The sequence below is a fragment of the Hirsutella rhossiliensis genome (assembly GCF_020360975.1).
Source record: "Hirsutella rhossiliensis strain HR02 chromosome Unknown scaffold00006, whole genome shotgun sequence".
Taxonomy (NCBI): domain Eukaryota; kingdom Fungi; phylum Ascomycota; class Sordariomycetes; order Hypocreales; family Ophiocordycipitaceae; genus Hirsutella; species Hirsutella rhossiliensis.
This window is the reverse complement of record NW_025408672.1, coordinates 3,440,660-3,508,971: the sequence shown is the minus strand read 5'-3', so window position 1 is coordinate 3,508,971 and position 68,312 is coordinate 3,440,660. Positions and strand designations below refer to the sequence as shown.

Below are 68,312 nucleotides of genomic sequence, written 5' to 3'. Positions count from 1 at the left end.
CTTCTTTCGTAACCATGCTGTGATCTTCTTCGTAAAGAGCTCCCATCTGAGCGTACGACCTTCACTTCGAAGCCGTATCGGTCTTTCATCCAATGGACAAAATCCTCAACACAGCCCAATTATGCTTCTCTTGGTAGGTCCGCATAAAATAGGGAAAACCATTCCTGTAAAGGCGTCTGTGATAAACATCACACGGACGAAGTCTTCGTGGTCTGCGGAAAGGTCGGTCCAGTCGATCCAAATCTCGTGACAAGGGCGATTTCTTTCCCGGTCGGGGGGTCTGCGGGAAATTTGTTTCCTGGCCTTCCCCTGAGCACAGAATTCGCACTCCACAGTCTTTGGCCCCTTGATTCGAACCCCGTTTCGAAGGCCTAGCTTGTGGAGGGCCAGTGGGCCCGGGTGACCGAGGCGGGCGTGCCAGAGGTTGCCGTCTCCTTGGCTGGCCGGGCGAGGGTCTTTGGTCCCGGCCCTTCGAGGTTTTGTTGCTTGGAAGACTGTGTCGAAATTCACGGTCTCCGCTTCTGCTGTTGGCCTGAACTCCAGGACGAATTGTTGGTATCTCCTTTGAAGAATCCCAATCGTCTGATTCCGCCGTACTAGCCTCGTAGGCTCCGAGAAGGTGTCCCAATAGATTCCTTCATCTCGTAGGGTTTGGAAGGAAATCAGGCTCGTTGAAAAGCTTGGGCAGTAAGCTACCTTTTTCAGCCGAAGTATTTGGAATGATCCGTCCGGTAAGGTCATCGTGAAATTAACCCTGCCGTACCCCTCAATCCGGACTTCTGATTCCCCTGTGATTAGGTAGTCTTTCTGGGCCTTTCTGAATGACCGGAATCGGCTGAGTGTATTACACGTGAAGTGAAGCTCCTGAGTCAAGGATCGCGGATAGGCGGAGCGGGTATTCCGATGCTGCCACCGATGACCCGGCTGGGTAGACGAAAGCCGGATTGGCCGTCCCAACCATCCGTCCTCGAACCCGGGTCGCTGGTTGCTATTTCCCATCTTTCTGGATTTCGCGGATCTCCTCGACCTTCTTCCGTAGGTCGGGGTTGTCCTTGATAGCTTTCTGGGCTTTCTTGCACAGCCTTTCAGATCGATTGAAATGGCCTGGCCGTAATTCCTCGAAGACTTGCCAGCAACCCTCAAGTTCATGGCTGTCAAGACCACAAGCTGGGCAACGGTCTTTGTCAGATGCTTCCTTCCTCTTCTTCCGTGGCGTGGAATCTTCTTTCGGACTGGCCTGAAAGCCGGCTCCTCTTTCACCGTTCCCGGGCCGTTACTGGTTCAATTCGACGATTTCCTGACCTGGCGAGCTGCTTCCTGGTAGGTCCATCTTTCTTCTAGGTATTGTTTTGGTCGCTTTGGGATTCTCGATGCAGTCCTGGCCTATGTGCTTGGTAGATCTTGAACTGGATGGCAGCGGCTTCTTCGTCAGCCTTTTGCTTCCGCGGATAAATATAGCCGAGAAGCCGTCGGAAAGGGGCTTAATCAGGCTAGCTATGTCTCGCAGCCATTGGCCGGTCACAGCCTCCACGAGGAAGTACTGTTCAGCTTCTCCCATGATTTCCTCCCATCTAGCGAGCCAGGTAGAGATATTCTTCGTCGGAAAAGCTCGAAGATGGATCGTATACTGGGCTCGGATACGTTCCATCATATAGCCCTCGTTGGGGCTGTCGAGGCCTCGAGCTTTACAAACCACTCCCGAAGAGTCTCGTCGTCGTGAAGGGAGGTCAACTTCGCTTTGCTAATCGTCTCCGTAATCGTCGTACGGGCTGCTGTGACGAGCCTCGTCTCGTAGAGGTATTCCTTTCGGCGACCTTCGTAGTCCCTCGATGCTTCAGAATAAGCCTTCTGCTGGCCTGCATTCAGATCAGCAAATCTTTCAGCCTCAGCGTTGAAATCACTGAATTCGGGGCGTTCAGGTAGTTCAAGGGGGGTCTTGTCATGTTCGAAGATGAGCTTGTGGATGGTCTTGTCCACACGGGCCCGAAGCTCCTTTAGCCACTTATCCCAATCCTGAGGCTCCGTAAGAATCGTGCGCTGGATGGTGTCCTTCGACATCTTGGTTGAAGCAGAAAGGATGATTAAGGAGAGAGAAATGGGGCGTAGAGGTGTCTTAATCGACGATAAGTTCAATCGAGAGCGGTTGTGGAAGAATGCAGCAGCCGGAAGTTACAGAAACACTGTTTCTCCCGGGCTCATAACTCTCGCGAAGAGAGGGTGCAAGTGATGAATAGATTTTGTTTCTTGTCCTTAGATTCTTCTTCCTCCCTAACAAAAAGTGACTTCTTATAGTTCTGTCACCTGTGGCTGCCTTGTGGTGGCGATGTCGCCACCCAGGCCGCCTAGATGACGTTGTCATCTAGAAGGTTCGATACCACCGCTTAACAACAACATTATTCATCCTTCTCAGTCACCTTTGCTAGAGTCAGCCCGACTAGGTAACCTCCGGACCTAGATCGTTAACCCGTTTTCACGACACCGGCAAGCTAATTCGAAAAACGCGTTCAGATCCCTCAACATCTCGATACTGCGCGAACAATTGGAGGTGACACGAATTGCGTCATCTCGCGATTAAGAGGCTGCTAGGGACTTATCTACTCCTCGAGCCCAATATGACTGCTACTTGTTTGTCCACACAAGCTAGCCCGATGAGAAAGTACCGAAACATCTGCATGATAAGGATATATTGTGCCAACCAGCTGGGTTTAGACGCGTTATTCGCGCTCAATTGACCACCTGTTAAGGGATTTCCCGGTGATCTGCCGGATCGGACGATTCGCCGGATTTTGGTTCCCTTGCATTCCGGTGAAGATTTGAGTGAAACTCCACGAAAATAATATGAAACAATCTCACATTAAAGCAGAAGCAAGAAAGATGCCTAGCAATTCCATTCAATCTACTTCGCAGTCATCAAGCCACCGTGGCCGCTTCCTGTGGCGTCCCGATCGCGCAAGTCCCCGCATTGCGACTACCATCTCCTGGTCGCGCTCGACAGCCAATGATGGCTTTTGGGACGTGAGGAAGTGGTCAATGCCGGCTTTGGATCTTTACGCAACTTAATGTTTGGCGATTTTGAGTGTTCCGGAGCTGTCGTCGGTTCTGGTGGAGCCGAAATGGCGACGACAATCTCGTCTCGAACGCCCGGACTCTTCTCGCGAGTCTGTGGAGCAACAGAGGTCCGGATCCCATTTCCGACATTTTTTCTGGTTCTTTCGCTTGAGCTCTTTCCGTATCTGCCTGTTTTTCTCCCGCTCTTGTTGTCTGGCTTCCTTTGCCTGACGTCTTTGCTCAGTTTTTGCCTCCCGCTGCCTTCTCTTCTCCAGAGCGAGAACTTTGAGGTTTGCCGCCTTTTGCTGTCGCTCAAACCTTTGTCGTTCTTTCTCCAAGGCCTCTTCTTGCTTCTGAGTCTCCATGGCTGCTTTCTTCAAGCGCGCTTGGGCCACTTTTGCAGGGCTAAATACCTGCGCCGAGTTAGGATCTACACGATCGAAAAGGTAATCCTTCAGAGCTTTACCGCGCATTCTGCGCTGCTTTTCGTGAAAGATAGTCTCCCGAAGTCCCTGATTCTCATATCGAAGCAATTCGTTCTGAGATTGGAGACTTTCGAGTACTTTTGAGCTTCCGACTGTCTCGGCTAGCGTTTTTTGAGGATCCATCGACTACCTTGTCGACAAGTCGGCGCAAATCCCGAGCAGTGGGCTGCTGCAGGGCGAGCGAGTCAACGGAGCTGTCGCCAGACTCAGACTCATCTTCTGTTTTCTCCGCGATCTGCGACAAAACGACTTCAGGGTCAAATGGGAGGAGTCCGGTCCGTTTCCAACCACTTGCGATGTTCTCCGCCGAGAAAGATGACCCGAATGCGTTCCAAAATAACGACCAGAACTCGCGTTTCGATAGCCCGATGAGTCCCTGTGTCTTTGCAGTCCACTGGATGAGCTGGTTGGTGTATGCGGTCGAAAGAGGGCCAAAGGGACACATCAGGGGCTGCAGCCTGTGCGTGGAATGCGGCGGAAACACGGCAACGATTATCCGATGCTGGTCACACCACTCCAGGAAGTCCATATTGACATGACTAGAGTGTCCGTCGGTAATCAGGAGGCGGTAATCCCGGCCGTTTCGCGCCTTTTCTTTCGTGAACCGGTCGAAAACACCAATGAGCCATTCCTTTCCAAGTTCATGGTTCGTCCAACCCGTTTCTGAGGTTGTGAAAACGCCGCTTGGTGCTCCGGATCAAACTCCGTGAGCCAGGAGTCCTGAACTTGCCCTGGCTTGCCTTGGTAGATGAGAAACGGGGGTAGCGCGGTCAGGTCTTGGCAGACACATGCCAGGAACGTGATCCATGATCTGTTGCCATCCTGCGCAGCACCGATCAATTTTCCTTGCTTGGCACGAACAGAGAATACTCTCTTGGTACGATTGATGACGCCGAGGAGAAAGCCCTTTTCGTCCACATTATACGTGTTGCAAGGCAGGATGTCGTATTTCTCGATTTTCTCGCCAATCTTGTACGATCAGCAATGAAGGGATGGACTTGGGCACCTACTTACAAGCTCATAGTAGGCTCTGTATCTAGAAGCATTGTCTGCTCTCTTTCTTGCGATATCAAAACCGTCGAACCAAGTGCAACCGAGCTCATCGCTGTTACGTCGGACGAAGCTATACGGCCAGTCCTTTCCGACCTCAATTTTGGCGATATCCTGGGCAAAACTTTTGATCATCGGCAGCGTAGGCGGAATCCCACGTGATGAAAGCTTGCGAATATACGCAACAAGATCCCTTTCTTGCTGTTTTGAGAGACGTGACTTATTAAGCAAAGCTGTAAATTTGAGCTACGTAGTGACGAAGTACACGCAGTGCGCAGATTCAGCTGTGCTTCTTTACTGAGGAAAAAGTGCAGACCACTTTTTCCTTACCCAGCGTTTTGATTGGCCTACTCATTATTTGCAGAACCATCATTGGTCAGATTTACCCAGAGTTCACCCGGAGGCAGCGTTGTGATTGGCCAGAGCCGATGTATACTGTACGCCGTAGAATTATTCGTACCGTACAAAACGCTTCTGATTGGCCAACATGGTTTACCCGCTACTTTGCCATACGGAAGTTTACCCCCACCTTTGCCGCCACAGACCTGACAGCGCGCGCCTTACATCAATGCTTTGTTGCATCTTCGTAGCACAGTAATTTACAGCTTTGCTTACTCCTGTGACGGCGTATTCGGCGGCAACCCAGGTATCTTACAAACTGTCGGCATCCCGTCTTGACCTCTGTTTGCCTTGGTGTCGCCGTCGCAGGGTAGTCTCGTCGCAATTGAACTGACGCGCAGTCTTGGCATAGTTAACAGTGTCACACAGCTTCAGAAACTCAAGCGCTTCATCAATCGGGGCCATGGTGGTGGAGAAATTCAGGATTGAAGTGGAGACGTGAACTGGCTGGATGGATGGATGGATTTATTTCGCCCGGAGGGAGGTCCCTATAAGGCCTTTACACAATCTAGTTACATTTCAGCACGTTTGGTACCTGACTCCCCAAGCCCCACGGATTGTCGTCATATCACTTGCTTTTCAGCCTCGTTATCATTGGTCCCATGACAGGCCTGCTTGAAGGCCGAATTCTCCAAGTGTTCAGCATCCTATTCGCAGCAGCTGAAGCGCGGTCTGCCAGTTCGAAGCTGAGATGTGTTAGTGCAGTTGCCTATTAGAGTTCAATTGTTTTCTGATGGTTGCTGGTTTCTGTCGAGCCGTTCCGTCTCAATTGCAAATTTGATCGCCGCACGAACAGCCTGCACGTCTGGCTTCCATTTGTCGCCATCCGATGCAGCCTTTCCTCCCAAGAAGAAAGACAAGTTCCCAATCTTGGCCCTCGCGCATTCGAAGAGAATGTTCCGTTGCGTGATCCACTTTGTGCATCGAAAGAGAAAGTGATCAATTGTTTCTCGTGCCTGTCCACAATCACACAAATCCGAATCTGTAGCTCCTATCGCATGTAGGTATCCATTCAGTCGCGACATGCCGGTGCGGAGCTGGACGAGAATGTCGGCTTCTTTTCTTGACAGAGAATCGTAAAGAGTGCGGGTGTGCTTCCCTGGCAAAGCCCTGTCGATGCGTTTTGAGTGTTTTCCCACATTTTCCGGAAGCTTGTCACGCTGTTGTCGAGCGAGTGCCAGACGAAGGGTGGTGGATCTGGCTCTGCACGACGGCTTCTCTGCCACGGCTCCTGCTTGAGTTGCTTTCTTCGCTGCCGTCTTGGCGGCCGATGCCCATGCGAGCCGTACTTCCTTGGCTGGTGCCCAGATGAATTTTACCGACCAGCCTCGCCTGACTAGTCGATTGACATGGTCGTAAATTTGGCGAATGATTCCTTGGCCGGATTGCCTACGAGGACGCCTGATCACTTCCAGGGCTGAGCGACTGCTTGTCACAACCGTCACTTCTCGACAAGGCGGGTCCGTCGGCGTACACATCAGCGCCATAGCTATCGCTGCCAGCTCCGCCGTGTACGGGTTCTGCTCCTCCGCAGTCCCGACACACACGGAATAGCTGGCAAGAACGACGCCCGAGCGGTTGTGGTTCACACCGCGCACCACGCCTCCCATCCCCACCATGCCGTTTCTTTGCGAGCTGGATGTTGCTGTCACAATGCCTTTGGCATCATTCGCTGCCTTGACGGCCTTCGCTTTGTCGCTCTCCAACATTACTTGGATGCGGGGTGTCCACGGTGCCAAGGCATACTCGTGTATGTCTTCTATCTGGTCCATCTGCACTGTTTGCACCGCTGTGACAATCTTCTGCATCGGCGACACGAACCGCCTGGTTGCACAATTTCTCAACGCTGCCAATGGATGTGTCATCGGCAGGGTTACGTGAACTGGCGGTGAATCCGGCGAATCGCCCGATCCGGCAGATCACCGGGAAATCCCTTAATCCTACTGCTGTCGGAAAGACACGGCCAGCCCATCCAACATTTTTTTTGCCTGCATTGAGCAACGGTCTTCGCGACAACTTCCACGACATTATTTTACGACGATCTCGCCTAATTCCTGCTTCGATATTTCCGACAGCGGCTTCGGGTCGACCCCCGAATCAACGCCCGCCCGACGACCTATCCTACCCGTTCAACCTCGACTCCTTTATACTCTATTGTGGTTTATTTGGTATTCTCGAGCCCTTTAGCCAAGACCGGGTAAAACTTCATGACCCTCCAACCTCCCCCTCTTATTTAATCACTTTACGAGTGGATAGCTAATTATAACATGATACATAGTATGGCCCTTGCTGAATCGAAAACATCTGCCGCAGCAAGTTTCTTTGCTCCTAGGACCCGGCGTAAATTGCCAACGCAGAACTATGCCCGCATCGAACCAGTGTGGCTAACAGACAGACCGTCTGACAGACCGTCTGAAGGTGGTCTGACAGACCGCAGACCGACCGACCGCCAATTCTCATCAGACCGACCGACCGGAGCAGTCAGTCGGTCTGGGTGGTCTGAGTCGGTCTGACTGGACTGGTGTTCCCGTGATGCCATTGGTCCGTTCCGCCTTAAGGTAGCACCTACCTAATGTCAACAAGTTACGCGTCTGCCCTGCCAATTTTCGCGTCTTCCCATCCATCTACGAGCTACAGTGTATCATACCGCGTCATTATGTCTTCTAGTAGGGATACGAGCCCCGTGTCGTCTGTACCGCAGTCATTTGCATCCCGTCCACATCCCACCCCAGTTAATGACAGTCATGAGGCTACGCCTGCCACGTCCGAGGCCAGAGCAGACGAGACAGATGCTTCACAATGCGAATTTGACATTGATTGGGAGAACATCTGGCACGGCGGCAAACGACTTTGGGTGCCAAATGAGACCTCGTCACAAAAGGGTCGTCGGCACAAAGATCAAAGAGTCGTGGATCTACAGATACGGCGCGAACTTGGAGCATAGCGGAGTACGTTACTGGCTTTGCAGAATCTGTCACGGGAAGAAGAACTATTCGACAGCGTTATACGCCTCCTCAGGGACGTCTCACGCCGCGAAGCACCTGCGTCGTCAGCACCAAATCACGGAATTCGGCGAGAGTCGTCCCGGATTGAAGACTCCGTTTACCTTGGCGGCTACGTCACCATCCTCTTCGTCCCTACCTTTATCTCGACAGGCCAGCCTAGGCTACCAGCTCGCCTCCCATTTCGACGAGAGGACATGGAAAGCTCGCTTTGTGGACTGGGTCATAGTGGAAGATGTCACCTTTCGACAAGCATCCAGCGAGCGGCTTGGGTGGCTCGTATCGAATGGAGGAGAGCTTGCAAGTCGGCTACTTCCGGAGCATCACACCACGATCTGCTCATGGATTCGTCAAGCCTTTGAACGCCGACAGCAAATTGTCTTTGATCTCGTCAAGAACGCGAAGAGCTCGGTTCACACCAGCTTTGATCTATGGACTGCTTCAAATGCGTTTAACTACGTCGGAATTGTCGGACATTTTGTTGGCAGTGAAGGCCAAAACGCGATGTCCTTCTTGGACTTCCGCGCTTAGTCGGTCCACACTCCGGTGAGAATATCGCCGCCTATCTCAAGGAGGTAATCGATCGATACGAGTTGGGGTCCAAGCTTGGATACTTCATGCTTGATAACGCCAAGAGCAACGATACCTGCCTAGAGACGCTTGCTAGGTGGTTTCCAATGGATGTCAGCCGACGCCGCCTACGCTGTATAGGCCACGTTATCAACCTGGTTGTCCGAGCAGTTATTTTTGGCTCCAACGTCAGTAAATTCGAGGCTGAGCTTCGTGGAGCTACATATGAGTTCAAGTTCGACATTTGGGCCAAGAAAGGAGCTATCGGCAGACTCCACAACATTGCCACCTACATTCGACGGACAGATCAGCGACGACAGGGTCTTCGGCATTTGCAGACCGAGCTCGCTGGTGACGATCCTATTTTTACCCTGGAGATTGTTGTTGACGGCAAGACTCGCTGGAACTCTATATACATGATGATCAAACGCGGTACGTTTCTCGTCCGAGGTTGCTTCCGTATTCTGAGTACTGACAACTTGTCGGCTTACACCAGCACTCGAACTGCGCTGCGCCATCGAGCTCTATCAATCTCGCTGGCAAAAGCCTAAGAATGACCCTGATCACCGTGACCTAACTAACGACTTCCTCAACGCTGGGGACTGGGTTGAATTAGAGCGTTTCTACGAGTTCTTGAAGCCGTTTTATATCCTGACGAAGACTATAGAGGGCAACGCCAGTAAGCCGGGGGCGGAGGGCGGCCACGGCGCTGTGTGGGAGACACTTAAAACCATGGACTACCTGTTCATGAAATTCAAGCAGGCCGCGGAGGATACTCAGTTCGAGGAGGCCTCCCATTTTAAGTCGGGAATTGACTGTGGATGGGCGAAGCTTGAAGACTATTACGTCAAAACCGATAGGACACCTGTTTATCGGGCAGCTCTAGCACTGCACCCGTCGTATGGGTACGACTACTTCGAACGACACTGGAAGAAGGCGATGAACAAGCCGCAATGGTATAGCGACATTCAGTCGGCTGTTGGTAGCCTATTCGATGAATACCGGAGGCAGACTGAAGTTGAAACTCAGGCTCAAGCTGGGTTTTTGGAAGACGAATCCGAGGAAGTCGACGCTGACAATGACTACAGCTCGTTTGGAAAGAGATCGATTAGCTCGTTAAACACATAGCGGAAGAAGGTTAAGGCAGTGAGTGAGCTTGACTTATTCTAGACCAGGCCAATTTACGCCTAAGATCTTGACGTTGCAAACCCTCTTAAATGGTGGAGCCGGCATTAACTGGAATACCTAGTCTTATATCGAATGGCGCTAGATCTGTTCTCAATTCCTGGCATAAGTGCTGAATGTGAGAGAGTGTTTAGCCAGACAAAGAAGATGATCACAGACGAGCGCAATCAGCTATCGCCTGAAATAGTCGAGGCTGATCAGCTTCAAAAGCAGTGGCTAATGAGAGGGTTGGTAGCTTAGTAGGTGTCTATAATTGTGGGAATAAGGGGACTATGTCATATGCGTGCAGGTCACGTGTGCAGCCTGTTATGTGTGGAGTCAGGGGCTAGCTAGTTAGGGGCTACAAGTAGCTAACGTACCTGGGTTGCCGCCGAATACGCCGTCACAGGAGTAAGCAAAGCTGTAAATTTCTGTGCTACGAAGATGCAACAATGCATTGATGTATGTATGTATGTATGGTATTTCACCCGGAGGATTTCTCCTATAGGGCCTAGACGTAAAAGCTACTGACATTTCAATACATTAATGCGTAACACCTTAAGCCCCACGGTGCATTGATGTAAGGCGCGCGCTGTGAGGTCTGTTGCGGCAAAGGTGGGGGTAAACTTCCCTATGGCAAAGCAACGGGTAAACCTTTTGGGCCAATCAGAAGCGTTTTGTACGGTACGAATAATTCTACGGCGTACAGTATACATCGGATCTGACCAATCATAACGTAGTCGCGGGTGATCACCGGGTAAATCTGACCAATGATGGTTCTGCAAATTAATAGTAGGGCCAATCAAAACGCTGTGCTAGGAAAAAGTGGTCCCCCAAAAAACCTGCTTAAAGAAGCTCCGCTGAATTTGCGCACTGCGTGTACTTCGTCACTTTGTAGCACAATTTACAGCTTCGCTTAATAATTGTGGGAATAAGGGGACTATGTCATATGCGTGCAGGTCACGTGTGCAGCCTGTTATGTGTGGAGTCAGGGGCTAGCTAGTTAGGGGCTACAAGTAGCTAACGTGGCCTCTGCTACCCCTCTCTTCCTCTCTCCTTCATAGATGAATACAACAGGGATCCCTCTATCCGCAATGGCGCCCGCACGCGTGCATTGAGCCTACCGACACTGATCAGTCTCTTGGCTTGACCATTGACAGACAGTTAGGTAGAGGAGACGAATCGCGACCCTTAGACTAACCTACCCGCCTGTCGAATGGTTAGGAAGAAGGGTATTCGTGCTAATTGGCTATCCCCGATCTGCTTGTCATACGGGAGAACCTCTAAGCTACCAATCTGCTGCCTGACACTTATTGATAGTGCGACTATATCGCCTAGTACTTCTATCGGTCGGCTGCTTGTTCATCGACCGATAGAAATACTAGTATCTACTCGATAACTTCGTATACGACAGACCAATACGACCCCTTATCGTCTCATTTATTTGATCACGATAAACAACAACAGCTTCTTCAACAGCCTCTTCTTCTTCTGTTGCTTCTGCTAGCCGCTGCCGCCTACAGCCGCTACAACAACAGCTTCTTCGACAGCCTCTTCTTCTTCTGTTGCTTCTGCTAGCCGCTGCCGCCTACAGCCGCTACAACAACAGCTTCTTCGACAGCCTCTTCTTCTTCTGTTGCTTCTGCTAGCCGCTGCCGCCTACAGCAGCAGCCGCTACAACAACAGCCTCTTCAGCCTCTTCTTCTTCTGTTGCTTCTGCTAGCCGCTGCCGCCTACAGCAGCAGCCGCTACAACAACAGCCTCTTCAGCCTCTTCTTCTTCTGTTGCTTCTGCTAGCCGCTGCCGCCTACAGCCGCTACAACAACAGCTTCTTCGACAGCCTCTTCTTCTTCTGTTGCTTCTGCTAGCCGCTGTCGCCTACAGCTGCTATAACAACAGCCTCTTCTCTAAAGAAGAAAACTGCCAGTGTGGGAATAAGGGGACTATGTCATATGCGTGCAGGTCACGTGTGCAGCCTGTTATGTGTGGAGTCAGGGGCTAGCTAGTTAGGGGCTACAAGTAGCTAACGTGGCCTCTGCTTCCTACCCCTCTCTTCCTCTCTCCTTCATAGATGAATACAACAGGGATCCCTCTATCCGCAATGGCGCCCGCACGCGTGCATTGAGCCTACCGACAATAATGAAAGAAAAGGTATTTTTGGTCTGTGGTTATTTGATAATACCATGCCCCACCCCCCTTTCGGTAACACCCACCTTTCGGTAGCGCATTAGGAAATATCCCCACCAAAACCCATCAATTTCACTTACACCGATTCCAGCCAGCTTTGAAGATATTCACAAGCCGTCACTTGGAGTAGATAGAGGATTGATTGAATTCTACTTTTCGATGGTTGAATGTTTGTACAGGGTCTGTGGCCTGTGCGTACCTTGCACGCGAAATTACCATCCAACCCCTAATCTCCTTCCGCCTCCTGACGATGATTCTTCTCGTTATTCCTCCACCACATGACCAAAATGACCTTAAAGCGGCCTCGGGTATTTATACGGAGGATATTATGGCTAATGCGATAATTGATGTCACAAAAAACGGCTTGTCGCAGTACCGCGCCGCCCAAAAGTATGACATACCTCAGCAGTCTATTTCCGACAGACTCAAAGGCCAGGTAGCCCTGGCTGATCAGATCCAGCCTCGTCAACTCTTGAGTAAGTCTCAGGAAGCTCGCTTGGTTTCTTGGATCCTCCGCCAAGAGTCTCTCGGCTATGCTCCTCCCACAGTCAGATCCGCGCATGTGTGGAGGCTCTTATGAAGCAACTGAACAACGAGCGGACAGTGGGGCGCAACTGGGTCTCTAAATTCATCAATCGCCATCCGGACATCAAGAACAAGCGTGGGAGACGTCAGGAAGCTAACCGATTTAATGCTTTTACGCCTCGTGCGGTTCACTGGTTCTTCGATATCAGGAAAAGGAGTATGGATGGATTAAACCAGAAAATACCGTGAATGTTGACGAAGGCGGTATTATGTCTGGCTTTGGTGAGTATTTGGCTTGTCTTTCATTACTTTTACTAACCAGACTCTTTGCCAGGTTTGGATAGTCTTGTGGTTGGGAGTGCAGACCCAAAACGGAAGGCCCTTCTGAAAGGGCCACAGTCCGCAACTGGACCTCATTTATTGAAGCTATCACCGCGGACGGCCGTGTCCTTACCCTGGCATTATCTTTAAGGGCAAAGAACTTCAGAAACAGTGGTTCTTGACGGAATTCGGCAAAATAGCCGACTGGCATTACATAACGTCGCCCAACGGATGGACGGACAACCATATCGCTATTGAGTGGCTTGAGAGGGTCTATTTGCCCCAGACGCGACCAGCCGATGCCTCAGATGCTAGACTGATCATATTAGATGGACATGGAAGTCATGCAACGGTGCGTTTCTTTATCCACCTCTGTAGGAATTACCGTTAACCGGGACCAGGATGCATGGATGGCCACATGCTTTTGAACAACGTTTATTGCTGTTACCTTCCTGCCCACTGCTCTCATGGCCTCCAGCCGTTAGATAACGGTGTATTCAATGCCTCCAAGGCAGCTTACCGGAAAGAACTTCAGAAATTGACCTGTTTGACCGATTCTGCGCCTGTTCATAAGGTCAATTTTATACGGGCATATGCTAAAGCGCGCGAGGTTGGAATGACGGCAAAGAATATATTGTCCGGCTGGAGGGTCACTGGGAATTGGCCGATCTCACGATCCAAGGCATTGCGGCATCCAGAAATTCACGCGGACATTGTAGAGACGTCTCCAAAGTCCGCGCCATTTTGGGTTCTGATGATACGCCAAGAAACAGCCACCAGATTCGCGATTTCGGAAAGAACAAGACTCCTGGCACCCGGAGACGATACGCCGTGATAGCTAGAGGCTTTGAAGCCCAAGAACAGACGCTTGCCGAGCACAGCAACAGAATCGCGAAGCTAGAGGAAGAAGTGGCCCGGCTGCAGAGAGGCAAGAGGAGAGCAATTCCGAACCCGAACAGACGGTTCATGACTCTCAGTGAAGCTTTGGTGGCTGAGGAAGCCATTCCCAAATTAAAAGCCAAGAGATAGCCGTTGTGCTGAATTCTGACACAGAGGAGGAGGCGGTCTCAGAGGTGGAGACAGCTTCAGTGATCGAAGTCAAGGTGGCACCGAAGCCCTTCCAGTCACCACCAGATCCGGGCGAATGGTAAAAGCGCCGGTACATATAAGAGCGTCCATTTCTCTACGGAATGATATAATTTTTGTGTTTATAATGTTAAGTTCTGATCATATTTCATGTAGTTCAAATGGTAGACTTTTGGTGGAGAATTTTTCAATTGCGCTACCGAAAGGTGGGTGTTACCGAAAGGGGGGTGGGGCATGGTACCCCATACCGTAGCACCACGGAATCAGTCAATTAGACCATCAGACCATCAGACCGACCGGCCCTCCAACTCAGACAGACCTAGACCGACAGACCGACAGCCACGGCAAACCCAGACCGACAGACCGAAGGGGCCGGTCTAGGTCTGTCGGTTTGTTAGCCACACTGGACGACGGCGTGCTTCCCGGGCCGCCTCAATACCTGCACTGTGGACAGGCTCTTCACTGCAGTGAGGTTATTCGAACTGGTTCAATTGGTTATAGGCTCTAGTTAATGGGCCCTTGGCTTTCCTTATCGGGCCCTTGAAGTGTGGCTGAAAGTGTGGCGGACTGTCAAACCTACTTTGCGGCTTTGCTTGCACGCGCGCCGGTGCACACATTTGCCGGCGTCATAGGCCCGACAGCATAACTGCATTTCACGTAGAGCCGTTAAAAGTAGGGTGCTTAATGTAATGTCAATGAGTGAGGCAATTGAACAGGCTCGTGGAACATATGCCCGAGGCTACGTCGCTACAACGACACAGTCCCTGATTAGGCTCTCGCTCCGTAATGCAGCTACGGCGCTCTCTGCAGCAGCTTGCCAGGTCTCGAACTTGCGGCGGAAAGGTGACTTCATCGGTGCGGCGTTGGTGCGTTGGGGATGCCCTCACCTTGGTATGCGTTCGTGCGTTCGTACGTTGGCGTGCGTTGTATGCGCGTTGTCAACTTTGTCGCGTTCTAGCTGGATGCACCATTGACTACTCGTGCCCGCCTCCACTTTGGGATTCGCTTTGGCTCACCCACAAGTGGGGGCGTGCACGAGTACGGAGGCCGTATTGACAGCTTTTCACAGTTGGCGGCTAATGTTTTGGCGGGGAAAGGGACGCGACAGTCATGTGACTATTTTAGCCACACTTTAAGGGCCCGATAAGGAAAACCAAGGGCCCATTAACTAGAGCCTTGGTTATATCTTGTGTAACTAGGGAAACGTGTCCCATACAAACTGTGTGCAAAGACCTTCCTCCCTGTGTCTCACCTCTTACTCGCACGTGACTAGCGCGGTCGATTAGTTATACGTGCGCGATCGGTGCCTAGTGCACAGGTGGATCCAACACTGGAACCTCTTTCTAAATCGATGATCGCGCACTAATCAATCCACCAAAACACACCAAACACAGCGAATTAAGATGAGATAGGAAAACACGAACAAGAACACCAACAAACTCCTACCACGATGCATCACTATGTTGGATAGTGTGCTCTGACTGTAGCTCTCCTCCCCACACTGGGTGTGTTCTGCCACACGCCATCATGGGCCGCATTTCGAGCGCCGGATGCGCTAGCTGATTCCATCGGTCCCACGTTGGAATATGGACACGAGGATCTCCTCGTTAATGTGAATGGAATAAAGAACGACGGTAAAGCAGAAGAAGGGAACGAAAAACCGATTAAATCTCGTCGAGAATTGTTGTGTTATTGCGATGAACGAATCCTTCCACCCTCACGTTTAGCTGATTGTCGCTAATAAACTGCGTGAGGGCGCTGTTTGTGATGCCTTCGTCATAGCATCGGCAGGGTTATCTGCGCCGTTGACCCAACGGATTTCCGCAATATCCCTTGATTCATATGCCTGCCTCAGCGCCATGATATCTATCATGAGTCGCTTCTCTGTTGTGGTGCCAAGTTTGACGAGGCACTCATAGAGGCTATATGAATCTGTGCAAATGACGAGCGGGATTTGCTTCAGATCAAGGCGTTGTGCGATCGTATTGACCGTTTGCTTGATCACAAATGCGAGATCGAAGCCCGATGTCAATCCATAGATCTCTGATGCAAGAACGCTTCGAGTAACGCGCTTGCATTTAGTTGAGCTCAATGAAGAATGTTTCCGCGGATGGAAAATGAATCGGTTGATTGCGCGGTCTCATTGGCGATGATAATCACAAAGCCGATTTGAGAGCTTAAATCCTTATTGTTGGCGAATGATCCATCGGTGAACACAAAGATCTTCGCGCTCTCGAGATCGATGGGTATGTAACATAGGCCACGGTCGGGATTGTTGATCTGCCATTCAATCCGCTTGTTCAAAGCCTTGAAGTCGGTATTAACGGGCTCTTGGGCTTGTGCCGCAACGGAACAATCGTATGTTGCTTCGGGTTGGCAAATCGAAGCGATATATGCCCCGGGCGCGTTGAGCAGCATAATCCTGATGCCTACTTGATGCCTGAAGATTGATCTCCTCGAGGTTTTGGGCTTGGCCCTTCTGCCTGACGATGACACAGCCATTTTGTATGGTCAGGCGGCTGCCGTTAAAGTCGCAGATGGAACCTTCTTGGAGAATCTCTTTTGGCTTGGCCTTAAAGCAGAGTTCTTTCTCCTCGATCTTGAGAAATGCATCTGTGCCAACAATGAATGTGTCATCCGTTTGCAAGGCCGCGATGCCAAACAGGTCCTTGTCGGCGATGTTGTTTGCCGTGATCAGAAGGCACGGGTCAAACGAAGAGGTTTCCATATTAAGCTTGCGGCAGTGATGGTCGTGATATGTGTTGAACCAGTGGGCTCCTGCCTCTGCGATGCCATATAGCGGCTTCACGATTCGCAGGATTGTTCCTCTGGATATCTTCTTTGAGTTCTTGAGGAAGGGCTGCAAGGATGACACGGGCCAGCTTGGTCTGGGATTGTGTGTATGCCATCGTGATGTCTCTGATCATGATGAACATATCCCGTGTGCAGAGAAACGGTGCTAAGGCCAAGGCCACGCGTTGTGCGGGCCGGCTGATGGTAGGGGCTTGTGTGAGGATCCACGTTTCCCATCATCATTGTATCCTTGCACAACGAGGCGTGATTTCTCGTATGGCGTTGCAGTATTTCTTCCTTAACCTCTCTGACCATTCGTGATTTGAAGACACGATATCCACCATGTTTATTCGCATCGAATTCTTCGGGTACAATGACCCCAGCGGCGAGGAGGTTCGTGAGCTCGAGTGTGTCGGAAGCTTCAAATGGGAAACCGGTGCTTGTGATCTTTCCTTCAGCTCGTAGCCGCTTGGCTAGGCCGAGATGTTCCATTTCTTTTCGAACAAGAAACGCATTAGCTTCATGATGAACGATAAATTGAACGGGTGAGCAAACAATAGTGGATTCTGATGTGCCATTTTGTGCAGCATCCTTCCTAGGTCGGCCACGCCTGCGCGGCCTCTTTGGCTCAGGGTATTCGAAAGGTTTGGGTTGGTCTTCTGTGGTAGGAAGAGGAAGAGGTTGTTGAGTTGTGGGTGGAAGGGGAAGAGGGTTTTGAAGAGGATGTTGTTGATCGGATTGTGTTGAGGGAAGGAGTGATTGTTGTGTTGATGGGTCTGTGCGGCTAGGGCTAGGGTCGGGTTGCAACTGAGGAAGGAGCGATTCCGGGTGACGATAGTACGGTTGGACGCATGTACTGCGAAATTTCGCTGGTCCGTTGTCCAGGTCAACTGCGATTTCCGTATCCGTCACCTCGAGCACTTTATATGGGCCTTGCCATCCGTGCTTCTCGCGAAATACGCGAACTTCGCTTCCTAGCGCCAGGGATAGGGGCAGGCGCAACGCTGTATCAGGCCCATTACGCGTATTTAACGCGGTCTGAACCTTCCTCTGGGCGTTGATCTTCCTCAGCTCTGACATCGTTCGCCACACCGCCTTAGCTCTTGCCATTGCGGAAGGTGTAGGCGGCGAATCCATCGTCATTCGAGGCAGAGCACCGAAGACGAGGAGGGTTGGAACGAGGCCATCCGGACCGGCTGTGTCGTTGACAGCCTTGAAAGCCATTTGAAGGACTTGATCAGGGCTCACGGTATCCTTCAGCTCTGCCTTTAATATATCATATGCTCTTCGGACGGGCACATGATACTTCTCAACCTTCCCAACAGCCCAATGTGCTTCCACAGGCACCTGATGACACGTTATTCCCATCAATTTCGCTTCTGCTTGGAACTCGGCAGCAGCGAAATTCGTGCCTGCGTCATGAGTGATCACATCGGGTGGTCCAAGGTATGTATCCATCCAACATTGTTTCAACGCGAGCCACGTTTCCTTGGCCGTCATGTTGGATAGGAATCTCCTGCCTGATAGGCAGTGGCTTGATCAACAACATGGAGGACTGGTCTGCCACCCAATGTCATGACATCAACGATGACTTCGTAATTGAAGTCACAATCATCCTTCAAGCTGAACTTGAACCTTCGTGGCGGGTCGGATTTCATCTGACAGTAGTGGCAGAACTTCTTGATCATTTCCAGAGCTTCGATTTCCACATCATGGCCAGCCGAATTCAGCAGCTTGTGCAGCCGATACACGGATGGATGACCAAAACGCGTGTGGAGGCGCCGCAATTCAGCCTCCGTGAGATATGCCACTGATGCCTCTTGTTTCCGCAAGAAGAACCACGCGTGACCCCATCTTCGAATCACTGGAACGCTCACACCATTGCCAACGAGCTCGTTCGTGACGTTATTTAAATATACGCCGAGCCGATCCATATCAGCTAGGCATAGGAGGAATGGCGTTGGCACGTTGACTATATGAAAATCAACCTCTCCCACTGGTGTGTTCAAGGTGATCACGCCAAGTGGTGTTTCCAATCTTCCTGCACCAAATCTAACTGGTTCGGGCTTGCGATCATCACGGAATTGGACTGGGGCATCTCTCGTTGGAGAGCACGCAGTTGTTCGATTCCTCCGTCGATATGCATGCCGCACCTGTGTCCGGCATGATTCCTTGGAACGAGTCTTGAGAGTAACGATCTAGTATGAATTGTGTGGGTTCGTCACTGTTGAATAACTTGATGCCTACTGAGAGATCCGATGATGGAAAGCTTCGTTGGACAGAAGGTCGCAGCAGCGTAGAACGATTCATAAGGGTCAGAGGAGTCAGAATCATCGGATTCCTCGGTGCTCGAGTCATCCTGATCCTGTGATTCCCTTCATAGTCAGCCAAGAACATAGCATACGAACGAGATTGACCGTGGAAGCCTCTCTCGTAGATACTTCTCTTTGGCTGCTTTTCTCTCGTTTTCAGGATGTCTCGTTGAGAAACAACCTTCCTTGCCGCAAACGTAGCATTTCTTCTTCCAATTTGGCTGACGCCTTTGTGATTGACCTCTTGTTCCGCCGGAATTTCGCTGAAATTTGCGATCCACGAAGTGCTGATCATGTCCTCTATCCAGGTCTTGGGGATATTGGCCACTGGGTTGTTCAGATCGTTCATCTTGCATGGCAGATAGCGATGATCGAAGCTGTGATGCCAATCCCTCAAATGTAGGTGCGGAGAGTATATCGCGAGTCGGAATTCAGGCACACCACGGCACGCCCTGAGCGTTGCATCGATCAGGCCACCTTCGCCGCCAGACTTATCCCCGAGTGCTCTCCTACAGAGCCGCAATTTCGTAAGAAGGGCCTGGAGGACCTCGTCAGATGACTTACCGGGCATCTCAGCCCGAAGTCGGCTGAAGGTGAGGGTGCTCCAGTGGGTATGATACATCTTCTGGTTGATTTCGGTGTCAAAGTGCTCTTTCATCTTCTGATACATCTCAGCGAAGGTTAAATCAGTGCTGATTTCGTGTAGAAAGAAGGACTGAGCTTCCTTGGCCAGAATCGAAGGGAAAACACCATGGAATTTAGACGGAGGAATGTTTGCTTGACGGCACACGCTCATGAATTTCGGATCTTGTCATCGAAGATATCGTATGGTTCGCCGGTATAGGCTAGTTTCTTGTCCCATATCTTAATGAATCTAATCGTGAGATCGGCCTCAACTTCCTCGTTCTCGAATCGAACAGGTGGAATGCTCGTGTATGCATCTCGGAAGTTGGTAGTCCGTACGGGGAGCGTCTGCTGATACCGAGGGATTCGCGCCATTGATGCTGAGGCTCTTGCTGAGCGGGTTGATGGGTCTCAATGATCTGAGGGATTCCGGTTCCGCCGGTCGGGTAATAGTTGGCTGCTGGATTACTACCGGTGCCGGTGACGATATAGCCGCTTTAACAGTTCCTTGGAGCAGCTTCTGTTTCACCTTATATGCCACGGTGTTTTCAGCAACCTCTTGACCAAGCAACTCGTTCTCATCCCATTCAGGAAGTTCGTTACTTGTTAGAAGGCCACATAAAGCTCGAGAGATGCTAGAGTTGGCCTTGCCCATATAGATCCCCCTAATTCTGAGAAGCGTCCGGAGTCTTGATCTAAGGCGTGGGTTGATTAGTTCGAAGTCATCATAGCTCCATCCCGTGAAGTCGTTATACAGATCCCCAAGCAGGGCAATTCCGTGGTTACGTTTATCCACCGTGTATGTTGCCACACAGCCTAAGAAGAAGCTGTTGCGGTGGACAAGGGAGGAGCTTTGGGTGATAGGTTCGTTGAGGAAATCCGCGTCGAAATGCCTGATCGGGAGTGAAGGAGCTCCACGATCGTCAGGTTCCGTTCAACGAGTTGCCTGTCTTCGAGAGACACGTTGGCCGGGGTATCCTGGGCTGTTGCCGGGGCTAGTGCGGCAGATGAATTGTCAGACATATTGACAGGCTGTGTGCTGAGAAACAGGGCACAGGGTGTCAATGAGGTTATCAATGTGCGATAGGGCACGCCTAAGGGTCGCTGATGACAGCAAAGCTTAGGCACGGTTGGATAACTAGAGTGGGCTCTGATGCAGAGTCTTCGTAGCAATCCGCGCGTTGTAGCAACTATCCTATCGTCAGGAGCTCGCTTTGCAGAGCGTGACGATAGGTTAGCTCTCTTCCGTCTTGCTGTTCTGTGTCACCTTTGCCGGGCGACACTGATCAGTGTGGACAGGCTCTTCACTGCAGTGAGGTTATTCGAACTGGTTCAATTGGTTATATCTTGTGTAACTAGGGAAACGTGTCCCATACAAACTGTGTGCAAAGACCTTCCTCCCTGTGTCTCACCTCTTACTCGCACGTGACTAGCGCGGTCGATTAGTTATACGTGCGCGATCGGTGCCTAGTGCACAGGTGGATCCAACATGCACCCAGTTTTTACCCGCCACCCAGCAGCTCTCGAACGGCACCTCTCCCCAGGCACCGGAGCTATCGCACGGAGGATGAGCAAGTGGGCATAAAGATCAGGGACTGGAAGACTCTTGATTCTGCTATCTAAGGTGGGAAAGAGGCGAGATCTTTATAGACTGCCTGAATATGAGAATGGAAGGGAATGGTAGTGAATGGAAGCATCTGATCGGATCATCTGGAAGCCACTGATGCGTTGATGATGCCTCCTAGAAGTTTCTGTGGGGAAATGTGGAAACGGACTGTGCGAATAGGGGGTCAGACTGTTGGAGGCTGATATCCTATGTGTGACAGGAGCACCCGTCCTTGCCGACGCGTTGGAGCCTGACGAGCGAAACGTAGTCGTATAGGCATAAGCCTCGTAGGACGTTTCCGCGATGAGCATACCAAGCGGCAAACCCGGCGAGAGCTACGGATGCATCTCAAACGAATTCGCGACGAGATGGCGGGTATAAGGGCGGATTACAGCGCTAGCAAGAAGCAGGAAGTCAACGGGAAACTCAAGACGATGAATTTCAAGCCTTGGCTACAACATACGGGGCGTGATATTGAGTTCTACACACTCCAAGAGTCCCACGAGACATTCACAAAGGCCCTGAAAGAACCTAAAGCAGACCCATTCTTTGTAGACACTACAAAGGCGAATAACACTGCAAGCGATATCCTCGCCCGCGCAGTTAGGCGGCCGCATCCCCTAGAGGATATGTCGTCTTTACCTGGCAGTGAGGATACAGTTCACTTTCACGGTCTCGATGATGACGAAATGCTCCAGCGATCTATAGAGGAAGACATAGCATTGGGGGGAATCGTGGATGCCTTCATCGCCTCCAGTTGTCATGGCTGAATCTCTCGCAGATACTCCATGCCCACAACATCACACTCGGCCCTACGATAACATACAAGAGATGCTACGAGACTTTCGTGAGGTGCGAAAATGCTGAATAGAGCAAGAAACATACGGGATTACCGTATACGTAGCCATTCTTGGGCAGTTGAGATAACCCGACTGTCTCGAAACCAGTCTGCCGGCGAGCTCGAATGGTCGCCTGTAAAGCTATATTTAACTTCTTCTTCGCGTCAGAGACTAAAGAGGAGCCCCAGAAGTCGAATCTAATGTGTATTCCGAATGATAACTTATTGTGTACGGTAGTGTGATTGTAAGGCGCACACAACTAAACAGAGAGTGAGGAACGGGGGTCAATCATTCAATTCATTGATCTCTGAAGATCCCATAAAATCCCGAGAATAGGCACCCTTCTTATATGATAACATCCTCCGTTTCCTGACGGCCTACTCCGAGACATCTCGGAGGTATTCCTTCTCCTAGCGCGTGACAGGTTGCCCTCCCTTCCGAGGAGTTCGTCCCGAACTCTTAAGCTCCCTTGCCGACAGATCGATCGTAGTCCACCAGGAACTTCTTGTCGACGAAGTCACTTCGGGACACCCAGGAGTTCTCTTCGTCTTCGTGGCCTTTCCACTTCACCAGATATCTTCGGCGACTTCTCGGTCCGCAATGATCGAGGATTTGTTCCACGTCGTACGTAGATTCTATCATGAACGGGTGATCCTCAGGCTCAACTGGCTGCTGACCCCGGCTGCGGTATGGTTCCAAACTGCTGATAGGCAGGACATTATGAATCTTGACGGTCGATGGTAGGCGAAGACGATAGGCTAGCCTGTGCCCTCCGACGATTTGCTCAATCTGGTAGGGCCCGACATATTTCTCTGTTAACTTCTTAGTCGGACGCCGCAGCGGAAGGGTTTTTGTGGAGATTAGAACCCAATCGCCCTCTTGGAAGGACATTGGTTCCCGTCCCTTATTGTAGTATCGCGCCTGGCGCTCTTGGGCCCTCGTGATGAGGAGCGCCGTACGCTCATGAAGTTCTCCGAGGCCTCGGACTCGGTCTCTCGCGCGAGTGCTGAAGGTTTCGAGTTGTCCCTTGACATGTCCCTTAGACCGTGGCTGATAGCCCATCAAAACCTCGGCTGGAGCTCCTTTCACCGTGTCATGGTATGAGGTGTTATAGGTGAACTCCGCTAATGGCAACTTGTCCATCCAGTCGGACTGCTCTTTGTTGCAGAAAGTCCGTAAGTACTGTTCGATCGTCTGGTTGACCCGCTCGGTTTGACCATCAGTCTGAGGATGAAAAGACGTGCTGAGGCGTCGCTTGCAATAAAGCAAATGGCAAAACGTGGCCCAGAAGTGCCCCGTAAATAGGCTCCTCGATCGCTGACAATGCCATCAGGCATTCCATAATGCTTGAAGATTTCCCTCAGGAACACATCTGCCAAGCCATCACTGGATATGCGCGACGACACCGGAATGTATCGTGCGTAGCGGGTCAGGCGGTCGACCACGACCAGGATACTGAGTAAATCTTCTTCTCACATCGGACCGGCGGGAGGTCCGTGATGAAGTCCATCGAAATCTCTTGCCACGGACGGCTTGGCGCTGGCAGTGGCGCTAGCAGCCCGTACGGCTTATGATGCCTCGGCTTTGCGAGCTGACATTCGCGGCAGGTAGAGACATAACGACGCACGTCTCGACGTAATCCGGGCCAGTAGTACTGCATCTGGATCCGCTTGCAAGTCTTGGTTCCGCCTTGATGGCCGGCAACCTCATCGTCGTGAAACAACACTAGGATCTCGTTTCTCAAACCCAGAGGCACGAAGATCTTCTCGCGGTAACACAACAGCCCCTCGTCATTGGTGCTCCAGACTTCTGACGATAGCCCACCGGCGGTAACGCTACCAGGGACACTAACAAGCTGCTTCTGCTGGGCAACAAAGGCGTCCCCTTGCTGTGCCGCCAGCAGGGCCTCTTGCAGTGACTCCTGTAACGCTGGTGCCGTTACAGCGGTGCCCTCCTCCTGAGACGTCGTCCTCGACGTCCTCAAGACTCGAGCAACACGCCTGAGATGTTGGAGCTTAGCTCTTCCATCAGCGACAGGGACAGCCAGGTGCGACCCGGTCTGATCGCGTAATTCGACAGCCTGTCTATAGTGCACACGGTCCCTACCCGCAGACTCACAGGGAAACAGCCGATCAATCTTTTCGAGGGCGACGGGGACAGCCGGTCGCGAACCGGACTGCTCGCCAAATCCGACAGCCTGTCTTGAACACGCACGGTCCCCTTCCGCGGGTTCACAGGGAAACAGCCGGTCAACATGTACAGTGGCGACAGGGACAGCCGGTCGCGAACCGGACTGATCGCCAATACCAGCAGCCTGTCTTGAACACACACGGTCCCCTTCCGCAGGTTCACAGGGAAACAGCTGGGCAAACTTTTCAAGGAATGACGGAACGCACGGATCTCGCAGCCCGGCCGTTCTCATCACCCTCTCGTGGTCCGGGATGGCTCCGGACAGACAGGTTCGGACAGACAGATTTCAGGGATTATCGCGCTAAGCATGGGTTAAAAGCCATCGCGCCTCGACTACAGCCCAAATAGGATAACCGTCAATTGCCCCTTGCCAGGTGCGCGTCGCAATAAGAATCGCGTCCTTCAATTGATCAAGCTCAATGGAGGAGATCCAGCATCACGTCCGACACGAAAGCAAACCCGATGGAGATCCAGTACCGCGACAGCCTCCCTGACGACGTCCGCTCCGCCTTCGACAAAGCTGTAGAAGCCCTGCCACAAGTGCATCTTCGCGCCCCCATTACTGGTGACGAGGTGAACGGCCCCGAAGAAGCCCTTCGCTGGTTCCAAGACTATGCCTTCACCCAGGGCTTCGCTCTCGTCACTGCCAGCAAGGTACGCGACCGCCTCCGAGTGAATTGCCTCCATCACGGTAGAGGCACTCGAAACACTCGAAAGCTGTCGAGCACCGTCATAGAGGGAGGGGACCGAAAGAAGGAGCTCACATACATAAAGGCCAAGGAGTGTCCCTACAGTCTTTATGTCTCCTACAAAACTATCCGGAGCGGCCATAGAGGGGTGGAGGAGCGAAAAGGCTGGGTGGTCGGTTTCACCTACGCGTACCATACGCATCCGCCACTTCAAAATCCCTTCCATTACGCCTGTCATAGATCCCGTATCCCAGAGCGCGCTGCAGCAGTCGATCTTGCCCTCGCGCATCGGACTGCCGGCCTATCGGCAACTGAATCAACCCGGATTCTCGACCAACACGGCTTAGGCAATTGTCTTTCCGCCAAGTAGTTCTACAACCTGAGCCGGTCTGAAGGAAGACGCAGCAGTCAAGAGGCGCTTGACCTCTTGCTTACTTGTTTGGAGTTCGAAGACTTCCGTGTTCGTTGCTTCTTCAAATACCTTGTCGACGACCAAGGACGACGGACAGCGCGGGTACTCGAGCATCTGTTCTTCTGTTCTTCCGAGCAGATCCGCCTGGGTAGAAGATTCGTCAGCGGATTCCTCATGCAAACCGATGCGACGTTCAACACCAATTGCCTCCACTTGCCTTTATCCGTCATAGTGGGAATCACAAACACAGGCAAGACATTTCCTCTGGCTTTCGTCTTTATAACATCTGAATCAGCCGAGGCCTTCGAATTTGTGAATGCCCAATTGGCAGAATTGGTCTGGTACGATTGCCCACCGCCTCAAGTCGTTCTCGGGGATCAAACCAAAGGGCTCGCTGCCGCAATGGCAGCGTCCCAAGCGAGGGCTGATCAGGATTCTGAGGGTGGAGATGGGCAGATCTTGCAACTCTGTGAATGGCACGCCGCAGAGAACTTCAAGAAGCGATTGTTGGACTCGGGCAAATATACGAAGGAACGGAGGGAAGAGCTTATTCGGTTCGTTTGGGATTACATACAAGCTCCCGATGAGGAGCAACTCGAAAAACGGCGAGGCAAGCTGCTCGCAGAAATTCGGGAGCCGGAACGCCTTTATCTCGAGAACAACTGGAAACCGAAAGAGCGGCAATTTGCCCGAGCACACACACGAAAATACCCAAACCTCGGATGCAACAGTACCCAGAGGAACGAAAGTTACCACGTTGTGGTCAAACAGTCTCTCAACAGGCAACTTCCCTTGCAAGCATCCTGTCAAAAACTGGCCGAAAGCTTGAAGAAATTGACTCAAAAAATCACTGAAGACGAGGATCGGAGCAGGGCAGACGTCCCAAGGCTGTTGGACCGAGCTGCATTTCGCCTTCTTATCGGGAAGGTTCCACACTATGTCCTAAGCAAACTAGCTCCGGAGTGGGAGGCAGCAAAAGCTCTAAGATGGAGGCAAAACACCGAGCTCGAGAAGGAGCGTGAGGCATTGGACCTTCTCAACGAACCAGGATGTCCCTTCGCGTGTGAGTTTCCACTCAGATACGGCCTGCCCTGTCGACACTGGCTGTACGAGGCTGTTGCCAGGTCCTGGCCTATCCCACTCAATCTCCTTCATCCACGCTGGTTACTCGACGGACCTGCGGTGGTACGCAGCTGGACCATGTCTTATGCAAAGAAGCCAGCTCCAGAGGTCACAAAAAATCCAGGGGATCGTTACCAAGATGGCGGTAGGAACATGGTTCTTCAATCGGGATTGGAGGTCGTTCAAGTACAAGGGAGCCTCGGCGGACAGCAGGCAGAGGAGTTCTCGAGGCTCTTTCGCTTACAGAATGACCGTCTAATTGCAGATTTCCGGGCGCAGGTACAGTCAAGGGCTTTCCTACCTCCGGAATTGCCTGAAGCACTGCATCCGCCTGGCTTGAAGAGGTTCAAATCCCACGGTAGCACGAAAAGGCGATCCATGACTGGCTGTGAGGCCGCTGAGCATGCTGCCGCTCGAGCGGACCGCGCCACTTCGGATTTACTGAAGGGAGTTGACCAGCTTCCTGACCCTTCGTCGACTCCGTCCTCTCCTTTAGCAACTTCGCCACAACCTCTTCAGGAAACGAGACGTAGTCGAAAACGGAGCACGAAGGCTATAGAGAAGGCGGCAACTGCTACTGGGAAGTCTCCAGATAGAGCGGGAAAGGATGAGGAACCGGATATGCCTAAGCCGCGGTGCAAGAAGCGGAAGGCTTCCAAGGAGGATGAAACGCAGTTGGAACTGCAGCAGCGGCCTACCCAGGATTGTATACTAGTGGATTTCCCTCAGACTGAAAATTGGCACTTATGCCCGTTCAGGCTGTAGTCGAGGCGCGATGGCTTTTAACCCATGCTTAGCGCGATAATCCCTGAAATCTGTCTGTCCGAACCTGTCTGTCCGGAGCCATCCCGCCGTTTTCGACACTAGGGAGTGGGGCATAGTGGGGTCAATTTCATCTAGAACCACCTGACTGTGTGAAGATTCATTAGCACAGTGTGCTGAGCAACAGTTCTGAGTGAAAAGTGGTCGAAGCCAGAAGGTTTTGAACATATCATGGATGAACGGTCTGCATAGTTGCAATTGCCTTACGAAAGAAAGACGTGTAATATTTCCTCACACTACCATAACTCTGGGGTTCTCATGCGGTCCTCCTCGATATGGCAGTATCAGGGCAATCAATACCAAGTTATTTTTTCTCGCCTTCGCCCTTGCAGTGTGTACAAAGGACGCCCCCAGACTCTCCCTCGCCGTGGCAGTAAGGGCATTCTTGGTGCATTTTGTCTCCGGACGGGATTGTGTGATACGAAACAGAGAACATGTAGCTGGCATAAGTCGTCAAAAATACTATTTCGGTGTATGACTGAATGACTTACTGCGCGCGGATGCTTTTCGGCTTACGAATTGCTGCGTGTTGACTTTGTCAATTTCAGCTCTGCTGGCTGAGGGACAAGCTCTTTTTAAGAGCATGGGCAGAGCATTCCGTGACATTCGCCGACGATTTACCCTGGGGGGTTGGTGTGGATGTGCTGGACCAATCAGCCGTTATTCCGTGCCGGTCCCGCTTGGCCATGTCTTATTTCCAGCAACGAACCGTCACAACAAAGCCATTCCTTGCCACTGACCGATGGACGGAATTGAATACGATGCCACGGATGTTGCAGTGCCAGACTTGTTCCAGGTCATTCCTGAAGACCGCGGATCTGCATGAGCATGTTGAATCATTTAAGGTGGTGAACTTACGCCGGTATATTTGGCGCATGCTCACTCTGCACAGGCTCGAGCGCGAGATTTGACCATCGAATTGCTGAAGTGTCTGGCACATACAACTTCTTTGACTAGAGGGGCGCTTGAGAGTGCCAGCGACGAAGGCAATGACTCCAACATCGACACGCATGATGATATCGGTGACATCGACGACGAGAATAAAGAAGAGGACAGTGTTGGTTTTGGTAGCGATGGCAATGACGGCAAGGAAGGAGATGATGAGGATGATGATTGCTTCGAGATTGACGAGAAAAATGGCGGCGCTGCTGGTGAACGTCCGAAGATACCGTGCCCTCGAATAGATTGCGACACAAAGTTCCCGTCTTGGACAAGGTTGGAGCGGCACTACCAAACACGTATCCTCCCCGTTCTCCTCACTGGTGAGAACTTGCTAATGACTTCTAACTTGTAGATGTCAATTGCCACGAAGTATGTTTTCTCTGCAAGCGAACATTCGATCGAGTAAGCCTATTTGTGGACCACAAATGCAGAAGGTTAAAAGGAAGCTACAGGACTCGCATTCTGGCAAGGCGAAGAGCGCTCAGGATATTAGCGGGCCAGGATAAGAGAAATATTGCAGAGCAGGAACGCGCGACTGCAGATCTGCAGACCGTTTTCTCACCACCTCGGAAACAAAGCAAGACACAAGCACACAACAGCGTCATCCTGTCACCCTATGGAGATCTTGTCACCGAGTCCGACGGTACGAACGAGCCCATGGTTCAGGCAGGAATCACCATCCAACAAGTGCAGGAGAATCCTCAGCCGTTGACGAATCCTGGAGAGCTCATTGATGCCGGCACCTTCCGCTTTCCCTTCAGCGGGATTCCGACAGACGCAATGGCCATGCCTCGAGATTTCATCAGTCCCCCCCGTCGAGCGGGACTAGCCCGGCCGTAGTCTCGGCCGGAAGCCAGCACTCGCCGCGAGCCATCCAGTCCCGGCCGGCCAGCAGGGCCGAGGCTTCTACCACAACTCCCGCCGCAGCCGGGCCGCCTGTTAGCGGCAGAGATAGCGCATCGGCAGGTACGGCCGTAGAGCGAGGTGAAGGTCTATGGCGGCGATAGCTAACAGGACGCAGGCAGAACGGTGATAAGACGGCAGGCGAGAGAAGAGCAGAAGAGGAAACGCCATCTTGGTAGTGGGCAGGCCGGGCGGAAACGCGCCAGGGTGGGTGAAAAGATGCCAAGACGGAGGGAGCTGCAGGCCGAGGACCTAGCCAGCGCGCCACGGCACCTCGACGAGGAGTGGAACGGACCAATGGCATCACAGGAACACCAGTCCAGTCAGATAATCTCAGACCACCCAAACCGACCGACTGCTCCGGCCGGTCGGTCTGTCTGTTAGCCACACCGTCAGAATGGCTTGGTCAGAACACGATACTCAACATAGTCCTCGCCGTCAATATGAACGATAGTGCCCGCCGACACGAACTTTCCCGTAAATGGCCCGGTCGACTTCCGCCCATACTTGACGCCGTCGTGCATCTTGGCGTCCTCGGCATAGGTTTTCATGCGAAACGACTCCTTGCGAGCCCAGACCTTGTTGACGTGCTGCGTATCCTCTGACTCGTGAAGAAGCGTCCGTCCGATGATGGCTGAAGCGGGAGCCGCTATCGCAACAGCATTGTTAGCCGCGGCGAAGAAAGCACGTTCTCGGGTTAGAGCAAGGCGGTCGATGCGATCCTGGGCCGCCTCAGCTCTGGCTAGCTCGCGACGCGCTAAGGCGCTGGTGCGTTCTATGACGTGGAGCCTCTGACGAAGCTGAGCCGAGCTCAGCTCGTTCTCGTTGAGCAATTGGCGCGGCGCCCGTCTGTCCGCTCGCGGATTGATTCGCCGCGACTGGCCAGGCTCACCGCCGCCATAGCTTGTTCTCGGGCTGGTCCGATCCATGTCCACGTTGGCAGGACGGGTGATGCTGAAAGTCGGCATAGCGACACTGGTCTGTTTAATGGGGGTTCTGGCTCGGGTCTTGGCCTCATACACGGCCCTTGTTTCGTTTTCGATCCGCTTCCTATCGATTTCGCCGTGATCCAGCTGGTACTGCCGAATGCGGCAGTACTCCTTGACTTCCTGTTTGTTGAGAGCCTTGAGGTGGTTCTCAAAGCCTAGCTCCTCGTACGGAATCCACAGAGCCCCAGCTCCCGAGGGGAAGTTTCCATCCACGAAGCGGCCGTCTCTCGTCTCTCGTACCACCTTGACTCGGAACTTGTTGTCGTGGCCAAGTATTCCATAGACGGCATGTCGATCCCTTGGATCAGGCTCGCTGGATTGCTTCCAGTATCCTAGAAGGATTCGTGTCGGGCGGGTGCCAGGCAGAGGGTCGGTGGGAAAGCGGGTTTGATGAACGGCCATCGGCTGAGTAGACGCTGGCTGAGAAATCTCCATCTTGCTCTCGCTCAGGTCGTTATACAAGCAGGCGCGCTTGCGCTTGGGGTAGTGAGAGACAGCCTGCCGTGATGACTCGTCGCCGACCATAGCTGCTGCGGTGGCGTCCGCTCCTGCTCCTGCGGCCAAGGACGACTCTCGAAAGCCTGCGGCTGGCGATGGCGCCGTCGCGGCTGCTGGCTCGTGGCCGCCGGCAGCGGAGGCAGCTGATGAAGACTTGGGCACTGTCGGCGCGACCTGCGGCTTGCTGTACTTCTCAGTGGCAGACCTCTCCATTGCGCACGGCCGGACAAAAGGCGAAGGGGTTCGACGGCGAAGTGTCCTCTCTACTTTTGGTTCGTTAATGAACAGCCAAATTGGTGCTTTCTTGCTTTCCCAGCCGACAGGGGCATAAGGAGATCAGAGGCGAGTCGCTCCGCGCCGCGGACCCATGTCCCCCCTTCCTGCAAGGGTGAAATGAGCTTGGACACCTGTTCTTGGTGTGTGGGCAGAACCCGCTCACCGCCCGGCATCTGACGTTGGTTGGCCGACCTCGCAAAATTTTGCATGCGGGCGCTCTTCCTCTACGCATTGTGTGACAGCTTCTCGTGATATCTCTGCCGCTACCGCCGCCTACGCCGCTATGGAGCCAGTGTAGGTACTGCTGAGAATTTAACACTGAAAAGGACCCTGAAGACACCTGCCACGCTACTGGCAAGGTGGTTTGCGAGCCGGATACCATTTTACGACTGGTGCGGCAAACTGGCAAATTGGCAATTAGACTGGCAGAAGGATGACCGTGCGGGCCCGCTGCTAGTCCGCAGTACATACTCTCATGCTGACCTGAAGTATCCGGATGACCAGGGGGCTGGGCGCCTAAACCCAAAAGAAAATGACAGGGAGTTTTGCAACAGTGACCCCTATCGCCCACCGTAAACGTGACCTTTTCCAAAAGCGGTTAGTCTCCTCTTGCAAATGGCCTGAGCGCTGCTGAGGTAAGTTTTTACCGGACAGTTCCGACACCATGCGGGATGGATGCAGAGACTCGTTGCATCCACTGCAGACAAGAGGGTGTGGGGGATCCACACAGACTTGTTACGACATGATGGAGTCATACGAAGGAATATAAAGGGTCGAGGCACCCGCTTCCTCCAAATCCAGAAGAACTGGCGGCCTGTGCCTGAAGGCTAGAAATCTGAAAGAGTTCAGTGAGTCGAGAGACACGCAGTGCAACACGGAGAGTGGAACACGTTTGTAGGGTAAGAGCCTCGTTCTGTGCAAGAGGCCAGCGCACACGCGTTTGGATCTTCCCTCCCCGCATATCGCCGTCGGCAACGCGCCTTCTGGAGGTGGGAAGACAATGTCTTTTCCGTCGTTTCGCGATCGACTATCGGAGAGCTTCTCGGAAGGCCACTTGGACCGCATGGCACAGCAGCACGATGTTCTCGAGGTGGCGGGTGCCCTGAAAGAGGCGGCAGATGCCCTAGGGGCGGCGACAATCCGTCTTGACCGGTGCCGAAGCCTACTGCTAGCAGATGGGGGGTTGCATCTGACTCACACTGTCAACGCCTTGTCAGAGCGCATGGACGCCTTTGAACAGACTGTGAAGCGACGCCTGGATGAGCTTGACAAGACGGATGGGTCATCAGCAACGGATGGTTGCGGCGTGAGTAGGGCTTGCCGAAGAGGAGACAGTTACTCCACTGACGTGAGCCGGAAGGTAGTGAGCTGAATGGAATGGCTCGGTTGCAAAACCTCTTTGCTCATGGGACAGAGCAGGTCTTACTTCCACTCCTCAGTCTGGAGACGGGTCAGGTGATAGTGGGTTGCCCCCCAACCGTGGATGCTGTCGAGGCTTTGTCCGGTGAGTTTCTGTGCGTGACGATTAGGCATGCGCTGTTGACTGACTCGACAGTCACGTAGAGTCGGAAGTGGATCGACTCCTACGGGAGCTTAGAGCATCTTCAGAAGGCACGTTAGCAGAAAGGCGGTATAGGTTGCATCTGGCCTTCGGTATCAAGGAGCGACCGACTTGACAGTGTACACAGCAATTGGCCGGCATCCTCTGGACCACTGTTATTTCGTAGGAGGCTTGTAGTTGTATGTATGTATGTGTATTTCACCCGGAGGATTTCTCCTATAGGGCCTAGACGTAAAAGCTACTGACATTTCAATACATTAATGCGTAACACCTTAAGCCCAACGGGAGGCTTGTAGTTAGTTCAGCCCGAAGGGCGTTTGCCTTGAGGAACGAAAGGCCTTCTAACGTGCCCCGCAGACCCCGCCCTCTCCCCCCAAAAGTTCTCCGCCCCTTGATTGGTCCCTTGTGATTGGTCCCTCCTTGCCTCCCTCCTCGTTGGTCGCTGCCCTTCCCCCCGGCTTCTGTTGCCTTTTCGCGTGCCTTATCCCACCACTAGGCGCCTCCCACCCTGTCTGCCGCCTGCCGACTCTTCCCGCCTGCCGAACTCTTCATCGCGTCACCTAGCGCGGCCGCCTTGACTCTTCAGCATCACCGTCCAGCCAGCGCAACGCCTCCTCAACGGTCCTCTCGCTCAGTACCTCGAGCCTGGCCTGTGCGGCAGTCATCTCCTCGGGGACCCGGTTGCCCACCAAGTCTCTGTCCCGCACCTTGGACACGAGCATGATGCCGTCTAGAGTTCGGCAGCGCGATAGCTGCACGTACAGGCCGTACGGGTCGCACTGCGAGGGCACCACCGTTCCATCCATCTTCGTCGTCCGTGTCCTCGCAGCTCGAGGGCCACGCGCTCCAGCGTTTTGCCCTGCACCTTGTAGTCCGTGCACGCGAACGCTGCTGCGCACGGCAAACCCTTTCGGCTGACGTCGTTGCGTTGCCACGGCCTTTTTCGCTGGCACTGTATCTTAACGGTCATGGGTGTCAACAAGATCGTGCCCGGCGGCATCCCGACGAAGTGGAGATATCTCGTCGTCTCCGATTCGAGAATGATCCCCGCCGGCGGCCCGAAGTGGATCGTCATATCGGCCGAGATCCGATGCCCGGGTACGCCTTGTCGACAATGACCTCCACCGCCGAGTAGCTCGCGCCGTTCACTAGCTTCAGCCCCTGGTGGGTGTTGTGGTTCACGACGATGGGCATCCCGGCCACGAACATGAAGACGGCCGGCACCGGGATCGCGCTATCGTCGCCCTGGTTGAGTATCATGATCGCCTCTTCCTCCGTCGGCAGCTCCTCCTTCCACTTGTGCTCGGAGATGAAAATGCGCATCGTCGACCGCTGCTGGACCCGGAACGCCAGGCTCGCCTCCATGTTCAGGTTCCACCGATTCCTATTGAGCGGCGTCACCACGGTGATGCCCGTCTCCCAAGGATCCGCCTTCCTCCCGGTAGCACCTTGAGTTGAGGAGGTTTAGATCCGTCCGATCCTGCACGCCTAGACGGATCCGCTTCAGCAGCCTCTGCAGCTCCGGGTCGCCGGCGGCGCGCATCTGCTCGTCCAGCATGACGACCGTCGTGAACCTCTTCCACAGTGCGTGCGCTTTGTCGTGCTGGTGACGCTGCTCGGCCTTGAACGAGTTGTCTACGTCCCACGAGATGGCCGCGCTAGGCAGGACGATCGACCTCTCTTGGACCGGCCGGAACTGCTGAAAATCTCCGCAGAAGAGGACGATGGGGATCCCCCCGAAATCTTGCCGCGATCCGCGAAGCCGGCGAAGCCGCTCGTTCACGGCGTGCAGCGTCCGCGCCCCGAGCATGCTCACCTCGTCGATGACGAGCACATCCTTCTCCTGCCAATCCATTCGAGACTGGCCGTGGATGAACCGCTCCGCCTGTTTCGGCAGCCGCACCCGTCAAGGTCTTTGACCATGTTCGCGCCCCCCGCCCCTTGGTCTTTAGTGAACCCGCAGGCGGAGTGGATCGTGATGCCGTTGATCCGCGCCGCCGCAGTCCCCGACGTCGCCGTGATCAGCAGACGATTCGAAAGGCTCTTTTTACTGAACAGCTCGACGAGTGCCTCGATGATTCGCGACTTGCCGGTACCGCCCTCGCCACCGACGAACTGGCGCAGCTGGCAGGCATCGCCCCCGTCGGTCTGCTGCATCAAATCGAGCTGGCGGCATATTATCAGAAAAGCGATGGACTGCCTCTTGTTCAGCGTCAGCCGTGTTGCCAACACCTTGCCCGCCGCGAGGAAGGAGGTTGATGGGCCAAACTGAACGTCCATTCCCGCCCCTGCGTCGATAGCGGTCTCGTCGGAGTCGGCCATCGTCATTTCGACCTCGTCCTCCCGAAACCGGTCATCACCCTTCGCAACGCTGCGCGGCGATCGCTTTCCCAGGCGGCGGGCGTGCTTTGTATCCCTGGATCATCCTCTCCTCTCCTTCGAGGCACTTACCTGCTGCGACTTGATAGCCTTGACCTGATCCTGCGGCGGTAGTGCGGCCCCGGAAAATACCCGCCCTGGCATGCTTAACCGCCTCTCCCTCGTTCGATCAGCGCCGTGGCCTCGAGCTCGGCCGTCGAGCGCAGCGCCGATTGCTGAAACCGACAGAGCTGCTGTATCATTGCCATGAGCTCCGGCGACTTGGCCGTCACCTGATTCGCTCCCACTGCACCTCGGACGACGTCGATGAGCCGCGTTGCGTCTCCGATGCTGTTGGGCTGATATGTCGCTGCAGACTCCGCGCCCGCCTCGCCTGCTCCACCCTCCTCGACGTGTGCGACCGTCGGGTCGCCATCGCCGGACGAGGCTGCCCATTGCTTGGCGTCGCGTTCTTGCGTCTTCGGCGGATCGTCGAAGCAGCTGCACGTTGTCGACCAGACATGATATTCTCGGGGCCATAGCGTCTCGAGCCCGCGCCCAGATGCTGTTGATCTCACCTGTTCCTTCGCCCAGGAAGGACTCCCACGGCACGAACAGCGCAAGATGCTGCACGGCTGCCCTTCAGGGGGTGGGTTAGCCTCTCCGATAATGCCCGCTGACAGAGCAGTTGCCATACACACCTCCGGTAGCACGACTCGTCATCGTAGGTGAAGTCCTTGCTCAGGTAGCCGTCGAGGCAGACGGTAGCGTGCTTGCCCGGCCGCCTGAGCACCTGAACCCAGCGTCGTCCGGCCCATCCATCCTCGAAAGACATCTCCCCAAGCCGCCCAGCTCTCGTCGTTGCCGATGCGTTTCAGTCTGACGATCGATATGTAGTCATACAGGCATAGGCCTTTCAGCAGCTCTCCCGGTGCTGGTACGCCTCGACGTGGGAGATTCTCAGGCCTTCTTCTTCGACGACGACCGACTCATCCAAGGTGTCATCCGTAGCCGCAGCGCCACTGGCTTCTCGGAGATGCCGCCATCGCCGAAAGACTTCCCAGTACAGCAGAGAACAGTTCAGGTACGCCCACGCGCTGCTGTCGGTGAACTCGGCCGGATATCCGAGAAGGTGAGCGACGACCTCGACCTGTGATAGCGGACGCTCCGTGAACACGCGGTTCGCCACTCTCATCAGGAACTGTCGCGTCCTGTTCCCTTGACAGGGTCATCGGTGGCAGCGTCTCCGCCACCGTCCCGCCCTCCGTTTGCCGTGCCATCACCTGTTGAGGCGGCCAGGAGCTCGGCCGCGGCCGCCACACGCTTCCACACCGGGTCCTCCACCTTGGTCGCGTAGTTCGTGACATAATAGATGAGGGCCATTGTCTTGCGCTGCGTCGCAATGAAGGAAATATCATGGTTGTGCCGGAGCCCGACAGCAATAGCCTCGTTCCATCGATTGACCATGCTGTGTGTCCTCCGGATCTGCAGCACCCCGTCTGCCGTGAGGGCGGTCTTGTCGACTAACCTCCATGGCGCCTTGAACCGGCAGAGGTCCCCTTTCCGCCCTCCTTTGCCCAAGGAGTACTTCACACAGGTCGGGCTATGCGTGTGCACCTGCGTCGCGCCGGCACAGAAGTTGGCCTCCTCGATAAACGCGGCCGAGAACTGCGCGGCGTTGTCCAGCAGGGAACCAATACCGCCCGTCACAGATCGCTCCGCTTGCAAGGCGCAAAAACTTTCCTGGTCCAGATCCTGCCTTGCACGTCAACCCGGCCCCACTTGGCCATCAGAAGAGTACTTCAGGCTCCCGGTGGCACATCTTAGGTAGGCATTCTTACCTCTGAGAAGACGCTATCGATGTATCGGACGATTCGCTCGCGATACGCCGCCTGATCCTCCCCGTGGATGTCGGCAAGCATCGAGCTGAGATGCGCGTTCCCGTGCAGCCAGAGCAAGCCGTGAACATGAAGCGCCCTCGTTCGTTCGTCTCCACGGCGCCATAGTACTTGCCGATGCGCCCGAATACCGACTCTTCACCGACCTTCACGTAATGATCGAAGAACAGCTTCATCTCGCGGTGGAAGAACACGGCCGAGCTCATGGGATCCGATATCGCCAGCCGTGCCCGCTTATACGCATCCCCAAGGCCTTCTAAGAACTCCTCGGCCGCGTCGGGATCGCGTGTGCGGTATGCCGCCAGTCGCAGCTTCACCGGGTTCGTAATGTCGTTCGGGTTGATGGTGAACCAGATGGCCGGCACGCCATATCCGACGATGAGCGACTGGATTTTCCGCCGCATATTGAGACGGACCCCTCTCGACATGGGCTGCCGGTGGCCGTAAAGCGAGAGGCTCCTGAGAAGCTCCTTCACGTCACCATCGGTCGTCTTACCCGAGCTCTCCAACTCGACCCTCGCCGCCGCTAGCCTTTCTGTGGTCATCGAACGCACGATGCGCTCTACCTTGCGGAAGTTCTTCCTCCCACACTCAACATGCTGACCCGGCGGTTCCTCGACCGCACCCCATGTTGAAGACGAGAAATGCGAAGATGTGGTGCAGTGCAAATCGACCACCATGGCGCCGGAGCACGATCTCGGCCCACGCCTGAAGGTTCAAGCTTCGAGACGACGGGGTCTCCCGCGGCCGCCTCTGCCTCGACAGCCCTGCCTCGCAAGTTGGCCGTGACCTTCCCGCGTCGACCATGGTCTCTTCAACCAGCCTTGGTCCCCAACGCCAAATGGGAACAGGGTCGGGAACGTCCTGGCAAAGAAGGACGCCTCAAAGGAATCGGTAAACTCACCCCGCGAAACCCGGATGTATGGCTCACAACCACCGTCGCCACGCCCCGAACCCCGGCTAGGGACCCGACCCACGCTCGGGCCCGCACGGCCGTCGTCGGCACCTTCACCAACAGCGTCACAGGCAAACTGCAGCTTCTCCACGTCCGCGACGTCTGGCGGTCCGTCGAGCGCGAACATGCCAGAAGACGTCACCTCGTTGATCGCTGGAACGTTCTGGTCGGGGCAGGCGTCACTTCCATCGCGAACCGCGCCTTCTCCGTTGGGCCCGTGACCTTCACCCTGGCCGCCGGCTTCTTGTCCTTGGTTGAGCAGGGCGAAGAGCTCCTCGATCTCCACCGGCCCCTCCTCGTCCACGGCGCGTTCCGTGGGCGGCACAACGTGCGCCGTCCGCGCTTTCTCCCACCCAGACGGCTCGTTCCGCTCCATACGATCGCACACCGACGACGGTACCCCGTGTATCGAGTCTCCCCAGCTCTCCATCTCCGCCGCGTCGATCTCGATCTCGGCGTAGTGGGGGTTGTTCCGCTTCAGCCAGACAAGGGCCCTCTCGACCACCCGCCGCCTCACCGACAAGAGACTCGACAGGTCGCTCGGTGCCGGCTTCTCCGCGCCCTGCCACGAGATGTGGATCTCGTCCAGTGCTTGCAAAAGGGGGGTAACATGAGTTCAGCGAGATGAGCTTCTCTTCGACCGGCGTCAGTCCCTTGAGCTCATCGGGAACATGTGCTCGCAGCCAAGGCGACTGTGAAGGTGGATCGCCGGCGACAGGCTCCTGCGCGCCAGGCATCGGCCACACTCGGCGCACACCGACACGGACTCGCCCTCAGGAAAGCAACTCCGGCATGAAAATGGTGAGCGGCCGCCCTTTGGTACGCAACTTGACAGCCAATGATCCCATGTAATCTCCTCAACTCTCCTCTCGTACACTTGCGGTAGCACACCATGCAGGTCCGTATCGGCAACGTGCTCGCATCGTGGAACGCCTGATAGAAGTCTCGCACCGTCGACACCTTCCTCTCGAGCGGTATTGGCGTGCACCACGTCTGATCGTTAGACAATCTCTCCTTCAAGGCAAAGTCTTCCTCCAAAAAGCGCAGCACACTCGCCAGGTCTTCGGCCTGCAGCTCCCGTCTCCTATGCCTTCCGATTCCACTTCGGACCTGTTTTATCGGGCGCCCATCCCGGCTAGGAAGACGGGCTCTTCTCCCGCCTCCGGGACTGCCTCTGTCCGCGCAGCGAGCCGTCCGCTGCCTCTGCTGCGCCATCGTCCACACCCACCTGTGCCCTTGGCCGCCGAACCGGTCCCCGACGGAGCTTGGGCAAACCCCATGCAATCGATGCTGCAAATTGCGCCGTTCGTCTTAGGTCTTGGAAAGTCGTATCCTTGGGCTGGATAGGTCGGAGCGTCGGTCCCTTTTCGAACGAACACCCGGGACACCGCCGGTCGCCGCCTTATCTCCCTGCCCGTCACCTTCAGGACCCCTCTCCTGGGGCAAAACGGCCGATGAAGGGGCGGACTGTTAGAGCCCACTGCCCCCTGGTCTCCACGTTCTGTAGGCAACACGAACCTCGGAAGCGGACTCGGTGACTGACGTTGCGCGGAATTTCCGCTGCTGACCAAATTACGGGACTTCCGTGCTCTGCTTGACCGCAAACCGCCTCGCGGCGGTCTTCTCGGCAGTGACTTTGCGATCGCCTCTGCATGCTTTCTCCATGCGGTTTCTTCGACCGCAGACTGCTTAGGCTGAATCAGCCGGAACGTTAATGCTTCGTTCGCCACTGATCTGTATCTCCCGAACCGCCCCAACCTTGTCTCCCGTGCTCCGTGCCCCTCTCGGAGTTGCCCTGTATCATCTCCGCACCCCGAAACAGGCACTCCCCCGTTCCTACCCTCTTCTCCATCCTCGACTGACAACGAACAGGCTCCACGGTGAGCGGCCGCCTCGCCTAGCTTCCCTGCAGGACTATCCGCCATGCTACTGCCTCCTCGACGTCGACTAGCGTGGATTGGCAACAGGCTAGAAAGGTTTGGCTCCGGAGCACTTCCACTTGGATAATCTCGCTTCTTGGCGTACACTATTTCTTTCCGAGTGGGAAGCTTCCTAACGATCACTACTCTCATGGCCGTGGCATTTCTTCCCTTATAATGCTTGCCTATGGTACCGAAGCGATGCAATACTACTACCCTTTGTAATCCCCATTTACCCTCCCTATGTGCGTCCACCGTCCCGACCCTCGGCTGGTCTCCACGTGCGACCTGCTACCCCAGCTTTGCCAAAGGCGGCCCTTCCATCGCCGTGCTCTCTTTGCGCACTCCAGCGAATCCTGGCTACTGCCGACCTCCGGCACATGGGGTGGCCGCGCCAACCGCCCGCCGCACACTTCCAACCATACTCTCCGGCCCTTCCAACGCCTTCCCACCCACCTTGCGCATCAGTTGCTCCATCAATATCTGCCACTCCACCTCGTCGAGCAACAGCCAAAAGGCTGCCGGCGATAACATGTCCACGGTGTCCTCGTGCAACCGGACTACCGGCTAGGTTTGCTCCCTCGCCACCACCAACGTCGCATCAACGGCCTTCATGCTAAAGCGACAGCCAGGATCCCCCTGCCTGTCCTCTTGTAGTCGCTAGCCACCGGAGTCTCGACTTGCAAACCCTCTTGGAGAGTTCTCGTGACCAACTCGCATCCTCCTCCTCAGGTCGTCCCCTATATCCGACTTCACCGTGTCCCAATAGTGGACTCGACACGGTCGGCACCCGCCTCGCTCAGCCGCACGCAATGCCCATCCAACTACCGACGACCGTCAAAAAGGGACCCCTGCAATACTACCATAACCTCTTTCTTTCCTTCACTCTCATTCGTTATTGTCGCCTTTGCTATCTACTCCATGCAACGATGACACCGAAGGGTACTGCTGGACTTTCTTTCTCCGCAGACTTACCCACACTAACCTTACTGTTCGCCGACCTCCAACTTCTCGCGACATAGCCATCACCCCTACTCAACTTCCAACCCCCGGCTCCCTACTTCACTCACGACCATAGAACCAGATGGTCGAGACTGTTCAAGAACCTCGCCAGCTCATTCCCGCATACCCCCGCTTCTGATCTATCATCTAGGTAGCATTCTCTGACTCTTAAGTCTCCCCGACCCTAGCCGCGAGCCCTCTTTCGAGCAGCAAGAAAACCTGCTTTATAGGATGCCCACCTCCACTCTGCGTAACCCTCATTTACACTTCCACGGTGACTACATCTGCCATGTTCTCACGATGTCGGCCTCCCAGCTCAACGTCGATACCTCGTCCTCCCCGCGGCAACCTCTTGACAGCCAGAAAAATGCTGGCGCCGACATGTCCATGATGGCCTTTGTCCAGCCCGGCTGCCCGGCTAGGTTCGCCTACCAGAATGAGCATCGTGTCAAAGGACTCAACGCAGAAACCCTAGCGAGGGTCTTCCTTCCCACGCCCTCATGGCTGTCGACTCCGGAGTATGCAGCAATCCGGTCAGATACTGGCAATCCATCGACCTGCATCTTCTTCAGCCTTAATATTTCCATATACAACCAACAGATAATCTCCTCGGAATGGACCGAGCAATGGTTCTTCATGGTCGGCCGTGTTCATCCCTTTGCCCTGACGTGGGAAATCGAGCGACGTGATGGCTTGGAGTCGGACGATGATAACATCACAGAATACACCGTCCCCGCGCTTATAGTCCGCGATCACAGCTACCAACCGTGAGTCTATGCTCCAAATCTCTGTCGCCACTGCCCTCCTGACGATATCCATAGAATTGTCACTCGCACCTCAGCTCGGTGGATACTTTCCCAACGATACAACCCATTGTCTCCTTCATGGGACCTGTCATCGGCTCCGGCCGCGACCTCCTGCATGGAAACTCGGCTGCGGCCCGACGACACCCAGCTGAGCTGCTGCGGCTTTGTCCAGCTCTCCACCTTTATTTGTCCTGGGATTCCCGGCAAACCCCTTCAAGGGCTTTCACCCTTCCAAGTTTTCGTCATCTTCCCATTCACGCTAATCCTTGGACCTCCCTATGCAAGAAGATGACCGAGAGGCGCGACAGCCAGTTCCAGTCGAACGCTCTCTTCACCTGTACGGGCAAAATCGCCGGCTTACTGGATCACCAGATCATGAAACATGCCCCGGCTTTCGACCAAGACTATATCTTCATCGTCGTCCCCGACACGTGGACTTTCCACGACAAGGCCATGTCCGACCAGGCTTCTGCAACACAACTACTGCCGACGACACCCAAGAGCGCGGTCGGCAATCCTCGGACTATAGCGTTGCGTTGGCCAGGTTTACCTCTACGAAGAAACCCAAGGCCGCCCAAAGCCCCGCCTCCCCCACGCCGCATGCTTCTGGCCCAGTCGATCCCCTTATGCTGGCATCAAGTCGGTCAATGCCCGATCCCTACCAAACCCCAACCAAGAGACCGCGACTTTCTCCCGAAACTTCCACCATAATCACCGACTGTGACGGTCAAGACTCCCCCAAATCCGATACCTCCTCCTTTCTGTCCCCGGAAGACCCCGCAGAGTCAGAGACGGACACCGAACAGGTCAATCACCAAGACACATCCGCCTCTGGCTCTATCAGACCTCCCGCGTCGATATCTTCCCGACCACTGCGCGCCCGACGTCCGCCCAAGAATATTCTCTAAACTTTAAAGCATCAAACGAAACAATACAACATGACAACATGTCTCATCATCCTCAAAATCAACTGCCAAAGGCTCGAATAGCACATTCTCTTCTCTTCTTGTTCTCCTTTTCATGAAGACGATCAAGTCAAAACTTCCCCAATATACTCCTTATTCTGTTTATACCTACGACTTATACCGGTAGCACATGTAAATTTTCCGAGCCTTCCACTCGCCCAGACATGCATTACCTCACATCTCTCTTCAACCCTGCCGTCTCTCCACGCCCTTTGAGTTTGCGCCTTTTAAACAAAATCTCCCTCCAGCGGCCTAGCCTGCCTCCCCGACGCTCTGTCTCGGTTTCACTCACGATAATGCTCTACGTCTCTCGCCGTGTCTCGTATCTCGACCTCACTCTTCTTCCTGTCTCCTATCTACTGTCGCCAACTCTCTCTCTTCTGTAGCCAACTCTTCTCCGGTTCTCTTGTCGCCAAATTTCGTTCCGAAAGGCTTCTTTGCGCGAGCCGCGGCTGGCGAGCCTTCCTCTCGTATTCAGTCAGAAAGAGAGGCATAAAACCTCTTCTCATTGGCTAATTGGCCTCCCCTGTACTCAACTCGTGCGGGCAACGCCACCAAATGAAGGCCATGCCGCAAACCCCTGAGCGTTGACTAGGTAACGAGCTAGCCGTTTCCGAGAGCTTTTCTTCAATGCAAGTTTCCAAGCACGCTTCCACTTCCATCGTGGGTCGAATCTATCGAACCCATCGGTTACTAACGGATTCTAGGTCAAATTTAGCTCCGCGGCCGACCTAGCTACAACATTCCCTGGCACCACCTGCGGGTGTGTATTGCTGCAGCCACGCAAGTCCTCGCAAAGCCTCCCTGCCCGAGCAATATCTAGCAGTCTCGGTGGGAAAGAGGTGGATATATACGGTCAGATGGAGAACAATATGCCCGAGGCAGTCCGCAACTGTCGTACCTGCAAGCAAGATCTGCCCGAAGTCGAATTTCGAAGCGTCAAGGACCCTACGAAGTTTACAGGACAGTGTGCTAGCTGTAGGGCACACCGAAAAGAACGGGCAACCGAATCGCGAGCCGCCGTTACCGCGATGCGGAATATCGCCTCGAGACCATCGCTACGCAGAGCCACGAAGAGGACGGATTCGCTAGCTAACCTGACGCCTCCAAGGCGGACTGCGCCAACGCCTGCGTCTGTGACCGACCTACGACCTCCTGCCATGCCTGTTTTATTCCGTGGCCTGGCGCCTGCACCGGAACTGCCTATACCTCCGCTGGGGCCATCTACTCTAAGCCCTGTTGAGGGACCTTCCCCTTTTCCTCCTACCCTTGGCCTGCCAACAGTAGTTCTGGGCACGCCGATTCAAGACACTGCTTCTACAGCTCCTGTTGTGCAAGGCACTCCTATACCACAGGAATCGCTTCCTACCACTCCTTCATTATTGTCACAGGGTCATCACCGCGGCCGTTATACTCGTCAAGGCACACAGCCTCAAGCGCGGCTGTTTGATCAGAGTAGTGATCCGCCTTTTACGGGTGACCTTGACTTGCCCGCCCTTAGTAAGGAAGATCAGGCGCTTGTGCGAGAGTTCTATACTGCCCTCAATGACGACAAGATGCATAGTTGCATTCGCTGCCAGGAGCGTTGGTTCGATATGAAACGAAATAGCTTGAAAATCTGCAGCCGCTGCATTGGTCGAGACAGGAAGAAAGCCCTCGACGAGCCCTACTTCTTCAGCGCTGCGAATAACCTCGACTTTGGGGAAGTCCCCGGCAATCTACCCGATCTAACGATGGTTGAGGAGATGCTTATTGCTAGGATTCACGTACACGTCAAGGTCCTACAAGTGCGTGGCGCTCAATACAAATATCGCGGCCACGTTATCCACTTTCTTCGCAACATTGGTAGGCTATTTGAAGAGCTCCCAGTGCTACCGAAGGAGCTAGATATCGTGCTCCTACGGCCTCCTAATATGGAAGGCGACCCTCGCTTCCAGCAACAGTTTGCTCGCGATTTCCGGGTACGCCGTTCATGCCTGTTGACCTGGCTGCATTACCTACACCGCCACCACCCGGGCTATCGCGATATCGTCGTGAGCCAGGATCGCCTGCAACGGCTTCCTCTTGACGGCAGCATAGTTGCTTCCATTGCTAGCCAAGTGGCTGACATACCTGACGGCGAGATCCCACAAGGCCCTGTTGAGGAGGCCTTGGAAGAGGATCCCTTCGATGCGGACGCATCAGCGATCCCGAACTTGCAGGTTACCGATACCGAATTAAACGCCCTGCAGTCCCGAGTCCTTGATGTTGCCCTGACTCTGAGCGTATGGCTAATGTTGAGTATATGTCGCATAGCGCGCAGGCTCACCACCAGATGCCATTGCCATCCATTCGCAGGACCCCTATCGACGAATTCAACCGTTCCCAGCCGCTGTTATCGCTTGCGTTCCCTACCCTCTACCCTGACGGCAAGGCCGACTTCGTGGAGCCTCGCCTACGGAGCATCACGTACCAGGACTACCTTGGCCATGCGATGAGATGGCATGACGGACGTTTTGCCCGCCATAAAACGTGGCCTTTCGTCGCCCTCAACACGCTGCTACGTGCGCAGGTCCGAAAGCGAAGTGACTACTTCGTCAAGCAACGCGACAGCCGCCGTCAACCCCTTACACGCGCTGACCTAGAGGAAGCGATGGCTGAGCCTGATGAGCCAGAGGCTCAGGACCTGATCCAGTCGATCACGCGCCAAGCCGCGGTAATCAGGGGCACCCGGCCGTATTGGTATAAGCAAAGGAAGGAATTGGAAGCATATGCCTACAATCTGGGCAGACCTGGCCTTTTCGTTACTGCAAGTGCGGCCGATTACCACTGGGAATCACTATATCGTCACATGCCTCGATTCCAAGAGTGGAAAGCAGCTCCTGAGGCGGCGCGCATGGTCCTGTCCCGGCAACTACTGCGAGACAACGCCCACATCGCCGCCTACCACTTCTACAAGCGTTATACGCTTCTTACGACTATTGTCCTGAAGCAGAAGTTCAACCTAACGGACTTTGGGGCCGCTATGAGTGGCAGGGCAGGGGTCCAGTCACCACCATGGCCTATATTGGTTAAGTGGCCACCCAGACTTGGATCCTGACGATAATCGATCCCGGGAGCGATTTGCCCGTATCTGGGGATATCACGTATCTGCCGTTAACCCAGAGCCTCATCGAATACAGGCTCCTGGGAAGGGAATCCTGATCAGCAATCTATTGGAGCAGCCCTTACCGTTCAGTTCCTATCGATGGTAGTCAACCGCGTGCAACGCCACCGCTGCAACAACTACTGTATGCAGCGCAATAAGCATACCAAGCAGGTAGAGTGCCGATTTGGGTTTCCTCACGGACAGCGCCTACTAGCCTCCCTTGACAAGTTGCCTCACTCCAAGCACTGGACCTTTAGGGGTGAGAGGAACGATGGCCAGATTAACCACTACAACCGCTTGCTTACCGTTGCATGGCTAGCCAATACAGATGTCTCTCCCTGCACGAGCCTCCAGCAGGTGATCGATTACGCAGCCAAATACTGCTCCAAGTCAGAAAAGAAGAGCGAGTCTTTTGCCCAGATTGGGAAGGCGCTGATGCCCCGGGTCAAGGACCACAACCCCCTGATTTCTTTCACGTCAAAGCTCCTGAATCAGCTAGTTGCTGAACGGGATTACTCGAAGCAGGAGGTTAGCCACTTACTCCTCGGCCTGCCGTTACAGGAGGGCTCACGAATCTGCCTATACGTTGACTGCCGTCATCCTGACAGACATTCCCGCTCCTTACGCATTGACGGCGATGAGGTTGACGAGGCCCCAACGTCTACGAAAAGTACGGTCAGCGCCCGGAAGCCCTGAAGGACCTGACCTACGTTTCCTTCCTCAAACACTGGAATTTCCGCTCTAGAGACCCTTCCGCATGGAAGCAATGGCGGCCAGGCAACGTTAACGGCAGGCCCGTGTGTTGGTTTACTTTCCTCGCTATCAGGCTGCTCCAGAAGGCCAGCAGTGGCCAGATTATTGCCGTGTAAAGCTGACATTAAATCACCCACATCGCCGGCTTGATGAGCTCCTCACTTTCGACGGCCAGGCTTTTAGTTCCCACGTTCAGGCCTTCTCCTATTGTTGGCAGCATCACAATCATGGTGATGACCATTACGGCCAGCCAAAAGAGGCTCGATTACAGCCTCAAGATGATCAATATGAGGCTCTGCCTGTGGGGGAAGAATTTGATGACGAAGACTGGATTCGCCTCGCTGCCCTTTTACCTGACCACCCCCTTACCCAGGAAGATCTTGACCTTCTTGGCCGCCGCGATATCGACGTCAATTACGACTGGACACGGCATGTGGGTTCATATCCGGAACTTCAAGATGGCTACTGGAAGGACCTTATCGCTAGCCACCCCATGGCCAACGATGTGGAGGTCCTTGGCCCTCAATGGCGTAATACGCTGAATCCACAACAACGGCTCGTGTACGACACATTCATGGGCCACTTCCAGGCGCGAAATCCCACTCAAATCCTTCTCCACGTTGATGGTGGTGGTGGCACCGGCAAGTCGTTCCTTATCAAGGTGCTTTCCTCCCATCTTCAGGCGGCCGCTCTACCGAATCCTAGCCCTATTTGCCGCGTAGCGCCAACAGGCGTTGCGAGTAACCAGATACAGGGCAGCACCATTCATTCATTGCTACGCCTCCCAGTAGGTGGTGCTTTACCGACCTTCCCCAGCCGACGCAGCCGCCCTTCAGTCCCGCCTACGGCACGTCAAATACCTCGTGATCGATGAAAAGAGCATGCTGGGGATTGAGCAGCTCGCGCGGATCGATTCCCGTCTGCGACAGGCCTTTCCACAGCGTAGCCTCGAGTTCTTTGGTGGTGTGAGCGTCTTGCTTGTGGGCGATTTCTTCCAGTTACCACCAGTCCGGCAAAAGCCCTGTATTCGACTAGCACCAGCCTGTCTTCGTTGGAAAGGAGGGCAGGTGGCCTACCGGTTATTTGACCGCACCGTCTTCCTGACCACGGTACAGCGCCAGGCTGGTGATGATCAGGCTCAGTTCCGTCGGGCGTTGCAGGAACTGCGTGAAGTCAAGTTATCCATACCGTCCTGGAACCTCCTTAGCAGTCGGGTACAGTCCAGGCTAACGCAGAGCGAGGTTGACAGCTTCAGGGCCGCTTTGCGGTGTATTCTACCAGGCCCGGGTCAACGAATACAATTACGAGCATATGGTGCATCTCAACGCCCCGGCAATACAGGTGGAGGCAAAGAATCAGGGCAAGGGCGCGGGGCAGGCACCAAGCGACAATGCTGGCAATCTATCTAACAAGTTCCCTGTTGCTAAGGGCGCCAGGGTAATGCTCACTACTAACCTATGGCAGCCAGCTGGCCTAGTTAACGGTGCCCAGGGTACTGTATACGATATCGCCTGGAACCCAGGCGCCGAACCATTGGAAGATCCCCCGGCCGTTATTATGGTGGACTTTGATAGCTACGACGGACCGCCATATCTAACAACTAACGAGGGCAGGAAAATCTCACCCATCCTCCCAGTCAGGCGTGATTTCCTTATGGGCAACGAGACCTGCGCTCGCACGCAGTTTCCCCTGATGGTGGCATTTGCTATCACTGTTCACAAATGCCAGAGCCTAACGAAGGAGCAAATAGTTACTGATCTCGCTACACGCGACTTCCAGGCCGGTATTAGCTATGTTGCTGTCTCACGGGTTACGTCGCTGCAAGGCTTACTCCTTGAGGCGCCTTTCGATCGTCAGAGCCTCTATAACCACACGCCGACGGAAGGTTTATAAGCCTGTCTCCCCTACATGCTGCGTTTACGGCTAACTACAAAGGCTAAAGCAGGGATGAAGATGCGCCTCGCTGACCAACAACGGCGTCAGGGTCAACAGCTGAGCGATGCACCGTATCCACCACTCTACCTTGACTAAACGACGTCTTCCTATAAGCTACAGGGAAGGGGGAGGTTCGATATAGGGTATATAGTTAGATTGGGCCAGTCAAGGAGCGGTTTAAACAGCTGGATGGCCGCCGCAGGCGAAAGGGGGGTTCTAGGGGGTCCCCCCCTAGGAAAGTTGAATTGCAGGAATACGATGTTCACCCTTCGGGCTGGATATTCAGCCGTTAAGCCCCTTGCCTTGGCAACTTAACGGGTGTTCGAAGTATTTTACCATGCTTACCCCCCCTTCTGCTCACCCCCCCCTTATGCTCCGCCAAATGAGACAAACCTCACCAAAAATCTGATTTTTGAACTGCTCATATTTCGGCGAACTATGGACATATAAATATAAAAGATACATCATTTGAATGAGAATTGAACACACTAATTGGTTCTTGGTCTTTTTATGACGCGACCCTGTCGCGTGGTGCGCTGCGGAGGCCCAGATACGTTGACCTCAATCACCGAAGCTGTCTCCGTCTCCGACTCCATCACCTCCTCTAACCAGTGTGGCTAACAAACCGACAGACCTAGACCGGCCCCTTCGGTCTGTCGGTCTGGGTTTGCCGTGGCTGTCGGTCTGTCGGTCTAGGTCTGTCTGGGTTGGAGGGCCGGTCGGTCTGATGGTCTGATGGTCTGATTGACTGATTCCGTGGTGCTACGGTATGGGGTATTATCAAATAACCACAGACCAAAAATACCTTTTCTTTCATTATAGACACCTACTAAGCTACCAACCCTCTCATTAGCCACTGCTTTTGAAGCTGATCAGCCTCGACTATTTCAGGCGATAGCTGATTGCGCTCGTCTGTGATCATCTTCTTTGTCTGGCTAAACACTCTCTCACATTCAGCACTCATGCCAGGAATTGAGAACAGATCTAGCGCCATTCGATACAAGACTGGGTATTCCAGTTGATGCCGGCTCCACCATTCAAGAGGGTTTGCAACGTCAAGATCTTGGGCGTAAATTGGCCTGGTCTGGAATAAGTCAAGCTCACTCACTGCCTTGACCTTCTTCCGCTGTGTGTTTAACGAGCTAATCGATCTCTTTCCAAACGAGCTGTAGTCATTGTCAGCGTCGACTTCCTCGGATTCGTCTTCCAAAACCCAGCTTGAGCCTGAGTTTCAACTTCAGTCTGCCTCCGGTATTCATCGAATAGGCTACCAACAGCCGACTGAATGTCGCTATACCATTGCGGCTTGTTCATCGCCTTCTTCCAGTGTCGTTCGAAGTAGTCGTACCCATACGACGGGTGCAGTGCTAGAGCTGCCCGATAAACAGGTGTCCTATCGGTTTTGACGTAATAGTCTTCAAGCTTCGCCCATCCACAGTCAATTCCCGACTTAAAATGGGAGGCCTCCTCGAACTGAGTATCCTCCGCGGCCTGCTTGAATTTCATGAACAGGTAGTCCATGGTTTTAAGTGTCTCCCACACAGCGCCGTGGCCGCCCTCCGCCCCCGGCTTACTGGCGTTGCCCTCTATAGTCTTCGTCAGGATATAAAACGGCTTCAAGAACTCGTAGAAACGCTCTAATTCAACCCAGTCCCCAGCGTTGAGGAAGTCGTTAGTTAGGTCACGGTGATCAGGGTCATTCTTAGGCTTTTGCCAGCGAGATTGATAGAGCTCGATGGCGCAGCGCAGTTCGAGTGCTGGTGTAAGCCGACAAGTTGTCAGTACTCAGAATACGGAAGCAACCTCGGACGAGAAACGTACCGCGTTTGATCATCATGTATATAGAGTTCCAGCGAGTCTTGCCGTCAACAACAATCTCCAGGGTAAAAATAGGATCGTCACCAGCGAGCTCGGTCTGCAAATGCCGAAGACCCTGTCGTCGCTGATCTGTCCGTCGAATGTAGGTGGCAATGTTGTGGAGTCTGCCGATAGCTCCTTTCTTGGCCCAAATGTCGAACTTGAACTCATATGTAGCTCCACGAAGCTCAGCCTCGAATTTACTGACGTTGGAGCCAAAATAACTGCTCGGACAACCAGGTTGATAACGTGGCCTATACAGCGTAGGCGGCGTCGGCTGACATCCATTGAAACCACCTAGCAAGCGTCTCTAGGCAGGTATCGTTGCTCTTGGCGTTATCAAGCATGAAGTATCCAAGCTTGGACCCCAACTCGTATCGATCGATTACCTCCTTGAGATAGGCGGCGATATTCTCACCGGAGTGTGGACCGACTAAGCGCGGAAGTCCAAGAAGGACATCGCGTTTTTGGCCTTCACTGCCAACAAAATGTCCGACAATTCCGACGTAGTTAAACGCATTTGAAGCAGTCCATAGATCAAAGCTGGTGTGAACCGAGCTCTTCGCGTTCTTGACGAGATCAAAGACAATTTGCTGTCGGCGTTCAAAGGCTTGACGAATCCATGAGCAGATCGTGGTGTGATGCTCCGGAAGTAGCCGACTTGCAAGCTCTCCTCCATTCGATACGAGCCACCCAAGCCGCTCGCTGGATGCTTGTCGAAAGGTGACATCTTCCACTATGACCCAGTCCACAAAGCGAGCTTTCCATGTCCTCTCGTCGAAATGGGAGGCGAGCTGGTAGCCTAGGCTGGCCTGTCGAGATAAAGGTAGGGACGAAGAGGATGGTGACGTAGCCGCCAAGGTAAACGGAGTCTTCAATCCGGGACGACTCTCGCCGAATTCCGTGATTTGGTGCTGACGACGCAGGTGCTTCGCGGCGTGAGACGTCCCTGAGGAGGCGTATAACGCTGTCGAATAGTTCTTCTTCCCGTGACAGATTCTGCAAAGCCAGTAACGTACTCCGCTATGCTCCAAGTTCGCGCCGTATCTGTAGATCCACGACTCTTTGATCTTTGTGCCGACGACCTTTTGTGACGAGGTCTCATTTTGGCACCCAAAAGTCGTTTGCCGCCGTGCCAGATGTTCTCCCAATCAATGTCAAATTCGCATTGTGAAGCATCTGTCTCGTCTGCTCTGGCCTCGGACGTGGCAGGCGTAGCCTCATGACTGTCATTAACTGGGGTGGGATGTGGACGGGATGCAAATGACTGCGGTACAGACGACACGGGGCTCGTATCCCTACTAGAAGACATAATGACGCGGTATGATACACTGTAGCTCGTAGATGGATGGGAAGACGCGAAAATTGGCAGGGCAGACGCGTAACTTGTTGACATTAGGTAGGTGCTACCTTAAGGCGGAACGGACCAATGGCATCACGGGAACACCAGTCCAGTCAGACCGACTCAGACCACCCAGACCGACTGACTGCTCCGGTCGGTCGGTCTGATGAGAATTGGCGGTCGGTCGGTCTGCGGTCTGTCAGACCACCTTCAGACGGTCTGTCAGACGGTCTGTCTGTTAGCCACACTGCCCCTATTTTATCTGACGCTCACGATACAGTGTCGGTCACAGCGATTGAGGCTATTTCTGCAGCTGGGAGTTGCATTCCTTCGTTTGTGATACTCCCTGGGGTCCAAATTCCTGCCCGTTGGGTTAGCAACAGCCTTGACGACGATACCATCATTTCAACCAGCCAAAAGGGTATATTAACGATGTCATCGCGATTGAATGGATCAGACACTTCGAGAAACACACGAGACCAGTTGATCCACTTCAGAAGCGGCTTCTACTTATGGATAGCTGTGATAGTCACTATACAGAAGAGATGGTTCACTTCTGCTTCGATCACAACATTAAGGTCTTCCCAATGCCTCCCCATCTTACACATCAGCTTCAACCTCTTGATGTCGGCGTTTTTAGGTCATACAAACACTGGCATCAACAAGTTCTACATCGTGAGATTGCTGACGGGGCATATGACTTTAACAAGTCCGATTTTCTATATCATCTTCAAGAGGTCCGCACTCGCACCTTCAAAAAGCACACAATTCTCTCATCTTGGCAGAAATGTGGCCTCTTCCCATTCAGTCCCGAGATCGTGCTCTCTCAGCTTCAAGACACGCTCTCGTCGCTCACAGAAGAAGTGGCTATTAAGGACCTGCCGGGCTCGATCGAAAGCGAGCCTCAGGGCGGGCCTCAGGCAGCAAGACCATCAACACCATCGCCACACACGCCGCCCTCGATTCAACGATTCAACTGGAACAATGTTTCAACGCCGAGACTCAACCTCTCTACGATTCAGAGGTATCACGCCTACGTACAGCTTCGTCTAGCCACATCAGTTGACTCCCACATGCCGTTGACTCCCTCCGTCACATACGTCTATGAGAAGGCGCGGAAAGCCGACAAAACCCTCGCTCTCAACGGCATCACCGCAACGGCCGAGATGACGAAGATAAAAGAGAAACAAGCCAAGCGCTCCAGTCTCCAGCAACAGACAACTATTGTAGCGAGATACGGCCCATTAAGCGTCGGTGACGCTAGAATTCGAGTCGCCCGAGACGAATACAATAGACAAGCGGCACAAGAAGAGGAGGCACAGAGAGTCAGGAATAAGGAGGTTCGCGACGAAGCTGGCTATATACGCCGCTGGCTTCGCAAGGTACGCTTCAACGTCAGGATTAGCATCACAGAGGCGAGGATTCGAGACATCAGAGGTCTCTGGGCCAAGGGCGACAAGCGCGCACACCTCAATTGCAATGAGTGGATGTGCGCAAGCTACAGGATTCTCCGCGAGCTACACAACCGCGGCGTAGGGCAAAGCAAGGCGATCATGTGGCCGGAGTACTATGATCGCGAGATTGTAAAGGAAGCAGCCGAATTAGTGGTGATGGAGGCAAATAAGCGTGCTATTTGCCGTCAGACGCTTTCCTTGGAAGCTGACGGCATCGAGATGCGATGAAGAGGAATCATAAGACGCGCTCGAGGCTGAAGGAAGAAGAAATCGAATAGAGCTCAATTCGATGCCAAAACACCAAAAACACCTCAAAGGCAGTATGGTGATGTATGACTAGCTTGCAATAAAGCGAACATGTGTTGCACTTATCGCGGGAAGAGAGGTACTTTTAAGTTCTAGCAAAATGGCGGGGCTCTTATGTACTTCTTTTTTTCCAGGTCAACGAGCTTTTTCTAGGTCAACCGCCCCCCCGTGACTGTGGAGCTGTCACGGGGATTGGCCGACTTTGAGGCCCCCCTAGTAGTATACAATCCTGGATAGGCCGCTGCTGCAGTTCCAACTGCGTTTCGTCCTCCTTGGAAGCCTTCCGCTTCTTGCACTGCGGCTTAGGCATATCCGGTTTCTCACCCCTTCCCACTCTATCTGAAGACTTCCCAGTAGCAGCTGCCGCCTTCTCTATAGCCTTCGTACTCCGTTTTCGACGTCCCGTTTCCTGAAGAGGTTGTGGCGAAGTTGCCAAAGGAGAGGACGGAGTCGTCGAATGGTCAGGAAGCTGGCCAACTCCTTCGGCAAATCCGAAGTGGCGCGGTCCGCTCGAGCGGCAGCATGCTCTGCGGCCTCACAGCCGGTCATGAATCGTCTTTTCGTGCCACCGTGGGATTTGAACCTCTTCAAGCCAGGCTGATGCAGTGCTTCAGGCAATTCCGGGGGTAGGAGAGCTCTTGACTGTACCTGCGCCCAGAAACCTGCTATTAGACGGTCATTCTGTAAGCGGAAGAGTCTCGAGAACTCCTCTGCCTGCTGTCCGCCGAGGCTCCTGTACTTGAACGACCTCTAATCCCGATTGAAGAACCATGTTCCTACCGCCATCTTGGTAACGGTCCCCTGGGTTTTCTGCTTCTTCAGGAGCTGCCTGCTTTTCATAAGACATGGTCCAGCCGCGTACCACGTCAGGACCGTCGATCAACCAGCGTGGATGAAGAAGATTGAGTGGGATAGCGCAGGACCTAACAACAGCCTCGTACAGCCAGTGTCGACAGGGCAGGCCATATCTGAGTGGAAACTCACACGCAGAAGGACATCCGGGCTCGTTCAGAGCGCCCAATGCCTCGCGCTCCTTCTCGATCTCGGTGTTTTGCCCCACCTTAGGGCCTTGCTGCCTCCCACTCCGGAGCTAGTTTGCTCAGGACATAGTGTGGAACCTTCCCGATAAGAAGGCGAAAAGCAGCTCGGTCCAACAGCCTTGGGACGTCCGCCCTGCTCCGATCCTCGTCTTCGGTGATTTTTTGAGTCAATTTCTTCAAGCTTTCGGCCAGTTTTTGACAAGATGCCTGCAGGGGAAGCTGCCTGTTGAGAGACTGTTTGACCACGACATGGTAGCTTTCGTTTCTCTGTGTGCTGTTACATCCGAGGTTCGGGTACTGTCGTGTGTGTGCTCGGACAAATTGGCGCTCTTTCGGTTGCCAATTATTCTTGAGATAGAGGCGTTCCGGCTCCCGAATTTCTGCGAGCAGCTCGCCTCGCCGTTCTTCAAGTCGCGCCTCGTCGGGAGCTTGTATGTAATCCCAAACGAACCGAAGGAGCTCTTCCCTTCGTTCCTTCGTATATTTGCCCGAGTCTAACAATCGCTTCTTGAAGTTCTCTGCGGCATGCCATTCACAGAGCTGCAATATTTGCCCATCTTCACCCTGAGGATCAGCTCTCGCTTGGGACGCCGCCATCGCGGCAACGAGCCCTTTGGTTTGATCCCCGAGAACGACTTGAGGTGGTGGGCAATCGTACCAGACCAGTTCCGCCAATTGGGCATTCACAAATTCGAAGGCTTCAGCTGATTCAGATGTTATAAAGGCGAAAGCCAGAGGAAATGTCTTGCCTGTGTTTGTGATTCCCACTATGACAGATAAAGGCAGGTGGAGGCAATTGGTGTTGAACGTCGCATCGGTTTGCATGAGGAATCCGCTGACGAATCTTCTACCCAGGCGGATCTGCTCGGAAGAACAGAAGAACAGGTGCTCGAGTACCCGCGCTGTCCGTCGTCCTTGGTCGTCGAGAAGGTATTTGAAGAAGCAACGAACGCGGAAGTCTTCGAACTCCAAACAAGTAAGCAAGAGGTCAAGCGCTTCTTGACTGCTGCGTCTTCCTTCAGACCGACTCAGGTTGTAGAACTCCTTTGCGGAAAGACAATTGCCTAAGCCGTGTTGGTCGAGAATCCGGGTTGATTCAGTCGCCGACAGGCCGGCAGTCCGATGCACGAGGGCCAGATCGACTGCTGCGGCCCGCTCGGGGATACGGGATCTATGGCAGGCGTAATGGAAGGGATTTTGAAGTGGCGGGTGCGTATGGCATGCGTAGGTGAAACCGACCACCCAACCCTTTCGCTCCTCTACCCCTCCGCTCCGGATAGTTTTGTAGGAGACATAAAGACTGTAGGGACAGTCCTTTGCCTTGACGTAGGTGAGCTCCTTCTTTCGGTCCCCTCCCTCTGTGACCGTATCCGATAGCTTTCGCGTGTTTCGCGTGCCTCTTCCATGATGGATGCAGCTCACTCGGAGGCGGTCGCATGCCTTGCTGGTAGTGACGAGAGCGAAACCCTGGGTGAAGGCATAGTCTTGGAACCAGCGAAGGGCTCCCTCAGGGTCGTTCGCCTCGTCACCAGTAACGGGGGCGCGAAGATGCTCATGCGGCAGGGCTTCCACAGCTTTGTCGAAGGCGGAGCGGATGTCGCCAAGGAGGGTGTCGCGGTACTGGATCTCCATTTGGGTTTGCTTTCGCGTCGCCGCGATCTCCATCGAGCTTGATGAATTGAAGGGCGCGATTCTTACGGCGACGCGCACCTGGCAAGGGGCAATTGACAGTTATCCTATTTGGGCTGCAGCCAAGACGCGATCGTTTTTAACCCTTGCTTAGCGCAACAATCCCTGCAATCTGACTGTCCGAACCTGACTGTCCGGAGCCATCCCGATGCGTGCATGGACTCTTGGTGTGTGCAGATTGCTCTGCCACCTCCATCTAGGAAGGGGGGGCCCCGACCTTTGTAGGTACCGAGGCGAGATGTGGAAACTCTTTTGCATACAAATTTGGCCTAGGAATGTTTCCCGCTACCGTAAAGTAACACGTTCCTTCTTAAAGACTGAACCTAACTACTCTAGCAATGCAAGGATAGAGATAGCGACTGGTTTACCGCAGGCGTTTTAGTAGCCCCAGGGGCAAACCGTCTTCCCCCGCCGCCTTCCATGGTGCCGTCCGTTTGATGCCCTGCTCGACCTCCGAGGAGTAGGCACGGGGACTTCGCCAACTGTCATGACCACGAAGTGGCCCGGATCGAATACTCCTGCGGGAGAAGACAATCGCCCTCCAGGGCAAACCCCCGACTAACATACCTACACTCTCTACTTCCTTTCTTTTTTCTACCCGTAGGCCCTTCAGGGGGCTTGCGGCCGGCCCATGACTTCGTGGTCTCTCTCAGTCACCTGGCCTCGGCCAAAAACTGACTACTATTACTCTTTCACTGCCGTGCCTGGAACCGCTGACGAGGGAAGGGCCCCGAATTTCCGATCGGCCTTCGAGCCTCAGAATTGCTAGATGGAGTGGTTAGGTGCTACACCCGGCCCTTAGTCCAGGTACTCGGGATATTCTATGTATCTAGTCTTCTCTAGCCTAGCACGTCTTTTGCCCTTATATGGCTGCCCCAGACGGTAATCAATACTACTATTACTACCACTAAAGTAGTCAAGGTAAAAGATGGTGAGGCTTCTTGGTAACCGTGTAATGGTACATGTGAAAATAGTGCCATCTAGTCCGACTTGGCTCATATCCCTAGCCCCGCATTCATGTCTCGCTGTATAAGCGCCAAGAAAACGATCGTCACCGGTGAATGCTGGAACAGGCAAGTACTTTCGGGTCGTCGGGGACCAGAGGCTGGTGCGCTAGTGGTTGATCTTGTACTTTGACCGTGTAAAGCGCGTTAGAGTAACATATCATACCCCGCGTCAGACGGGGCTGTCGTCTGCAGTTGCATGCAGCTTGCAGCATGTCACAGCTCGTATTCATTACGTACTAAGTACAGACAGGTCTTTTCTTCATTCGGTTTACCTGTGTCGACTGCAGGGTTCGCCTTCTAGGATCAGCATACTGACCCAGCAGGAAAACCTGAACTGGCCAATCAGATACCATTCCTCTTCTCAGATGATAATTAGATACTCAGCCGGGACATCGGGCTGAAACGAATATATAAAGCCAGGTCCTCGCAGCGGAACTGGATACCAAACAGGATCGATTGCCACAACCTCTCGCCGACAATATTGCAAAGATTGAAGTATCAAGGTTCAATATGAAGTTCACTATCGTATTGACCATTCTCGGGTGAGCAATCCATTCGCCTCAAACGACTTTGTCACTATTATTTGTCACTAATCATCTCCAGCCTTTCCGTCTGCGGTTTGTCTCGTTCATAACATCGGTCTTTCTCTCAACTAACAACAGCACTCAGGCGGCTCGGCGATATCTTGTGGAGACCAGGCGGGCTCCCGGGGTGTCAGATGTGTTGCGCGTGGCCGCAATTGTCCTCGTGGCTTTAGGCCAGTCTTTTATGACAACCCTCGCCCCTGTCGAAGCGGCCAGAGATGCTGCATCTAAGTGGTGGACATTCGCCCTTGTGGGCTGGGCCGGCCTTAACAGATGATTGACAGGACCTGCTTCGTCCTGTTTTCATAAGCTGTGCGTGGGCTTGTTTGTTACCATAACCGCGTTATGGTACTTTGAAGATTTCTATGATTTCTTGCCTGGAGCCTTGGGCTTGATCCTTAAGTTTAGGTACCACGTCTTAATCGAATCGTTCGGGTCACGACAAGTCTGATAGTAGGATGTGTATATATGTTGCCTGATGTATCCCTTTGGGTGCCCGAAGACCTCCCCTAGGTCACGAGACCCACAATACGTAGCTACATGTCAGGGGCTACAGTGGGGGGACAAAAGTTCCGGTCAATGACGCTAGCGCGTCGCGTACGCGCGTCTCCCACATTCCAACCCTTCCTCTTCAAATCACCATCATGCCTTCAAAATGAGCCCAATTACGCCCAAAACACTGGAGCCCTCATAAGAGGACGAAGATTGTGACCCTCTTTGATTGCGGCTTCTCAGCTGCCCTCGTCGGCGTCAAAGAGGACGTTTCTCCTAGAGCTGTCTACGGAATCGTCAGGCGTTACAGGACACAGTCGAGTGCGAAATCTTTGCCGCGCTCTGGGAGACCCTCAAAGCTCAATGACACCCATAAAAGATATATCTTTCGATGCATCGCGAAAGACCCTTTCATCTCGAATGCTCAGCTTCTTCGTGAGGCTTCTCTAGAGTGTTCTACACGTACTTTAACACGGTACCTTCGACACCATGGCATACAACATGTACGCGCTCTTCGACGTCCAAAATTAACAGAAGAACATGCTGCAAAGAGGCTACAATTTGCACTACAATACCATCAAAAGCCAGCTTCCTTTTGGCATACATGGATTTTCTCTGATGAGACGTCAATCGCTCGTGGGGACGGCGAGAGACAGAAGTGGGTTTTGCAATTCAGTACGTCTTAATACCCTTACTTCAAAAATCCTCCTAATTGCAAAAAGGGGATAGATTAAATCCGAAAAACGTACAAGCAAGAGGAAAACCTACTCGACATTCCCAGATGTTTTGGGGCGGCTTCTCCTTTAATCGGCGGACTTCTCTTACACCAATGCTAGGAGACCCCGACTCAGCCCGTGGTGGCGTTACTGCACGCCGTGTGCTCGAGACCTTACAAGAAAGCCTACCTACAATTGCAGAGCCAGGCTATACATTCGCCCAAGATAACGCCTCAACACATACGGCGGCCATTGTGCAGGCGTGGCTTGGCTGCTGGGTCGAAGAAAACAGGGTAGATTTGGTCGACTGGCCGCCATATTCACCTGACCTAAACCCCATAGAAAACGTATGGAAGCTGCTTAAAGAGAGCATTATGGAGACTCACCCTGAGCTCTCAGACCTTCCAAAGAACTATAGCTCCAAGCAGAAGCTCTGTTTTGCAGCGGTTGGAGCGTGGGAAGACCTTGAAGAGGATACCTCAATCACCTAATAGAATCAATGCCTCGGCGCCTTCAAGCTGTTGTGGCTGCACGTGGCTGGTATACCAAATACTAGCCGAAACAACAATAATCTCCACTCAATTCTCTATATATTTATATCTTCGGCTTCATAATTGACCTTCATTTGGCAAAGTAATGTGCTGTTGAAAAGAGGGCTCTGATGCGGCGTTGTGGTGGGTGGGCCGGATTGACCGGAACTTTTGTCACCCGACTGTAGCAGCATCAGCAAAACCTTCACCAGTCAATTTTGCTAGCAGCGCATTCAAATTAAGCTCTATGGCTTCGCAACAAGATCCACAAGCTTCGCAGGCAGCTATTCCTGCTGTGAATAGCTTCGAACAGACCCTATATGTGCGGCTCGACCACTGTCAGCGCGAGCAGCCAATTGACAGCACAGTCCGCCCCCAATTTGACCCCGAGCCCGAACGGGGCCCCGAATTCGTCCCTTTTCACGTCCCTGAGCGCGAGCCACAGCCCCAACAGCTGCCACCAACGCCGCTGTTACTTTTCCAGCAATTCCTACCCGAATCCCTAGTTAAGGGCTGGGTCGGGTACACCAATAACGGTCCAAGGCCAGGCCCAGAGGGTCCAAGGAAGAAGTATTCAAGAGAGAATAGCTGGACAGAGACATCTCTTGCAGAGGTCTTTATTTGGATTGCTACTTTAATTTATATGGGCTTACATAGGGAAACAAGAGTTCGAGACCATTGGAAGACCTCTATAATTGACTCAATGGTCCCTACACACCCAATCCTTCAATTCATGTCATTTAACCGATACCAACTTCTACAACGGCACATTCGAATTGGCGACCCGAATAGCATCTCTTGCGGGCTCCCAACGCCCTACGCACAGGTCAATGAGTGGGCTGAACACATACAGCAGGCGTCTCTTGCCCTCTGTCAGCTAGGCACTTGTTTGGCTGTGGATGAGTGCATCGTCGGCTATACAGGAAGATCAAAGCAGACAGTCACTGTCAAGAATAAACCCACACCCACAGGCTTTAAAGTGTGGGTTGTGGCTAAGCAGGCTATTTCCTTCGGTGGTTCTGGCACCAACCTTCCAACGCCCTTGGCCCGGCTGCTGGGAAGAAAGGAAGAGGGCCACAGGCACGGCAGAGAGCGGCATTTCTCTCAACCCGACCCAGGGCGTCGTTGTTTCCCTAGTCAAGCAGCTGCCAGAACAGACATACCATGTCTTCTTCGATAACCTCTTTTCCTCGCCGAACCTTCTCAACGCTCTTCGTCAGCTAGGGATTTGGGGCCACAGGCACAGCCCGAGTCAACTGTGGCTTCTACCAGCCCTTTGTGGAGGCGAAGAAAGCTGACACAAAGGGTGACTGTTGGCCTTGGGGCACGCTGAAGACTGCGCCTACTCCTGATGGTCAGGTAAGAGGTTCACGAGACAGGCCCTAGTAATTCCCTTACTAATTTGTCTTCTTCTTCTTTCAGGTCAACCAATTCGCATGGAAGGATAATGCCCTTGTGCTTTTCCTCTCAACAGTCTATTCAGGCGAGGAATTCGAACAGCGAATACGCCGGCGCCCGACAACAACACAGCCCCGAGCACGCCCAATACAGCATGAATTTGGTGATGAGCCTGTCAAAGAGCTATTTGTGCCGTCTATTGATGAAGCCCGTCTCGTCAAAATTCCAGATATTTTCGCGCCGGATATCGTGCCTCGTGATGAAATTCGGCCAGTCTTGGAAGAATGCCTCGACACAAGCTCGGTCTTGCATCGCCTTTCGCTTAACGTCTCGTGAAGCTGCTTTCCGGCGATGGAAATACCGTCCCCATCGCTTCATGAAACGCTGGGCCCATTTCTGTGATGCCGTGCCTCCTGCCTTTTGCCTTCAGAATGGCGTTGGCGTGTTGTTGAAGGGCGCGCCCCTGGATATGGTGCCCCTGAGCGATGCGGCGATGTGCCCAGCAAAGCACTTCTTGCTCTTCTTCCGACCCCAGTAGCGTAGCGTTCCCGCCATTCTCAGAAACTGGATGATGCCCTTGAATGCGTGATCTCAGGCGCTTGTACGGCACGCCCAATGCATCAGAGGCTGCCTTCATCGTACGGTAAAAACCTTCGACAAAGAGCTCCGATGCCGCGACAGTGCGAGCTTCGAGATTCTCTTGACCATGCCGCGCGAAATTGGGTTTATTCGTCTCAGAATTAATCCATTTTTGCATAGCAGTAGGTTCAGAGCTTGAGGAGGCCATAGCGAAAATCTCGTCGAAATTGCAGCTCCAATCCGTTTGCTAGCCATTCTCATCATCTTCGTCATCGTATATGGTTTTGTTGCATAGCTTATCTAACGGAAGTGCGGAGATGATATTGAATAATCAAGGATATGCTGTTAAGAATGGAAGCTTCAGTTTTGCGTGCACTAAGGTACATTTCTATGTACCTTGATTTCTTTTCCGTGTCAGCGTCCTTTTTCCCGGTCAGTGGCCCCCCCGTCCCTGAGGATCGGGGACGGGGATTTGGCCGACTTTTAGGCCCCCCTAGTAGGTCTCACCCAGCTCTTTTTGCAAGGCGAGGCTGCGAGCTGTCGGGCTCAATCCGGCGGCTTTCCTACCTCCATTGGTGGGCTTTCGCTTAGCACGTCAATAACAGGTGTCCGTGGCTAGCCGACATAACATCCACGACGCGACGTCAGGGGCAAGCGGCAAGAATACGAGAAGCGTCCTACTACGACATCAACGCTCGCTTGTATCCAGAGCCATGGAACCAGAGTGCGTCGGCTCGGAATGCGCCACAGTGTGTGCTGCTCCCGTTATCATCACCTGCTCCTCCATTGACATCAGTTCTAGGCGGCTCCGCCGACGTTACCGCATCGGGTGCCAATCCCGACCACTCCCGGCCGATCGCGTCCGACTGTTGACAACATTTCTACCCATTTGACGCACGTCAGCTCTGCAACTACGTCCTCTCGCAAAAGGTGGTCGCCATGGCGCAAGCCGAGTCGTCAGGGAAAGCGAAGGTTGCGCAGCCAGTCGCCGTCGCGGTTCCGCCATACCACGTCCGACTCGGATACTGATGACTGCGACTGGGACGTGATCGACTCTTCTGGTCCGCTTGATGCAGCTCTGTTGAGTGGTCAAGACGTCGACTCGCAGCGACCGAGTCCAACGTTGGCCGAGGCCCCCCTACCTGTCGAGTCTCACGCGAACCAACAAGAAACCACCCCCCGGCCGGAACGACTTGTTGATGACGGCGAACCCAAGCTATGCAAGGAGCAGCAGAATCTGGTCGACCTGATTGCCAGCGGTCGTAACGTCTTCTACACGGGCTCGGCAGGTTGTGGCAAGTCGACGGTGTTGAAGGCTGCTCTAAAGAGACTCCGGGCCATGGGCATGGTCGTCGACGTCTTGGCTCCCACCGGCCGAGCCGCCCTTCAGGTCAATGGTGTGTCGACGTGGTCCTATATGGGATGGACGCCCGACCATCATAAGCTTCCGTTAGATAAACTCAAGACTCTGGCCTTCCGAAAGCATGTCCGGCAGCGTCTCAGGCACACCGATGTACTCATCATCGATGAGATCAGCATGGTCGAGAATCATCACCTGCAGCGCATTAATGTTTGCATGAAGGAGGTGAGGCGCTGGAAAGACGATGATCCGCCTGCATTCGGTGGAGTCCAGGTCGTTGTCACCGGCGACTTCTGCCAACTCCCCCCGGTGAAGCCTTTCCAGCATTGCATCGAGTGCGGGCACGAGATGGAAGCCGATGCAAGCAAAACTGAATTCAATTGCCCAGCCGACGAGAATCATGGGCCATTCCACGAGCATGAAAAGTGGGCTTTCATGAGTGATGCATGGGGTCAATGTGACTTTACGCACGTGCACTTGACACAAATTCATCGGCAGAACGATAAACACTTCTTAAAGATGCTTCAGAAACGTCGACTTGGGGTGTCTTTTTCGCCAGACGAGATTGTAACCCTGATGAACCATCCATGCAACGTCACCAACGCTACACGGCTCTTGTCCACAAGAAATGAGGTGGCCAAGATTAATTCAGAAAGATTTAACAAACTCAAGACCCCCATTGTCAAATATCGCACCTTGGACGATTTCATGTGGAACAAGGTCGGACACCCTTATTTGAACTACTGCAATGACCGCTTCTCGGACGGCTCCTTGGTCGCTCTCAGGGACCATCGCCTCGAGCGACAAGTAGAGCTAAGAGCAGGCATGCTCGTGGTGCTGCAAGTCAATCTCGACCTTCCAGGCGGGCTTTGCAATGGAAGTCAGGGCATCATTTGCGGGTTCGAAAATTACGATCCTACAACAATTCCCAAACCCAAGTCACGCAGGGGCGCATGCAATTATTATATGACGCCTGGAGACGGTCTCGTTGCCCGAGGAGACTATGTGGCGCTTAAGGAAGAACAAGTACAACGCTTCATAAACAGCCAAAACAACCGCGTCTGGCCTCGGGTGCTTTTCCACAATGGCATGAAGCGGACTATTTATGCCGAATGTGTCGTCAACGCCGTCGGCGACCAGGAACCCTTTTCTCTCTTGCACCGCACGCAAATCCCTCTTGTAGCCGCCTGGGCCATGAGCATCCACAAGAGTCAGGGCATGACGCTGGATCGCGTCATAGTCGACCTAACGAGAGCTTTTGAGGAAGGGCAGGTCTATGTCGCTTTGTCGCGGGCGACAAGTCTTCATGGTCTCAGGGTCGAGGGGCGTCCAGAGGGGTTGAATGTAGGGCGCGGTGGCAACCCCCATGTGCAGCAGTTTATGCGGGACAAGTTTGGGCCCGAGGTGCTGGGGGAAGACTCTGAAAGGTGATGATTTTGACAAAGGACATCCAGGTGACTGGAATCAAATCGTGAAACCCCCATCACCACACAGGGCCCTCAACAAGAGGAGCACTTTGCAAAGATTCAGGTTGGTCGCATTTCTGCAGGATAGACCCTCTCAAGCCACTCAAGCGCAATATGGTTGCAATATGGTTATCCGTCCATCCATGATTCCATTGGGCGGTGTTATGTAATGCCAGTCGGCCATTTTGCCGAATTCTTGCAAGAACCACTACTTCTGGGGTTCTTTGCACTTGAAAATAATGCCAGGAGTAAGGGCATGGCCGTCCGCAGTGATAACCTCAATAAATGACGTCCAGTTGCGGGACCGTGGTCCTTTCAGAAGGGCCTTCCGTTTCGGGCCTGCACTCCCAACCGCAAGACTATCCAAACCTGGCAAAAAGATTTTGTTTAGTTAGAATAATGAAAGGCAAGTCAAAAACTCACCAAAGCCAGACATAATACCGTGACTGGTTGCCCGGCAACTTCGCGGAGCTAGTGGTCCGAAGTGTTGCGCACCAGATCTCGCCCTGCGCGACGACACAGGCAGTAGGCAGTTTTGCCGTCAGTTCCTGATCAGAGCGGCAAATAAGATCTTCTCCGAGCGACAACTTTCGGCTGTAGAGGCCTGTTACCACCTCCTTGGGTATCACACATATTTTTCCAACGTGCCGCATTGGTGACACGACGGTGAATTCAGGGTCGGGCCTCCGATCAAAAGGAAAGGAGACGGTTGCTGCTGACAAAGTTGTTGACGCTGCGCTGCACGCGCTCGAACTTGATGAAGCGGCAGGACTCGCTCTCGAGGTGGTTGATGATTCCGGCCAGGGTCTTGAAGTTCATGCAACACGAGGTGTTGGGGCAATGGTAGAGCTCCTGCTGGTCTAGAGGTATGGCGGTTTCGAATTAGTGGAAAAACGGGCAGCAAGACGTGAGAAGTGGCTCGGAAAAAGCAGGGGCTTACGGATGGGCGAGTTGAGGTGCTGCTCGAGACTCGACAGACGGCCAAAGACGCGGCCGCAGATGAAACACTCGTAGCCACGGCCGTTCCACGAGCCCGAGTCTACCTCGTACTCGTAGGAGCTGGTCCACTCGAGGAGGTTCTTGGAGATGATGCCGCCGGGGTCCTTGGAGCGGACGATACGGAACAGCTCGTCGCGGTTGAGCTGCGGGGCCTTGGGGCACGAGGCCGTCTCGAGATGATGGGTCAAGCCGGTGGCGGTGGAGAAGAGGCGAGAGCAAAAGGGGCAGAGGACGGTCAGGCCCCTGTGGACGCGTGAGTTGAGGTGCTGCAGAAGCCGGTCAAATCGACGCACGGGAAGTGGGGAGAGCAAGGGGAGACCCACCATCCTGAGGTTGTTGTCAGACTGAAAGTAGCGATCGCAGTCGGCGCAGTAGAGGTGGTCGTCATGCTCATGCTCGGTGCATGCATCCTGCGAAGGCCACGTCTCGGAGCACACGGAGCAGGAGAATACGCGGTGGTCGAGAGCGTCCATGTGCTGCTGGCGGGCGCGTTCGGACCAGAACCAACGGTGGCATGTGTCGCACTCTAGGTTCGGGGGCGAGTGGCCTGTCGAGCGGCAGTGCTTGTCGCGAGCTCGCAATCCGGCGGGGAAGGCTTTGTCGCAGGTGCCACACTCAAAGTACGCGTTGGGCGGCATCGTGGCGGCCGGGGCGCCGGAAGGGGGCGCCGGAAGGAGGCGGGCGGGGGGGACGTCTCGCGAAGAGAGTGGGGCAAAGGGGTATGAAAGGTGGCCTCAAGAATAGTAGGGGCTTCTCCGGGATCAATTAATTCATGTGTCTCTCTCCTGCCCTTTCCATATGATCAGATGGTCCTTTTATAACCTTCCTTGCCACTACCCCACCGGCCACGTCAGCCTTCAGCTCCTGTCGTAACTGACCGGTAAAAACTTACCTCAGCAGTGCTCAGGCCCGGTCACACCCCCTACCCGCTCAAAAATTCCCCACCAACGCGACCCGCACTTCACAAGCCGAGCACGATGACGGAAATTCGAGACCAATCGATTCCACGCGAAGAACGGGTCCTGCTCGCCGTCAAGGCCTATCAGCAAGGCCAATTTGACAGTACCCACAAGGCCGCAACGGCATATGATGTCCCTCAGTCGACAGTATCTGGTCGACTGCGAGGTGCCCGCCCCCGACGCGATGCGCAGATGAACAGCCAGAAGTTGACGGCGACGGAAGAGACCGCCCTCGTACAATGGGTATTGTCGATGGACGAGCGAGGAATGCCGCCGACAGTGGTCTACACTCGCCGCATGGCCAACTTGTTGCTCTCTGAAGCGCGGCCAAGAAACTGTCGGCGAGATTGGGTGCGGAAGTTCGTTGGCCGCCACAACGAAATCAAGGCGAAATACTCTCGTCGATATGATTACCAACGCGCCAAATGCGAAGATCCGAAGACGATCCAAGAACGGTACGATCGAGTGGCAATGGCGAAGCAGAAATGGGGGATTCTTGACGAGAATGTCTACAACTTCGATGAGACGGGGTTTCAAATGGGAGTCATTGCGACGGCAAGAGTCCTTGTCACACATAGGATATCAGCCTCCAACAGTCTGACCCCCTATTCGCACAGTCCGTTTCCACATTTCCCCACAGAAACTTCTAGGAGGCATCATCAACGCATCAGTGGCTTCCAGATGATCTGATCAGATGCTTCCATTCACTACCATTCCCTTCCATTCTCATATTCAGGCAGTCTATAAAGATCTCGCCTCTTTCCCACCTTAGATAGCAATCAAGAGTCTTCCAGTCCCTGATCTTTATGCCCACTTGCTCATCCTCCGTGCGATAGTCCTTACTCGGTCTGACCGGCGAGGTCGGCCTATGGTCACGCAGCCAGGAAATCGAGAATGGGTTACGGTGATTGAGTCTATCAATTGCCAAGGTTGGGCTTTGCCGGCGATGGTCATCTTCCAGGGCAAGGCGCACCAAGTGTCACGGGCTGTGCCCGGCTGGTGGACTCGGTTGTACCGGGTCCGGTGGGTCGTGCCGGTGGCAACACCGGCCCGCTCCGCGGACCCGGAAGCTGCGAGAACATTCCGTGAAGGGCAATATAAGCTCGCACTCGAGGCGTGGCCTCGAGTTCAGCTTCTTTTCCTCCTTAGCTCTAGATAGACAACACCTAGGCACCTGCTAGTTGAATAAACTCCGGGCCATCGAATCGTAGCCTAGTTGGTCAGGCTCGAGATCGTGGAAGTCGACTGCCAGGCGCTCGCCTGGTGGCGGCGTTTCTCGTGGCTCCCTTCGAATTTGTCGTTTCAATTTGGCCGTGCCGCAGTCATCACATCCTGTGGTGGTGATGCCTTTGATGCGGACGCCTCTTGAGCAGTTGACAAGGTGCTCCAGGGTTCTTGGACCTGGATGCCCAAGGCGGAGATGCCAGAGCTCTGCGGTCGCGGTCTGTGGGTGGCGTTTGGTGATGGAGCTGAATTTGTTGCGTCGGGCGAAGAACGCTCTTCCTTGACACATCGTAAGGAATGTGCTCCAGCACGAATTGCCCATGCTCTTCTTGGACGAAGGCGAGGATGCGTCTATCGGCTGCTCGAAGGCATGATCGCTGGCCGGGGGATTCGTCCCACCAAACGCCCTGCCTTTTTAGGTGTTTGTAGGAGATGAGGTTGCATGCAAAGTTTTCACAGTAGGCGGCATCGGTTAAACGCAGCAGACGAGGTCCTCGAGGGCCCTCGACTTCCACGTCCACGTCGCCATAGCCTTGGATTGGCACCTTGCTTTCTCCTGCCCAAAGGAAGTCTCCAGGGGTTGCTCTTCTAAAGTGGGTGAAGCGAGAAATCTCGTTGAAGATGTCGATGGTGGACCCAGAGTCAAGCAGGGCGGAGTGGCATAGAGGGCAGTTATCAACGGCAAAAGCTGCCTTTGTGTCCGCTCGAGCGATGAAGAAAGAAGCTAGAGAGCACTTTCCCATCGCTCTTAGGAGTCAGTCCTGATCCTCATGCTTCTCTCCGTCTCTGCGTTGCTCTTGTCGCTTCCCCTTTGCTCTTTTGATCTCTTCTGCGATGGACTCGTCTTTGAGGTTTTTCTTGATTGTGTCCGAGGGCTTCCACCACTCGGCAGCTCTATCCGGGAAGATTCCCCAGCAAAAGTCAAGGCGGTGGCCGGGCTGTTCGCACAAACGACAGTATTTTTCTCCCTTGTCGTCTGTGGTCTTCGACCTGGGCCTTTTGCCACCTCTTCCTCGCTGGTGGTTTGCACGGGCGTTGAAGGTCGGACCAAAAGCTCCTCGTTTAATGATAGAGGGGCCCGAATTGTTGTAAATATACGCGAGGAAGAGGTCCTTTAGCTTGTGGATTGTGAAATTAGGTTGGTCTTGGGGATTCGTGATGGTAATCGTGTCGACCC

The 68,312-nt window shown here is 53.8% G+C and overlaps 13 protein-coding genes across 13 annotated transcripts; 6 read left to right on the top strand and 7 right to left on the bottom strand.

The window, feature by feature from the left end:
• Positions 1-1,647: 1,647 nt before the first annotated feature.
• Positions 1,648-2,058, bottom strand: HRG_06674 (uncharacterized protein; the record flags this gene model as incomplete). The annotated part of the gene is made up of 1 exon (XM_044865145.1): positions 1,648-2,058. The coding sequence occupies one exon, from the start codon at positions 2,056-2,058 to the stop codon at positions 1,648-1,650; it is 411 nt and encodes a 136-aa protein (XP_044720085.1).
• Positions 2,059-3,056: 998 nt separating this feature from the next.
• On the bottom strand, positions 3,057-4,718 carry HRG_06673 (DDE superfamily endonuclease domain-containing protein; the record flags this gene model as incomplete). The annotated part of the gene is made up of 6 exons (XM_044865144.1): positions 3,057-3,282; positions 3,367-3,587; positions 3,664-4,122; positions 4,191-4,355; positions 4,404-4,502; positions 4,548-4,718. The coding sequence occupies 6 exons, from the start codon at positions 4,716-4,718 to the stop codon at positions 3,057-3,059; spliced, it is 1,341 nt and encodes a 446-aa protein (XP_044720084.1).
• Positions 4,719-8,661: 3,943 nt separating this feature from the next.
• HRG_06672 (transposase-like protein) lies at positions 8,662-9,682 on the top strand (the record flags this gene model as incomplete). The annotated part of the gene is made up of 2 exons (XM_044865143.1): positions 8,662-8,986; positions 9,051-9,682. 2 exons carry the CDS (start codon positions 8,662-8,664, stop codon positions 9,680-9,682), a joined length of 957 nt encoding a protein of 318 aa, XP_044720083.1.
• A 3,017-nt stretch (positions 9,683-12,699) lies between these two features.
• HRG_06671 (DDE superfamily endonuclease domain-containing protein) lies at positions 12,700-13,179 on the top strand (the record flags this gene model as incomplete). The annotated part of the gene is made up of 4 exons (XM_044865142.1): positions 12,700-12,712; positions 12,765-12,781; positions 12,903-13,103; positions 13,153-13,179. The coding sequence occupies 4 exons, from the start codon at positions 12,700-12,702 to the stop codon at positions 13,177-13,179; spliced, it is 258 nt and encodes an 85-aa protein (XP_044720082.1).
• Positions 13,180-29,483: 16,304 nt separating this feature from the next.
• HRG_06670 (uncharacterized protein) lies at positions 29,484-30,605 on the bottom strand (the record flags this gene model as incomplete). Its single annotated transcript, XM_044865141.1, has 1 exon — positions 29,484-30,605. One exon carries the CDS (start codon positions 30,603-30,605, stop codon positions 29,484-29,486), a length of 1,122 nt encoding a protein of 373 aa, XP_044720081.1.
• A 2,881-nt stretch (positions 30,606-33,486) lies between these two features.
• Positions 33,487-38,520, bottom strand: HRG_06669 (PIF1-like helicase domain-containing protein; the record flags this gene model as incomplete). The annotated part of the gene is made up of 13 exons (XM_044865140.1): positions 33,487-33,799; positions 33,864-34,258; positions 34,336-34,800; positions 34,867-34,931; positions 35,021-35,302; positions 35,352-35,413; positions 35,475-35,566; positions 35,759-35,991; positions 36,057-36,528; positions 36,615-36,699; positions 36,807-37,206; positions 37,495-38,217; positions 38,502-38,520. The coding sequence occupies 13 exons, from the start codon at positions 38,518-38,520 to the stop codon at positions 33,487-33,489; spliced, it is 3,606 nt and encodes a 1,201-aa protein (XP_044720080.1).
• Positions 38,521-43,913: 5,393 nt separating this feature from the next.
• HRG_06668 (ATP-dependent DNA helicase PIF1) lies at positions 43,914-48,229 on the top strand (the record flags this gene model as incomplete). Its single annotated transcript, XM_044865139.1, has 16 exons — positions 43,914-44,582; positions 44,633-44,861; positions 44,943-45,033; positions 45,088-45,110; positions 45,165-45,294; positions 45,374-45,479; positions 45,689-45,973; positions 46,117-46,310; positions 46,395-46,631; positions 46,685-46,859; positions 46,990-47,163; positions 47,314-47,412; positions 47,480-47,635; positions 47,690-47,833; positions 47,927-48,083; positions 48,144-48,229. 16 exons carry the CDS (start codon positions 43,914-43,916, stop codon positions 48,227-48,229), a joined length of 2,955 nt encoding a protein of 984 aa, XP_044720079.1.
• Positions 48,230-49,275: 1,046 nt separating this feature from the next.
• HRG_06667 (transposase-like protein) lies at positions 49,276-50,450 on the bottom strand (the record flags this gene model as incomplete). The annotated part of the gene is made up of 4 exons (XM_044865138.1): positions 49,276-49,299; positions 49,409-49,890; positions 49,955-50,193; positions 50,425-50,450. The coding sequence occupies 4 exons, from the start codon at positions 50,448-50,450 to the stop codon at positions 49,276-49,278; spliced, it is 771 nt and encodes a 256-aa protein (XP_044720078.1).
• Positions 50,451-51,877: 1,427 nt separating this feature from the next.
• HRG_06666 (DDE superfamily endonuclease domain-containing protein) lies at positions 51,878-53,014 on the top strand (the record flags this gene model as incomplete). The annotated part of the gene is made up of 1 exon (XM_044865137.1): positions 51,878-53,014. One exon carries the CDS (start codon positions 51,878-51,880, stop codon positions 53,012-53,014), a length of 1,137 nt encoding a protein of 378 aa, XP_044720077.1.
• An 8,826-nt stretch (positions 53,015-61,840) lies between these two features.
• On the top strand, positions 61,841-63,918 carry HRG_06665 (PIF1-like helicase domain-containing protein; the record flags this gene model as incomplete). Its single annotated transcript, XM_044865136.1, has 7 exons — positions 61,841-61,956; positions 62,109-62,172; positions 62,236-62,517; positions 62,572-62,954; positions 63,114-63,207; positions 63,289-63,430; positions 63,485-63,918. The coding sequence occupies 7 exons, from the start codon at positions 61,841-61,843 to the stop codon at positions 63,916-63,918; spliced, it is 1,515 nt and encodes a 504-aa protein (XP_044720076.1).
• Positions 63,919-64,643: 725 nt separating this feature from the next.
• HRG_06664 (zinc-finger double-stranded RNA-binding domain-containing protein) lies at positions 64,644-65,590 on the bottom strand (the record flags this gene model as incomplete). Its single annotated transcript, XM_044865135.1, has 3 exons — positions 64,644-64,813; positions 64,894-65,218; positions 65,276-65,590. 3 exons carry the CDS (start codon positions 65,588-65,590, stop codon positions 64,644-64,646), a joined length of 810 nt encoding a protein of 269 aa, XP_044720075.1.
• Positions 65,591-65,929: 339 nt separating this feature from the next.
• On the top strand, positions 65,930-66,561 carry HRG_06663 (helix-turn-helix, psq domain-containing protein; the record flags this gene model as incomplete). The annotated part of the gene is made up of 2 exons (XM_044865134.1): positions 65,930-66,472; positions 66,529-66,561. The coding sequence occupies 2 exons, from the start codon at positions 65,930-65,932 to the stop codon at positions 66,559-66,561; spliced, it is 576 nt and encodes a 191-aa protein (XP_044720074.1).
• A 527-nt stretch (positions 66,562-67,088) lies between these two features.
• Positions 67,089-67,424, bottom strand: HRG_06662 (GAG-pre-integrase domain-containing protein; the record flags this gene model as incomplete). The annotated part of the gene is made up of 1 exon (XM_044865133.1): positions 67,089-67,424. One exon carries the CDS (start codon positions 67,422-67,424, stop codon positions 67,089-67,091), a length of 336 nt encoding a protein of 111 aa, XP_044720073.1.
• Between the last annotated feature and the right edge of the window lie 888 nt (positions 67,425-68,312).